The sequence below is a fragment of the Cryptomeria japonica genome, chromosome 7 (genome assembly GCF_030272615.1).
Source record: "Cryptomeria japonica chromosome 7, Sugi_1.0, whole genome shotgun sequence".
Lineage (NCBI taxonomy): Eukaryota > Viridiplantae > Streptophyta > Pinopsida > Cupressales > Cupressaceae > Cryptomeria > Cryptomeria japonica.
Genome location: NC_081411.1, coordinates 242307423 through 242379511, shown reverse-complemented (window position 1 = coordinate 242379511; position 72089 = coordinate 242307423). Strand labels below are relative to the sequence as shown.

At 35.2% G+C, this 72089-nt stretch overlaps 1 protein-coding gene and 1 pseudogene across 1 annotated transcript; both read right to left on the bottom strand.

Annotated features, from left to right (window-relative positions):
• Positions 1-1755: 1755 nt before the first annotated feature.
• On the bottom strand, positions 1756-3222 carry LOC131051472 (F-box/kelch-repeat protein At1g80440-like). Its single transcript, XM_057986023.2, has 2 exons — positions 3103-3222; positions 1756-2808 (listed from the first exon to the last, which is right to left on the bottom strand). The coding sequence occupies exons 1-2, from the start codon at positions 3220-3222 to the stop codon at positions 1756-1758; spliced, it is 1173 nt and encodes a 390-aa protein (XP_057842006.2).
• A 14510-nt stretch (positions 3223-17732) lies between these two features.
• On the bottom strand, positions 17733-50893 carry LOC131051471 (beta-fructofuranosidase, insoluble isoenzyme CWINV1-like; annotated as a pseudogene).
• Between the last annotated feature and the right edge of the window lie 21196 nt (positions 50894-72089).

Sequence of the window (72089 nt, the reverse complement as noted above, 5' to 3'; positions counted from 1 at the left end):
AATGACCTTTTCGATATGAGGCTCATGTGAAGATAACTTAGAGGCTAGTACACCAAAAAAATTAATGTCATAACCTAATATGGAGAGAGCTTAGAAAACCCGAAGCATAAAAGCCGCCCTATATGGATAAGAGGACTAAAAATGTAAAAATGAAAGATACCAACAAAGTATAAAGGCTAGGTTTGACAAATATCAAGAATGGAATATATGAGAGCCCCATAATCAATTTGAAGGGCCCATAGCCTACGTAACACTTAGAGAATAAAGCCACAACTTTTGTATAGTAAGTGAAGTTATATGTTAACACTATGTCCATAACCCACATAGTGTTAATATATGTAAATCAAATGAACCCCTATATTAATACTATGTTCTTTGATGTTTCATACCTTGTCAAAGTTCTCATACATATTGCTTTGTACTAGTTTTGTCTCACCAACTACATCTAGATTGATTATTACTACTAAGTAACATAATTACTTGCATGCACTCTTTCAAGGTTTCTATCCAAATTCTTCTCTTGATAGCCGCTCCTATTCTTTCTTACATTGCAAAAGTGTGTGGTGTTCATTAACTTTGCTAGTTGGTTTATCATCCTCCTTGCCTATATTACCCTCTTCAATTCGACGTCCTCGCTACTTTCTTACTTGAAATGAAGTGCTCATTTTTTCATATCTTTTATTCTTAATCTTCTAAAAGATTTGTCAATTTGATTTACAGGCTGATTTATGAGTTTATGCCCTCTCTGAATGTCATTTGATATTTATTTTTAAGTGAAAAGCATTGATTTTTTTTAAAATTATATCTCTATTTATAGGATGTGCTTATGCTAATAAATATCACCATTCCCAAAAAGTAAATTAAACAATTGTAGTAGGGTAGAGGACCCACTAGTTGAGTGCATAGTTGTGAGAGTACTTGTTGATTGAATGCCCAACATTTTTGACAATATTTTACCAAATGTTGTGACTTTAAAATTGTTATTGCTGATGATGACTACCCATAACTGAATGAAATGTATCCCTTATATCTAAATTGCAATGAATCATGTGATGCCACATTAGGCACCAGTAAAACATGACTTCATGCACAAGTATTAGTCTCACTTTTTTCTTGGGCTTTTGTGGGCACCTTGGCAAAAAACATGCTGATGTGGAACCATATTTGATGATGTGGCCTTGAAACCTTAGTTATACGTAGGGCACTTGCCAAGTAAGCTGCAATAAAAAAATGAAAGTGATTTGAAATTTCCATGTAAGATTTTGAGAAACGTGAAGTGAGGGTGCTTAACTACTCGATCCTTTCCCTTATTCTATACACAAAATAAAATAAAATTATGCATGGATATTTCAAATATTACTTAACATAAAAATAGAATCTAAAATAATATCTCCTAGATGAGAGATCTAAAATTCAAATCTCAAAAAGCATTGCTCAATATTAAAAAAATAAAAAAATAAAATTGTACTCTCTCACATATTAACTTACATATAATTTTTTTTTTTGACATAAAACATATAAATCCTTGTATTTTCAATACAAGTGCTAGTACCTATACAATATTACATATAAATACAAGAGGTGGCCTGACCTCCCAAACTGACTAACCACCCTTTAATCGAGTATGATTGACCATAACAAATATAGTAAAAACTAAAAAATACATTAAAAAGGGAAAATAAACCAAAATGAAGAAAGTGAGAGCACAAATGTAATACTCGATTGTGACAATGACATTAAGGACTTGGAATACATTCAAACCTGCACAGTCCCTGTTTTGTAAAATCGACCATTGAATCGCGGATGCCCTTCAATACGAACTAACCTCTCCCCCTCCTTCGTTGCTGTTGTGGCTTCTGCTCTGGGAGGACTGTAAAAATAGAAAGAAGCACTTCCATTTACATCACTAGCACACACAAATATCTTGTCTCCCCACAAAGTAACACACCAGACAATGGAAACTTCTGAAGGTAGTATATCTACTGGCTTTTCAGAATTCTGTTTAGTGTCATACTCCCAAACTTCTCTTCCCATAAAGGAATAGATCTTTCCAAATGCTGCTACAAACTTTCCATCATTCATACATTGCGATGCATTTTCCTGTAACGTCCATGTTCTTGTATTTACATCAAAAACCTCCTGCAAGTTGCCCTTCGTAACCCAAAATTTGTTATCAAGAAATGCTCCAGTAAAACCTCCCGATTGATTCATATCAGGAAGCATCCCCCATTTGTTTTGTTCAACATCATAAACCGCTGCCCCATATTCAGATTTCTCATCATTGTCCATCCCTCCTGCAATGTAAATCAGGCCTTCAGGGGATGCAGAGCAGGCAAAGTGAGCTCTCGCTGTGGGCATATCGGCACCCCTGGACCATTTGGAGGATCTAAAATCATAAAGAAAAACAGAGTGAACTTTCATTTTTGTTTTTGCTACAGAACCCTCCATGATGATTAGCTTATGGTTGACACAAATGCACTTAGAACAACACCCACAGAATCCAGAGATGATGGGAACTGGAGGCAGTATTTCCCATGAGTTTTTGAGAGGGTAGTATAGAAATACCCTTCTGTTGTCTTGAATCAACCATATGATTTGCTCCCAAATGCTGTAGCGTTTTCTGTCTTGATAGAACCGATTGCTGTGCAATGCTTCCCTCCACTGTTTATTCATAGCTCTGAGATGCTTGTGCCATTGGTATGAAACTCTCATCAGACACTCAAGACCTAATTCTTCTGGAAGGTTTGGAAATAAATCATCCATTGTCAAAACAGAAACAACAGAGGGTATTTCAATCTCAATTACAACCTGATTTAGTTGATACTCAATATAAATTGTGCCACAAATATGGCAAAGAGTTTCTTTCAAGTGATACAGTCTTTCTTTTACACTAAAATGATCAAATAGACCTTATAGCCATTAAATTTAAGCCCTAACTATTTCTCAATATAGACAGATAACACAAACATGGAAAATGCATTTTTGATCTCACATTTCATCAGTCGCCCGGAACTGTAAGACTTTCATGGCGGACTTTCCCTCAAGACGACTTTATCAGCTATCTGCCACAGCCTGTTAAAACAAACTAGCGTTTTTGTATACCACTGCCTGCTCAAATTTCCCTATCAATAAATTCCAAACAGAGAATTGATTGAGAAGGCTGTGGGCAAGCCTGGAATTTGTGGGCAGGCCTGGAATTTGATGGCCACTCCTACCTCCCATGAACTTTTTATGACGGTTTAGTCTTTCAATGAACTTTTAATGACGGCTTAGTCATTTCAATAACTTTTTATGACAGCTTAGTCATTTCAATGTCTTTCATTTGAAATTTTACGAAAAATATTAACCATAAAAAAATATTTAATTTATGAATAATATTATATCTATTATTTTATATTTAAAAAATTAAATTGACTAAGTTTCTAAATTCATAATATGAATTCATATTAAAATATTTTAACAATTATATTCTATCTTTACAACTAAGACAAGTAAATTCATATAAAAAATAGAACTATTTTAAAAATTCATATTAAAATATTATAAAATTAGAAACAATTATATCCTTCCATTTCAAAATATTCTAAATACATTATATTTTTTATAATAAACATTTTAAACTAATATATATTATCTACTATATTTTTTACGATTCATTAATAATTTGAAGTGTTATATATACAGTTTTAGAAAAAAAAAACATGTGAATGCATACGGTCCAATAATTTTTTAACTTGTCACATATGGTTCAAAAGTGAAAAAATGACTATCTGTGGGTCATCTGCCATCACATCGCCTGATTTTTCAACTGTATTTCCTCTTCCAGTTGAAAATATCTCTGCTTTGGATTTGTCAATTCTTATATATAGCTCAACAAGAATAAGACCTTTTTTTTGGTTTTTGTAAGTTGTAGACTGCATCATTGGATTCCAGCTATGGTGTTAATCTCTAACTTGCAATTGGAACCATAGGTTCAATGGGCAGCCAATTGTTTTGAGATCACAAGGAAGAAATGGATAATTTATTTATTTGTAGTTAAATGATATGAAAGTGATGTAAAATAATGGGTATTAATAATTAAAGTTTTAGCTTCACAATAATTTCTCTTTTCCTTTTTAAAGTCGATAATCATATAATAAGTGAATAGATTAAATTCTTGTTTACTGGAAATACAAATATGAATTAATAAAAGATGCAGGCACAATAAAATATGATATAAAACAATTTGAATCTCAATCTTTTTTCTAGAAGAATAGTAATTTTTGTCTTGATTGATTTTAAACAAATCAAACTAAACACTTGAAAGTTTTGTATTATTGTTTTCATTATTGAACATAAAAGATATTAATTATTTGTTAGTTTGAATTTTTTTAGTAGATTGCTACAACTAAAAATGAATTGAGGAGATTACAACAATGCCCTTATTTTCATGATCTTGGAGGGGATAGAAATAGGTGGTATGTGTTAGAAATTAGGATCTTAGGATACTAATCATTATAAACAAGATTATAAAGTAAATGAAATATGAAACATACATGCAAAATGTACACATTACACAATATATACATGGGGAAAACCCTTTCGGGTAAAAAACCCCATAAAGCATCATTTAATTAAAACACTTACAAATATAGTCTATAATAAAATAGACATGAACCTGGGGACACTCCTCCAATACTTCCACATGGCCAATAATACCTCCTATGCATAGTGATACAACTCACCATAAAGCTCCAAATTCACACACCTTTCAAATGAGAGAGAACCTCCTTAAATATAGGAGGAAGGGTGACTTCACTAGTCACACCTTTTCAATAACCCCCACTCATAAATAATTAATAATCTAATAGTTATTAGATTATAATTATTTCAAATGGGATATGCTTATAAAGCATATAATAATAAGGTTTTATAACCTTATATTAGAACATTATATATAAATGTTATAAGGATGTGATCCCTAATAACATTATGTTCTAACACTCCCCCTTAATGTTAATAGGGGATCACATGTCAATTTCCATAGAAGAAAAAATGAAGCACCCCAGTAACGTAGGTCTTCTTTGACAGTGATAAACAAGGACACAAATATACGCCAACATGAAGATCATGCATTCTGGACTACATGAAAGTCATCTTGTCATAATTTATAATCCCAGTGTTTTAAAAATGATGCTGTGAGGTCTTAAAAAATTATATTGGAGCCACAGTCCCCTCAAATTAGCCTCTCCCCAAGTTCATTACATAGTGCCCGTAGGTCTTAATACAATGCTTTTACAAGTGGAAGATTTACAAGGAGAAGAATTTACAATATGCCCGTAGGACTTAAAAAAAAATCTGCTCGTAGGTCTTACGATACTATGCCCGTAGGACTTAAAAAATAAAGGATTTAGCCACTAGGTGGTGTCATTGACATGCACACTCCCCCTCAATGGCATCACCTAAGGCCAAGCATTATTTGAATTTGGAGCATATAATGCCTAAAGGTCTTATGCCTATTAGGTCTTAAATCAAGGATTTAGCCACTAGGTGGTGTCATGTACACTCCCCCTTAATGACATCACCTCAAAGCCAATCACTGCATAGAGGATTTCAAAGTGATGGCTAAAATTATAATATATAGTATGTGCTCATGATCTTCAAAGTGTCTTTATTATAGAATGATTTCACTTGAGTGAGGTGCCCATGATCTTCAAGGTGCCTTTATTATAGAATGCTTTCACTTTAGTGAGGTGCCCATGATCTTCAATGTTCATTTTGATCTTCAGAAATGATATTCTCTAGAAAGAGTAAAGTAACTTCAAGTAATATGGTACTTTCATATGTATCCAAATGGAACTCTTCCATAAATCTTCAAGGCCATATTGATTCTTTAAGAGCTACATTCATATTTTGTCCATTTGATTCAAAGACACATAGAAGATAGTCTTCTTATTAAAGTATTGCAACATCCATGTAATAGCACTTGCGCCATATGTTTTGAAGGCATAACCTCACCATAGAAGAAACAATATAGTTAGTAACATAGTAATCAACTTCATTTTTGGTGCAAAGAAAGAACATAATATTATTTTTTTGTCATTTTCCAAAGATCATATAATATTCCTTATAAAAATATAGTCCAATGATTGGTAGAAAGGAGATCAACATATATTTTCATGAGAAATAATTTTTTGTCTTGTTTAAAATACAAAAATAGACATGATACTACATATAGCAATGATCCATAAAAAAATAGGCAACGGGTGAGCTATCCTTTCTAGGTTTGCTCCCTAGACAATTTATAAGGGTGACATTCACCCATTATAAATAGTACGATTGAGAAAAAAAATGGATCAAATATAGAATAGAATAACAAATCACTTGGATCTCCAAAAAAGGATGCTAATGAGAAATTTTTAAATTTGCTTATGCATATTTACTACTAGCTTGTACATTTCATAAAAAAATATTTTACCCTACATTTATAGATATATAGATGATTTCCTGTTTATCATTGTGATAGTTTGATATCAAGGAATTTGTTTATCAAACATACTATAATCAAGAATATTCTTAATGTTAACATAAGGCATATCCTCCATCAAATACCTATAAAAAATTAAATTTGAGAAAAATCATGATGTTCCTTCCTTTATTCCTCCTAGTTCACATGTGACTTTTTGTGATGCACTTAAAGGACTAATATAAATAATAACAGGTACTTTGGGAGGGTCACATGAAAATATGAACTAAGACTAGATGAATCAACTGTATTAAAAATTCATATGGAAGGATTGACACCATTAGTTATGAAGTGCTTGTTTATTTGTTCATGTCTCACTAACAAGTTATTTATAAAAGATAGCATAAAATGTCAAAAGAGACATTACTACATCCACTCATACTAAATGACTATCAAAGATATTATAAAGAATAGTTATAAGGGAATTATGAAATTTCAACACTTATAATGGATGATCTAGGAAAGGACAAGTCTACACCATCTCTTATAACATTGTGAAAGAAACCCCATTAAGACTATTCTTCATATATATACCTAATCTTCCATGAAATCAAATTATTTATTCTGTGCATATCCAACTATCATTGCAGTCTTAATCTATTTGACTTGAATTCTTTCAAACAGTTCACTTCCCTTGTGCATTTTAAAAAATAAAATAAAATGTAGATTTAACGTTTGCACTAATGAAGCATTTCCATAAAAGGCTTGTACATGTTTATTCATAAAGTACATATGACTCTCTATGACGTGTCTAACTTATAGATAAAAAGCTCATGCTTTCACATGGCACATTAAGAGTTACATATTTTTGCTTCCAAGTGAGCCATTTTGTCCAAAGATATCATATTTGGTCCATCTTGAAGTGTTAAAAGTGTCCATGTAAGGGTTAGAGTCATTTATGTCAAAAATACAAAAATTGTAAAGTTGCAACATTGCCAACAAGTGCAACAAAAGTGTAAAAATGAAATCCATTGGTCATGAGGTGGTTAGAGTAGTTAGAATTTTTGGTCGAAATCAAGAGGGTAGATCCGTTTGGAGGGGATTTGACAAAGATTATCCATCAAACCCTCAAACTGTCATGAGGTTTTAAGGAATCTGTGGCTGTCATAGATCCATGGAGGATCCCATTTGGTGTAATTTTTATATGTAGAAGTTATTGAATGATATATTAATGAAATATATTTCAGATGAATCATTTCTTATGCATTTTTGTGGAGTATTTGGCAAGATATGTTTATCTTTACAATAACTGTCAAAACCCTGCCAAGGGTTACCCGTTTTTGGGAAAATGCTCATAACTTTTGATTTAACTGTTGGATCTGGCTCAAATTTTGAGAAGAAATGTGTAACTCAGTAATATAAAGTCTGACTGAAGAGATTGTATTTAGGATTAGTATGGTAAACATTATTGATGACTGTTTGTTACAGTTCATGGTGAAAGGAAGACTGGTGAAGGCAACAATAGTCCGGTTGCAGCATTTGGTGTGGTCACATGAGGAATAGTAATGAAAAAGGCTATATGTATTGGAAAGGTCTTTGAATCTTCTTTCCATTTATTTTTGTCTTACTTAATTTGGTTAAGGATTGAATTTTGTGTGGTTATTTTGGTGAAAATAATTTTTAAAGGATGAAACCCTGAACTAGGGTATTCCATGGCAATAAAGAATTTGTTCTCTCATGTTATGGTGAATGTTATGATCTGAAATATTGAATGAAGTTTTGTAGGGATGTAATATAACCTTTTAAATTGGTTTGGAGTTGAGAAGAATGTTTTATCTTTTTATATGCCTCTTGATTCAAGTTTAAAGTCTACCCTTGAATGAAGGTTTTATGGTTTGTGATAGATGCTTTGCATCAATGCTTTTTATGATAAATAGTTCAATATTAATTGATAATTATGGTTGGATCATAACAATGCACTATCAATATTAAAGGATAGTTACCTTTTCACAAAAGGCACATCATTTAGATTTAGATTTTGTATCGGGTTTTGATCTATTAAAGAGAACATACCTCTCAAAAAATGTATAAAATCAATAAGATTGATTGAAACATTAAACTATTTGATATATGATGAATTTAAAATGGTTGTGTTCATGTACTTGTTTTGAGATGGTGTAACTCATTTATGATTTTTTTAATTGATTTAATCTAAAAAATCAATCAAGTGAAGATCTTTTAGCAAGAGAAGAAGTTGTGGGATGGATTTTCCTAAGGTTATTAAAAAACATTATCATGGAGATATAGTTAGATATCGTATTATTAAATTGTATATACTTTAGATCCTCTTGAAAATAAATATAGTCTTGTTGGAAAGAATCATGATAGTCTTATTTGAGATATATTTTTGTATTTATATAGTTAGTAAGGAATCTAGAAAGCTAATCTAGAAAGCTAATGGTTTCTTCACCTTGTTATCTCAAAACATGAGTAGGTATCAAGTATACACAATGACTTTAAAATATTATTTTTGACACTATACTATAATGTATTATATGGTATTGTAAAGGAATGAATATATAAATAGGGATATCATAATCATTATTTAGATATCCACATATATTATATATGATGCAATCTATTAAAGGGTATTGTCAATTATCAAGTATCCACTTAATATAAATTTGATTTAATAGTAATTGAAATAATGGTTTATTTATTAGAGTAATTAATTTATGATGTTGATGAAATAAAAAAATCTCAAAGCCAAATTTTGAATTTTTTTTTTAATATTTACCTCTTATGATGTATGCTCAAATGTCAACTTTTATGAGGCCAACTTTTTATTGTAATCACATTGGTCAATGAAGATAATTATTTTTTTAATTTAATATAAGATGCACTTCTCTTAAAAATACATAGCAGAAAGGAAGAGATATTACCAAATTTTTTTTGATAAGCATAAATAAGATTTCCATCAAATTTTATATGTCTTCTAGTATAACCTGTAAAAATGATTAGTACTAGCCTAACCTGCTCTGATACCATGTTAGAAATTAGGATCTTAGGATACTAATCATTATAAACAAGATTATAAAGTAAATGAAATATGAAACATACATGCAAACTGTACACGTTACACAATATATACATAGGGAAAACCCTTTCGGGTAAAAAACCCCATAAAGCATCATTTAATTAAAACACTTACAAATATAGTCTATAATAAAATAGACATGAACCTGGGGACACTCCTCCAATACTTCCACATGGCCAATAATACCTCATATGCATAGTGATACAACTCACCATAAAGCTCCAAATTCACACACCTTTCAAATGAGAGAGAACCTCCTTAAATATAGGAGGAAGGGTGACTTCACTAGTCACACCTTTTCAATAACCCCCACTCATAAATAATTAATAATCTAATAGTTATTAGATTATAATTATTTCAAATGGGATATGCTTATAAAGCATATAATAATAAGGTTTTATAACCTTATATTAGAACATTATATATAAATGTTATAAGGATGTGATCCCTAATAACATTATGTTCTAATAGTATGTGACGACTAGTTTAGTGATAAAGTATTGTTAGTATAACATAATCGTGTAATAATATGAAGCTCACTCCATCTAATAAGTTGAACTTAGATATTGAAATAGGGTGGAGCATCTAAGACAAAACAATTAAGAATCATATAAAATGTAATGTAATAGTTTTCATTAACACAAGCTAAAAGCTACTTTTTCCTAAATTTGTAACAATGCAGTCAAAATTCTATTTTTGTTAATGATATCATGTGCAAATAGAAATATTCTAGTTGAATTTTTGACATGAGACCATGACAAAAAAAAAATCCAAAAAGAAAGAAATGTAAAAACACCACAACTATTATTATTATTTGGTGAGTGAATTGCAACCATGAGGATTACTCCTCTTAGATTGATAATAAACAAAAAATACAAATGTAGTGTGTAGTTTCACTGGCCATGCTTTCTAGTTATGTGCATTTTTGCTAGAGATTATAAGAAAAATTGGTGTTGTATTCCTCATGATACTACTATCAACCATTATACAAAAAAATGGCTCTTTGATGCCTAAACATGAATATGCATTCTCAAGGTATTATACCTATCTAGTGCTAACAAAAACTAGTGAAGAGGGGAGAAAATAGGTTGAAGCAAAACAACTTGAGAAATGCAAAGAAATCAAATCTGTTACACCTCAACTACCTCTATTCTCCTTGATTGATCCTGAAATAGAATGCACCCTAGTTCTATTTGATTTTCTCTTAGTATGTGGATTTCTCAATAAATTAGCGTAACCTTGTTATGATAGCAATAAGATGATCAAAATGGTAGCATACATTTTGTAGCATACAATTTCCTCAAATGGAATTGATTGTATACCTCAAGATATAGAAATCTTAAGAGGCAAAATTTAGGGTTATGGTGAAGAGGTTAAAGATGGCTTAGATTGAAAGAGATTTAGGGTTACGTTTGAAAGATGTAGTCATGTCACATGATAGGTAAGATTTGGGGCTTGGGATAAGGTTAGGGCAACATACTTATAAGAATGACTAAGGATTAAAGGTAAGATTTGGGGCTTGGGATAAGGTTAGGGCAACATATTTATAAGAATGACTAAGGATTAAGAGGTTTAAGTTAAGATAGATGGATAGGATATAGAGCTGGGTTGACTTTTGGATAGGTGTCTAGGTTCAATGAATGATGATAAGACTTGACTTAGACATGTGAAGGGAAAAAGGTGGGAGACTTTCAAATGACTATGAATTTAGAGTATGATCCATATTAACAAGTTAAAGTGATAGGATTAAATGTATAAAGATAAAGGTAAAAAGGTGAAATGTGGAATTTAACAAATAAAGAAATAAAATTTATTTAATTAATGAGATAGGATAAAGGCGGAATAATTAAATAAATAATAAATATTTTTTAATTATATAGGCTAAGAAAGGGGATTAATTAATCAAATATTATATATTTATCTAATTAATGGGTTAAGGTAAGCTAAAATTAGGTGTGGCTAGGTAAGGGATAATTTTAGGCATTTACTTTTGCCCCTCTTTGAGATGACAAGTTGCCATTTACCATAATTTCAAAGAAGATAAAAATATAGTGGGTAAGAAATGATTATGACTAAAATAATGATGCCTTAGTAGTGATAGGAAGGATTAAGAAGGATCCTAAGTTAGTAGGATGATGGCCCCTTGAGAGGAAAAGTGTAGAAGAACACAAGAGTGCTCTGAAAGGAAAGATGATGGATATGGAAAGAATTAGATGAAATAGAAAATGATGAAAGGGGAGATGAAGAGGAAAATTTTGATGTAGGAAATAAAATATCATTTGTGTTGGAATATAATGAGCAATCCTAAGTTTTTATATAGATAAGAAAATTATGCACCAAGATATGAGGAACCAGTGTGGCAAGGTAAGTTTTGCATGGACTTGACACTCAAACAAAAGGGTTGTCCTTGTTCATAATAGAAATCACAAATCCTTGTTGGAATATATGAGGAAGATAGACTTAGAGAATTATGCTACAAAAGAACAAAAGGAATGAAGAACCTGGTATGCAAATGATGAATGATATGCTAAAATCTATTCGAATAAACACAAGGTAAGTATCTACATAGTAGTGTTATAAGAATGTCCCATCAATATAGCAAACATGATAGTCTTAATTGCACTTTCATTATTTCCTTTCTAGGTTGTAGAAATATTTGTGAGCCTAATTTGTTTTCTATTTGCTTGTCTCTCTTGACTATTGCTGTGATTAAGATAGCTATGGTGGGTACTTTGGAACGCTTTGAACTTAAGAATTGCAACAAATTAAGAAAAAAATGACAAAGTGTGGGAGATCTTTGATAAGGCATGGCTAAATCCTTATTTCTTAGCCGTGAGAGGTAATAATAACTCTTTGTTGACAAAATTCTGCAACTCATGGCAAAAGGGGGTTGTTACTATTGGTGGTTGTAGACACCTAAAATTGTCCTAGCCTAATTAAATAAATATTTTATTTATTTTATTATTTTATCCTAAGATTTTATTAATTAAATAGATTTTTATTTTATTAATTGGCCCCACCTCATTTATTAATTAAATAAATATTTATTTATTTAATCAATTCATTTGCTTTTTCCCTCCATGAAACTTGTCATTCATCTCTTAGTTTACCTTTAACCACCTCTCTAATATTTTACCATTTTCTATACCTACCCTCTAATCTGAGCCAACCATTTATCGTTCCACCTCTTAATCCTAGCCCTCCATTTCTAGGGTATTCTCTATAAAAGAAATTTTTTTCTCCCTCCTTGTATATAGAATTCAAGCATGAGCACCTACACTCTGTCGAACTGCATACACAACCACATTCTTTCTTTATTGAGTGCTTGTGCACATTACAAATATGAGAGCAACCATAATAAATCAAACAAGATCAATTGATATAGGAAAATAATGGAGATGAAACCATAAGAGCATGTGGAGACCTATAATCTTTCTATTTTGTTGTTTGCATTATTTTGGGTTCTTCATTGGTGTATGTTGGATTCTTTGTAGAACTAGGTTTATGTGCTTAAATCAATTAGGTTTTACAATATTCTAGCTTCCAATTCTAGCATATATAGTAGAATCAAACTCATTGGTACCCCAAAGCTCACAACAGAATCCATAGGTTATAAATGTGAGGGGAATAAAGTGGAAAAGAAGAGCTTGGGGGCCTACAAAGGATTTCTCATGAAATTCTTTGAAAAATGGGAAAGGTTGACAATTTTGTAGAATGGTTAAGATTGCTCCATCTTGCTATCTCCATATGCTATGGTGAGTTTTCATGTTATGAAATATTTTACCTTGGAAAGACATTATTCTACTATTCATGGCTTTCACTTTTTGATTTTGAATCATTTCCGCCATGGTGAAAAAATTGACCTACCGTTTTATCTATTCTCATCCTTGTTTGCTAGCATTAGTAATGGGGCATCTCCTCCTTTGCATCAAAGGTTAATTTATGTCCTTTATCACTTTTCTTTTGACATCTCCCCTCACCTCAACCATTTCATAACCTATCCTAAAAACCCTAGTGATAATGTGGTAGCCCTTCACAGTTCAGTGCGTATTGAACTTATAGAATCCAAATCACTACCTTCTGAGAGAAATAATCCTATCCCAAATATTAGAAGGTTAAAAGCTAAAACCCACCATCAATGAAGTTTTGGACTTTGCACTTCTTAAAACCATCCCTAATATAAACAAAAATCTTCTAGTCCTAAGCCTAACCCTTCCAAGGCTAGGAAAATTGACAAAGGTCCTACAAATAAAAGTAACACTATTGACCTAGATGAGTCAAGCTTAGATGAGGAGGAAGAGGCCAAGTAGGAAGTTGAAAAACAGGAAATTAGCTTGGGTGAACGATGCTCTCTGTGTGTCTAATTTCTAGAGATAAAAAAAGTAGAAATGTCACTAAGGAGGAAGCCCCTTCTTTTGAGGAGGATTATTCTTTGGAAGAGGAAGTAGAGCTTTCTTCAGAGGATTCTGAAGATGAGGAATTTCTGGCCAAAGATGAGGAGTTGGAGGACAAGAGCGATGAAAATATAGAAGCCACTAATGAACTTGAGGATGAAGATGAAAGTCCAGTACAAAATAACTCTTTCCCTAATTTACACTTTTGAGGATATTATAGGGCTATAGGGCTAATGCCTTAGGCTCATCCTTATGTGAAGAATGAAGATATAATTGTTGATCTGAAGGGCCAAATTGCGGATTTATAGGTTCATGTTATGAACTTGAAAACCAAAGTAGAGTAGTTCCGAAAAGACAAAATACAGACGGGTAGAGCTATTAGCTCACTTTGTGTCATTACGAATAGGGTTATGAGAAAAGATGCTATGGGATTTGTCTCAGGGGAGAGCAAGCTAAGGAGGAAAACCAAGAAGCAATAGGGCATAGGTCATCTTCAAGAGGGTGAGCAGAGAGACAAAGATCCAAACTAGAGCACTTGGTAGGACCAAATGAGGAGGTTCCCAAGGAACTGGGAGATTCTCAATAGCAATCATGTAGAGGTTTGTGATGGGATGCTGGGCATTGTGCCTTTTTGATACTTTTTAAAATCTTACTAGTATAGATGGCTCTAGTAGTATTAGTAGCCTGTTATGGCTTAGGTTTTATAAATATAGGGTTTTTAAGTTTAATTATCTTTTAAATATGTTTAATGAGGCTTGCGTGCCGACTAAATATCTAGTTAATCTTGACAGTGATACTATTAGTAGTGCTTATTTAGGTTCTTGTCTTTATGATACTATGATGATCTTTGATTATATGTTGTTGTTTTGGGCAGATAGCCTCTTTTAGGAGGGCTGGGTTTTGGGTTTAAGTGTTTTTGATTGCTCGTTGGTGGGTTAGCTTCATGAATTTTGTTGGGCTTCTGGTCGTGTGATGTCAGTTTCTTCTCTGTTATGCTATTTGATGTCTTATCATAGTGAGGGATCATGGCCCTTTTCCTGCTTAAGTAATAAAAAACAAACAAGATAAAGATGATGCCCCATTATACACTAGTCAAAACACACTAAGATATGAAAATATCTAGGTGATATCAAGTAGGTGTAGTCACAAATGAAAAGATAAAGAAAAAGATAAATCAAAACAAAAGACTCACTGACAAAATGTGTCATGCAACCACATATCTCTTTCCAAAGATAGAATGATGGATAATGATGGGATTGTTGTTGGTTGGATAGTCCCAAAGAAAGATTGGATGGACAAGGATGTTGATTGACTTGCGCAAATTAGTCAGTCCCTAGGAAAGGTTGGTGGTACTATGGATAACCTAGAGGTTGGAAAATGATACAATGGTTATTTAATGTTTGACTAGCTAAGTTTAACTTTGATTTAATGATAAGGTACAATATTTACGTGTTACGATTTTTTTGTTTAAGTTCAATTTTGAGGAGCTCAAAATTTGGGATGGATGACAAATGAGATGGAAAGGTAGGATGTTTTAATGTGCTTGTTTATTAAGGAGTAAGGTGAAATGAAAGGATGGTAATAAATGTGTGAGACTTAGATGATTGAATGCCAATTTATGGAAGACTAAGAATGGACAAGCCTTTATCATGGACACCACTTAGGTGTAGCTTCTAAATCCAACAGAAGGGGTGGAATGTGGATAAGAGAAATGGGGTGACATGATGGGTGGATAAGAGAGATGAAATGAATGGATGACATTAAGTAACGATCAACTCAAATTATGATAGAATTTTTATTGTGGGTAGAGGAGAAAATGGATGCACATTTATTATGGATGGATGGATGAATTATAATATTATGGAATACAAGGATGAGTGAAGTGGAAAATGAAGTCCTAATAGATGGTGGACGATAGAGTATTACACATGGCATTTGAAAGAAATTTTTTACCATGTGGTACTTACTTGAGGTGCCATAAAAGTGAATTTCACTGGATAGGACAAATTATTTAACTTTACTATTTTTGGGGTTTTTTTTTCTATTTTTTTTTGACTTTTTTAACCTTTTTCAACAAGTGGGATATCCTTGTGATGATGTTGAGATCAAAGTAGTATGGAGCGATAGGTCCTTGACTAAATGGTGCATACCATGTTTCAACAAAGTTTATCCATTTATTATCCTACTTGATAAGGGAATTGAGGTATAATTACTAGCATATGAACGATGTAAGCCAATATGCATGTTACGTAAAGGAGTTTGGGCAACCTTGGGATAAAAGTACTTTAAGAAAGTTCCTTCAAAGGTCCATCAATGTGATATATTTCCAAGGTAAAAGAAATGAAAGTCAAATGATGTGATGGATACTTCAGATCAACAAGTTCACTTTTTTTTGACTTATGGCTTTTTGAGATTGTAGATATCCCCTAGTTATTATTTTACTATTACGGGAGATTAAATTTTGTACTTTATTCTTCATAATTTTATTGGCATCTTCAACTTTTCTTTTTGTATGGTGTAATAGATTTTTATTTTGTTTTTGACTAAATAACATTTTGTTTATTTTTGACTTTTGATTTTTTTTGTTTGAAGCAGATTTTTGATCTCCAACTAATAGAAAATGTTAGGTTCTTGTTGATCCAATTCTAGAAGATGAATGGAAGTGGAAGGAGTGCATGAGATGATAAAGATATAAGAGTCATAAAAAAGATTGGTGATATATTCAATAGATTATTCATGTGTACTATTAGCACTATTAATATCAAGAGATGCTTGTATAACTGTAGGAGATTTACATTTAGGCTTAGTAGACACAACATTAGGTGGTTCATACCCAAGTCCTTGAAATTGTTGATTACCCATCGGTTACAAGGGCCCTGAGATTTCTTGTTCATGTACACCAAAATATTTTTCTTGATAGCCTATGTGTTACACATGTCATGACCAACATATAAATATTACATTATTTTAAAAATTTAATATAGAAGGTAATATTTTTAACTTTAGTAGTTCTCTAATGGCAAAATGGAATAATAATAAAGTTGTATGTATGTGCTTATTTTACAGCTTCAATTACATTTATTCTCTAGTATGCAGATTTTGACATATAAACAAATAAACTTGTCATTTTTACATCTCTTCATTATGGAAGAGAGAGAAATTCTGCCTTCCTTTTTTTCCCTATTTTTAAAAATATTTACCAACTTTAAAATTTGTTTAACAATTGAATGAACATACCTATTTTAAATTGTTTTTAAAATAAAAGATTTTGTTATTTTCATGAGCCTACCTTTCAATTTATACAATTTCCCTTGCTAATTAAAGGATATTTAAAAATATATATTATAAGCAAACTTTAAATTGTTAATATCAATGGAGCACCTATTCAACTTACATAAACCCTCATTAGGGGAAAAAATTGTGCTTATCTTCAATTATTTTTAAGATAAATTCTCTGGTTACTTAGCAAATTTCTTGGGCCATCTATTCAACTTGCGTTGACTCCCTCAACTATGTGCTCAAATTTGAGATTTTTCTTAAAAGAAGTCTCTTGAATGGCTTTGCAACACCATTTGAGGTAGTTCTGTTAAAGAAAATGTAAACAAATCCATATGAGGGCAACTGTGTGACACATAGAATAGTAAAGAGATCAATTTTCACGACTGCATTATTAAGTAATGTGTACATGAAACTTTTATTTATGGATTCCATAATGTTTTAACAATATACTTGATTAGAGCTGTAAAGTTAATACACTTATTCTTAGACATCTAATTCATATACCGTGATTTTGTGGCTAAATTTGTTGAGCATGCCCCATATCCCAAGCTCTCAATTTACTAACTGCGATAGAAGAAACACCATTATTGAATAAGTAAAGGCAAGCATCTTTTCCAGTTGCTAGATTAGGATAAACTCTAGCAGTTATACAAGTCTTTCCCCCTTCTCCAAAACTCTCTACAATTGAATGGTCAACCTGCACTTTGCAACAACATTCACACTGCTCAATTATTTTCTTTACAAATTCTAAGTTCTAAAGGAAATTAGAGATAGCTATATTAAGGCTCACCAATACTCTCAAAGAGAGATTCTCTTTATTGAAGGAAAAAGAAACAAAACTTCTATTTGTTGTTTTGTCAACATCTGTCTTCAAAGATGATCTACACATAAACAATTCACACTTTCAATGTTGCACATTAATGTTCCAAAGAATTGTTTTAGAGTTTATTGCTAATATGCTTTCAAGCTTACCTGCTTTGGTCACTGCACATTAGTACTTTCATGTTGTTTTGATGAACTCCAACCCTAAAGAAAATAACAGTTTGTTCAACCAAATCTTTAGAAGCCAAAACCAAAAGCCCAAATGGACCAACCATAGTCTTAGAATTCGCTCCATTTTGGCTACATAGTTGTTGAGCATCTAAATTGGAATCCATCTTCTCCAAATGTGTAAGACTTGGTCGATCGAAAGAAACCTCTACATCAACCTAATAACAATCACAAACAATATGAAATAAAAAGTAAAATACTTAAGGTACAAAACTAAAGATCTTCAGTCATATTAATATTATGAATATAATGAAATAGTTTAAAATACAAATTAGAGCTATTCAAATAAATATAGAGGTAAAATAGTGATGTATTAAATTTATTTTAATGAATTTAAGTTAAATATCACAAAATCTCATATTACAACCAAGATAGAAACTATTTGACAAATAAGAAGAGAACAACTGAAACAATTCAATTAGGGAAAAGAGACATAAATAGCTGTAAATGAAACGATTTATATTTGTAAAGTCATTAGGTTACCATAAAGCTAAAAAAATTCTCCCTTAATTTTATAATAAATGTGGGGTCAAAGGTGTCACAAAATGTGATTCAAGGAGATTTTGGCACATCTATCTAGTTTTCAGTTGTAAGCCACAATTTTTTTTTATTTACTATATTTTTTTTGTTTGACTAAATTTCATATGTAAATGGAGGATTTTATGTCAAATCTAGATCATTTTTATTACTTGATATAGGAGCATGAGTCTAAGTAGCTATCCCTTAGACAAAGGACACAATCCTATCTCTTATTACTGCATCTTACAAAGTTCTAAACTTTCATGAAAGAGAAAATCAAGAAACACACCATACTATCACCCTTGTCAATTATACTTAATCAATTGAATTACAATCCATTGTAATTGATATATTTTTAACAAGAGACGCAATGCGTCATGTTCTTGCCAATAGCATGGTTAGTTTAGTGGGGAGAGATAGAGAGAGTGATCTGATTTATGAAAACCAGATTACAATACCTGGTGTGATACCTGCGGTATTGTAGATTTCAACACAAAAATTGACAACAAGAAGATTGCAAACCAAAAACTGTCTCCATTCTATTCAAAATTGGAGTTTATACAAGTCGAATGTATCCCAAGGGTCACACAAATCCCTTGGAATTGAAACGAAGAGTCACCATAATGTTTATTACAATTAAACTACTAAAACTATCAAAATTATCAAAAAAACTAAATATAAAATTTTAGTCCACTTTGAGAAGGCATAACTTTCTCATCCTAGCTCCGAATTACAAACCGTTTGATGCATTGGAAAGGTATTCAAATAATCTAGAACCAAATTTCGGAAACATCGCACAACATTTGTCCAAAAATGCACCGAAGACCCTCAAAATTGCAATTTACTAAAACATAGAAAATTTTGAAAAAAATTAGATTTCAATATTTTCCCAATTTAATCCTGATCATTCCTCCCCCCTTAAGAGGCAATGGGCCCCATTGCACTAATCTGCTGCAACAGATGAGGAAATTGTTCTTCAATTTGTTCCTTAGTAAGCCACTTGCCTTGATGAGAATGCTGACCAGCTCGAACCACCCAATACAAAGGGATTTTCTGATTTCTCAAAGTCTTTAAAATGGCTTCAGTAACATGGTCACACTGGACTGGAGCAGTAGTAGAGGGGTTTAACTCTGCAACTTGAATGTATTCAGTAGCTTGGGAGATATCCAATAAAGGAGGAAAATAGGGTCTCAACAACTCCACATTGAAAACTGGATGCAGTCCCAAAAAAGATGGCAAATTAAGTTCAAAAGCATTCTCACCAACTTGTTTCACAATAGTGTATGGTCCATAACGAAGAGGTCGAAGCTTCCTATTTGGTCTATGCAGACGCTCTTTCTGAAAATGTAACCATACCTTGTCACCAACCTGAAACTGATGGGGAGTTCTATGTTTATCATGTCTTTCCTTATATTTCTGATTACTCTGCTCCAATATCTCATAAACTTGTTGTTGTAGGTGTCTAATGTTATCAATGAATTTTTCTGCTTTATCTACCTCCTTGTTACCATTCAATGGACTGCTAGACTGTAGAGATGGTATTGCTACATCCACAGGTGCCAATGGCTGGTACCCAAGAGAAACCTCAAATGGACTGTGCCCTGTAGTACTATGGAGTGCACGGTTGTAGCTGTGTTGCACATAGGGTAAGCTTTCATCCCACGTGCGAGGATGTTTTGAATGATACATCCGTAAAATATGAATAATCATTCGATTCACCACTTCTGTCTGCCCATCTGTTTGAGGATGGAATGCTGTGGACTTTGTCAGTTTCGTGTCCATTTTAGCCCATAGTGCAGACCAAAATTTGCTGATGAACCTGCTATCCCTATCAGAAATAATGGTTTTTGGCAAACCAAAATGAACCCACACATGTTCAAAAAATAGCTTGGCAGTATCTTCTGCAGAAATCATCTTTTTACATGCCACCATGATAGCCATTTTAGAAAACCTATCTACCACAACATATACACAATCATGCCCCCGCCTGGTAGTTGGAAGCCCAGACATAAAATCCATTGAAATAGATTGCCATGGCTTATCAGGAATAGGTAATGGTAAGTATAGACCCAACTTACGGTTTGTTGGTTTTGCAATCGCACAGGCTGCACAAGCTTGTATATGTGAAATGACATCTTGCTTCATTTTTGGCCAATAGAAATACTTTTGAAGGATAGCAGTAGTCTTACCAATACCAAAATGTCCTGCAACACGACTGTAGTGAGCTTCCCATATCATTTTCTTCCGTTCTTTGGTGGGTACACATATGTGACCATTATGGCAAAGAAACCCATCCTGCAAGTGAAAACCAGAGACAGATTTTCCTTCTACCAAATTACTATAGATGTTAGCAAAATCAGGGTCAGTACTATATAGTTGTTCCCAAGTGGATGATTGATGACCGCATGAATCCAACACTATTGTCAAACCTGCAATTGGAGGCCTACTCAAACAATCTGCCACCTTGTTACTGCTTCCTTTTTATGACGAATGTTGAGGTGAAATTGTTGTAAATAGACTGACCACCGTTGATGTCTATCATTCTGTAGCTTTCCTTGTGTTTGCAAGAATTGGAGTGGTTTATGGTCTGTATGTATAACAGTTTCTTTTCCCAGTATATAGTGTTTCCATTGTTTGCAAGCCTGAACAATGGCATACAACTCCTTATCATAGGTGGGATACTTACGTACTGTATCAGAAAAAGTTTCACTGTGATAGGCAACAGGATGCCCATTTTGTGTGAGTACCGCACCAAGAGCATAATCTGATGCATCTGTTTCTATCTCAAATGCTTGGTGTAGATCTGGAAGGACCAATACTGGTGCTGAACATAGTCTTTTCTTTAACTCCTCAAATGCTTGTTGTTGTGCCTCTGTCCATTGAAATTTTGCTTGTGCTCCACCCCTGAGTGATTGATTAAGAGGCCATGATATGTGTGAGAAACCAAACACAAATCTACGATAGAAGTTGGCTAAGCCCAAGAAGCTGCGAAGCTCTGTGAAATTTTTAGGAGATGGCCAATCTTGAATTATTTGAATCTTTGCTGGATCAACATGAACACCCTCAATGTCAATGATATACCCTAAGTATTGAATACTCTGCATACCAAAAGAACACTTCTCAATGTTGGCATAAAGTTTGTGTTTTTGTAGAGTTGAAAGAACTTGTTCAACATGCTGCAAATGCTCAGACCAAGTTCTGCTAAAGATGAGTATGTCATCCAAATAAACAACTACAAAGGAATCAATGAATGGTCTAAGCACATCATTCATCAATCTCATAAATGTGGCTGGGGCATTTGTTAGGCCAAAAGGCATGACCAACCATTAAAACAAACCTTCCTTAGATTTAAATGCAGTCTTCCACACATCTGCTGGATCAATTGGTACTTGGTGGTATCCAGACTTCAAGTCAACTTTTGTAAAGAATTTAGCCCCCCTAAGTTGGTCCAACAAATCATCAATTCGAGGGATTGGATATCTATTTTTAACAGAGATTTTGTTTAATGCTCTATAATCAATACAAAGCCTCCATGTCCCATCTTTCTTTTTAGCAAGGACAATTGGACTTCCACAAGGTGAAGCACTTGGACGAATGTGTCCTTTCTGAATCAACTCCTGAATTTGTCTCTTAATCTCATTATTTTCCAAAACTGACCTCCTATATATTGGCTCATGTGGTAGCGGTGTGCCTGGAATTAAATCAATAGAGTGCTTGACTTGACAGTGTGTTGGTACTCCCACTGGTGGTGTAAACACATTGTGATATTCTTTCAAAATTTTATCTATTTGATTTTGTTGATTCTCTGTTACCTTAGCATGTGTATTAAGAACAACTGACTTTGTTTGTTCAGGGCGAATCATGAGTACAATAAAAGCTCCAGTTTGAGCAATCAAGCGTTTACATTGTTTAGCACTAATTAAAGATGCAGTTTTTGTTGGACATACCTCTGGTATTCGGTACCTCTTCTCACCAAGCTTGATTGTAACACTACGTGGCCTTGACTCATACACCCCATGCCTCTGATACATGTATGGCTGCCCCAGCAAGACATCGCATACATCCAATGGTGCTACATCACATATCACTTCATCCTTGAAAGGCTTGATTGAATATGGCAAACGACATTGTTGATTGATTTGAATATCTTGTCCCTCATTCACCCATCCCATAGAGTATGGTTGTGGGTGTCTTGTCACTTTCAAATTTAATCTTTTGACTGTCTCCCTAGAGATCAAATTCTTTTGACTCCCACTGTCAACAATAAAATGTAGAGGCTTTCCATCAACCCACATCTGTGAATGAAAAAGTCTCTCTTCATCTTCACGGGGAAATACTTTAGCAGTTCCAACTATGGCATATGGGTTTGCTTCTATGATGGAATCATTCTCCTCTTTCTTAGAATTATCTATTGGTGGCGATTCAGGTTCAGCTTCCTCCCCTCGTATTTCTGTCATCAAATTTTTAATACTTCGACAATCCTTTGTATTATGGGTTGGGGACCTATGCAGCTCACACCACATGCCTGTGTCTGTCTTTTTAGTAGACCACCATGTGTTCTTGGGTGAATTTGAATGAGGTTCCTTGGTCACCTGTTTCCCTGCAAATTTATTGCCACCTTCAGCCCTTGGCTTGTTGTTTGCAAAGTAGTCCCTCTTCCATCTTTGCTTGGATTTTTCTTCAATTTTTGTAGCATATTTATAGGCAGTTGCCAATGTCTCAATATTTAAAAAATCCATCTCTGTTTGAATATACCTGTGAAGTCCACTCCGATATTTTAAAATTCTATGCTTCTCTGAATCATTAATACCGAGTTTTGCTGAAAGTGAATGGAATGTATTGGTGTAATCTTGCACAGACTGATCCCTCCTTTGGCGAAGAAGCTGCCATTCTATGTATTTTTGTTCATATATATCCTCCGGGAGGTAAGCTTCTTTTATATATTCCACAAATTCTCCCCATGTGGGCTTCTTATCAAGAGATAGTATAAAATCATCTTCAGCAACTGATTCTTGTTCTTTGTTTGCTACTTTGGTTTCCCATGCTAATTTCACATGGGTTTCAGCTTTGAGGAGAGCAAATGTTATCTTTTCAGCATTTGAGAAATTATTTACAGAAAAGTACCTATCCAACTTTGATAACCAGTTATCAACAGCTTCAACATCGACCTTTCCTTCAAAATTTGGGATGTCGAAATTGACCTGCACTTTGAAAGGGGTATTTCCACGAAATGGTGTTTCAGATTCAGAGGGTTTTTGCTTCTGTAGGAGGTTTGAAAATTGACTCATCATCTCCTCTCGTTGCTTATTTAAAGCTTCCTCGACCAACTTCTTAACATCATTGTCTGACATCTTCGATTGTGTGCGTCTCAAAGGTGGGTATTTTGACAAATCTTGTGTATCCAATCCTAATCTTTGGTAGGAAGACCTTGTGTAAATTGGCATAAAGGAGCGTTCCCGCTCTAATACCACTGATCTGATTTATGAAAACCAGATTACAATACCTGGTGTGATACCTGCGGTATTGTAGATTTCAACACAAAAATTGACAACAAGAAGATTGCAAACCAAAAACTATCTCCATTCTATTCAAAATTGGAGTTTATACAAGTCGAATGTATCCCAAGGGTCACACAAATCCCTTGGAATTGAAACGAAGAGTCACCATAATGTTTATTACAATTAAACTACTAAAACTATCAAAATTATCAAAAAAACTAAATATAAAATTTTAGTCCACTTTGAGAAGGCATAACTTTCTCATCCTAGCTCCGAATTACAAACCGTTTGATGCATTGGAAAGGTATTCAAATAATCTAGAACCAAATTTCGGAAACATCGCACAACATTTGTCCAAAAATGCACCGAAGACCCTCAAAATTGCAATTTACTAAAACATAGAAAATTTTGAAAAAAATTAGATTTCAATATTTTCCCAATTTAATCCTGATCAAAGAGAGGGAGAAAAAGGGGGAGAGATAGGTAGAGGAGGAAGAGAGAGAAGAGGAGGGAGATGAGAGATAGGGAAAGAGATAACTAGAGGGCAAAGATTGAGAGGGAAAGCAATTTTGAATTTGACTACCTCTGCAGGTTGCACGCCTCCAATTTCTACGGTAGATCCACTCTTGAGAATGATGTTTTCTTTGTAGATTTTCTTTCCACGGAGGGACTCCAACTCTGAAACTGGCCAAGTTGTATTAGCTGACTTCTGGAGACGTTGTCTAGCCATATTGCTCTTGGGATGGCCTCCATGGATAAAGATCAAAACAAATTCATTACAATTGCTATTTGTAGGCAATGAGACTACATATAAATATAAATATAAATGTATTGTTGCCTTTTAAACTAAGATGCAGTCAGCACACTTCTTGACTGGTAAGTGTATGTTAGAATTGGTTAATTAGGTTAAGCCTTACCTGAACACCAGACCAGCCCTTTGCAATATCAGCTTGTTCGCTGTCCGACTCACTGATCCATCCCCACAAGATTCTTCTTTTCTTATGATTATCAAAGAATGTTCTGGATGCATAGAATTTTCCATAATCATATCTCAATCCATTTTCATTGTCTGCACTTGTATTGTCTGGGACATAAGTCAGTCCCCACTGTATAATAATCAAATCTTGTATCTTGAAGGGAAACCTTCAAGACATGTTTAATCTCAGGCCCAAAAGTATCCAGTCCAAGCTTTCCCAATGGAGCAACGGGATGAAAATTTTCTTTTTAGAGGAATGGAGAGGGTGCTTCTTTTTTGGTCCAGGGATGTTCACCCATTCCTTTAAGTAGGGATCAGGTGGATATCTAGATACAACCATATTCTGGACCTGTCTAGAGGAGTTGTCCCATCAAGAATCACAGGCAAAAGTGTAGCAGAGCCAGACCAGCAACCCAACATGCCCCCACACAATGTTGACCCATACAGCTGCCTCGGGATTTTAATGGTAAAACAAATGATACAGTCCTTTATAGAACTTAGGCCCTGTAAACTACATTTGGACGTTATGTTTGGTCTTTTATGGTACAATCCTTTATAGAACACGGGCCCTCTAAAATCGGGCACAAAGATATTGTTGTCAAGACAAGGCGCATATAAATTATAATAAATATGAAACATAAAAGATGAGAAAAATACATAAAAAGAAGAAATAAACTAAAATGAACAAAGGTGAACAAATATCTAGCAAGTCTATTATTACAATAGCATTAAAAAAGTCTTGGAAACATTTAAATTGCATAGTCCTTTTTCTATAAAAGGGTTGAGCTTAATTAGCACACTTAAGCGTTGATTGCTTAGGTGGCTAATGTGACGCCCACTTAACCTATTGTACTTACTGTTCGTTTTTGATGTTTGAGTTATTTTTATACATCCATCAAAGCATAATAAAAATGGGGATTATTCAAATATTACGTTTGTAAATTCTTTTATAGATATGCATGTGAAATGTGGAAGCATAGGCATGCATGTGAATTGTTTGACATGAAGCCTCAAACAAATGTGGTCTCATGGAATTGCATGATTGCATGATACTTGCAAAAGAGAGTTTTTGAAAAGGATTAATAAAATTTCAAGAAAATGTGTTTGACAATTATAAATCGAGACTCTGCAACCTCTATTAAAATCCTCCTTTCTTGTGCCAAAATGGGAGCTTTGGAACAAGTATACAATCCATCAAGGATAAAGGATAAAGGAATTTTGTCAGGTATTGTAGTTGTAACTACCTTGGTAGAAATATATGCAAAATATGGAAGCATAGGCAAGGCACATGAATACCTCAAAGAAATGTGGTCTCATGGATTTCCATGATTTGAAGATATGCAAAATGTGGAAACATAAAAAAATCACATGAATTGTTAAATAGAATGCCTTGAAGAAAAGAGTTCTCATGGAGTGCTTTGATTACAATTATCCACAAAATTAAAATTTTAAAAGTATTTAGGAACTTTCAAGCAAAATAATTGGCAGGTATAAATATAGACTCAACAACCTTTGACATCATTTCCTAGCATGTACCAAAATGGGAGTTTCAGAATAGGGTATGGACATCCATCAAAGCATAAAGAATAGATCAATTTTGTCAGATGTTATAGTTGCAATTCATTTGGTAGACATATATGCAAATTGTGGAAGCATAGACAAGGGGCATAAACTATTTTGAAACCACATTACCTTATTATTCTATACTTTATTTCTTTAGATATTGGCATTTTTTTTTGTTGTTGTTATCTATTCTACATTTTTCTACAAAAATGCATGTAATTAAGGCATGGATACACTAAATAAGTGTGCCAACATAGTTATATCAAATATATGGACCTTGTTCTTCCTCTTAAAAACATGAGTTTTTTCAATACAACCCTTCTATTATTTTTCATCAACTAGAATATATAGTTTCCATCTTTCATTCTTATTATCTTTTACACGTTTTTAAAAATTCTTGTTGTAAACACCTAAAATTGTATTCTTTAATTAAATTAATATTTTTATTTATTTAATTATTTTATCCCAAATCTTCTATATATAAAAATAAATATTTATTTATTTAATTAATTCATTTAGCTTCTTCTAGCCCTTTTCTAATTTAAATAAATATTTTGATTTATTTAAATAATCTTTCTCCCAAATTAAATAAATACATTTATTTATTTAATTATCCCCCTTCCTCTATTAATTAAATATATCTTTATTTATTTATTTAATTCATTAGTTTTTTCTACCCATGACACATGTCATTCATCTCTTAATTCTTTCTTACCCACTCTCTCATTATTTTCTTATTTCTTCTACCTACCCTTTAATCTTAGCCGACCATTTATCCTCTTCATCTTTTAATCTTATCCCTCCATTTCCTAAAGTGTCTTATATATAAGAGGATAATCTCCTTCATTATCAACCCTAATGACTGCGTCAATCAAGGCTTCTTGCGATCAAGCTATCAACCACAATCCGTTCTTTATTGAGCTCTTGTGCACACATAAAATTTGAGAGAAAATATATTAAACAAGATCAATGGAGATAGCAGACAATGGAGATTGAAACCCTACTTGACATGTGAATGGTAATATTGCTTTATTTTGATGATTTGCATGATCTTATGTATCTCTATTGGTGTATGGTGGATGTTTCATTGTAGGAATTAGATTGTTTGTGGTTGGATCTTTATGGTTTTAAAATAGGTTTTCATCATCATATTTTCACCGTATACATTTTGGCATGCCTGGTGGGACTCTTTTCCCTTTTGTTTCTAACATTTTATTTGCAGATCTATCTTTTTTGTGAAGTTGCAGGTTGGATTTGTGATGATTCTGACTTATTCCATGTCTACGACTGATTATTCTGTGTCTGCGTTTTATTTCTGCGTCAGTGCTTCCTATTTTCGCGTTTATGTTTTTCTATCGATTTTATAGGTTTTTTGACCATCCCTTCCTTATACATTATCTCTTATTTGAACCCTCAAACCCATCCATGTATTTTCCTTCCTCACAAAGATGACCATTTTGATAATCAACCCCTATTAGATGATGCTAGGTTTTTCACTCACCAAAATTGACCGCCACTTGTCTTTGCTCCTAAGTAGCCTACTTGATGATGTCACATAATCCAAAATCTCTTCACTTGCATACTCCTTAACAAATAAATTCAAATACCCATCTTGAGGGGCTATAGATATTACAAGGTAAATGATATATTATCAATACTCATATCCCCTTATAGTTTGCTTCTCATACTTGTTGGCAAGAGACACCATACCGATAGAGATAAGTGTTTGGGAGTTGTCATTGATGGAAACCCAACTTAGAGATTTCATCTTGTTTGTACATATTCATGCTATCGGAAGTCTAAAGTCCAATTTTGTTTAAGTTCGGAAAGTGGAACACAGTGGTTGACAGAGTGAGAATACTTTGGGTGTAACTTTATTTTGGTTGAGTATTTTGCTTTGTAGATCTGGGAGATGTATTGTGGATATACAATTTACCTTATTCCAGGTTTGTGGTCTCTGGTGTTAAATTTTGTGCAATTTAGAAGATCCAATAATCATGTTTTTTGCAAGAAAAATGTTCATCGACAGTAGCATGTGAAGATTCTACATGCGGATCTTGCAGATCAATTTTGGTGAGTTATTATGTGTTCGAGGTCGATGAGAAGTCATGTGGGAAGCGTGGGGACATTTTGTTTTGGTCTTCTCAGTTATTTTAGATCGGTTTGAGCCGACTTGAGCAACACGCTTCATGTTGCGTGTAATGTAATATTTGGGCCGGCATGGAATTAATCTTAATTCATGTTGTGGATATATATAAGAGTTTGGAAAGTTCATTTTACATATCAGAGAGTATGCGAGTTGTGTGTATGTGCGATTGTGCGCAATTTCACGTGCATCATTGAAGGATTTTTGCTCTGGATTGAAGTAGATCAACAAAACATAACACATAGATAATTGTACTTTATGCTTAAACAAGAACTATTCTAGGTATTTGTAGATGTTATTTTATAGTTCATCTTATATATGTTACTCTTGTAACTCTTATGTAAGGCAGCGAGCCTTCCGGGGTTGTAGCCCTTATTGTATTTGAGCAGTGATCTCTAAGCAGTATGCTTGAATGCATGTGCATTCTTATGTAAAATTTTCACATACTTCTAACATAGTGTCATCTGTTAATCTTAGAGGATCCGGTTAATAATGAGAGGGGGGGTGAATCAATATTAACAATAATTTGAAATCAGAAACTCAGACTCATAAAAATTTCACCAAATTAAATATAGATCAACACTAGAGTCATTTACCAGTACTGGTATCTATTGATAAATATTTGCTAAACTAATATATCAATGCTGTACTTTAAGTTCTCATTAACCATGCATAAATTGAAAGTAAAACAAACCATCACATCAAAAACATTCACCATATGAACACCATGATTTTCATGTGGAAACCCAAATAGGGAAAAACTATGGCAGGAATTGATACCCACAAATATTTTGCACTCTTTTGAAATGCGCTCTTTTAGGAGCCAAGCCCAGTTAGAAGCTTACAATGATTCCCTGTTAGGAGAAAACCCTATTAGGAGTCACTCGGTTAAGGGATTTATCTCAGCCCTGTTAGGAGCTTTTATCTGTTAGGATCAACCTCGCAAGAGGATTTAGAACGCAGATATTGAGTCACCCTATTAGGGGATTTTACAATGTGAGGCTTGTTAGGACCTACCCAGTTAAGGGATTTTAGCTGCTGTAATTGTTAGAGAACAACAGTGAATGATCTGTGTATAGCACTCAACTACTTTCTTGATCAGATCAAATTAAGTTCTAAGTTTGCATCACTCTGGAAGGTCTTCTCACAAACCCTGGTTTGACTTCACACACTTCTCAAAATCACCGACACTTCAAAACATCAACCTTACCGGCATAAATAACATTTACAACTAGGTCGAACATCAAAACCCTAAGACTTACTACATAGATCATCATAAATCTTTACAACTCATTATAGATCATCATATGGATCATTATAAATCAATATCAACCATTGAATGATCATAAATCGTCATAGCAAGTCGAGCTAGTACAAAGTCAAACCCTTAGCTCATTCCGCTAAGCACTTTGCACATTCCCAAGAAATTTGCTCTCCAAACGTGCCAAAACATCTTTCAAACACATCACGCGGTTTGTGCCATGTTATCATCAAAATGTGAACTTGATGTAGATCACCACCAAACCAAAAATTATTAACGGTCAAGAGAATTATTTACTGGTCCTTAAACCCTTCTTAAATCATGGTAAAAACTCAACAAAAATTATAAACATAACTTCCGATTGTCACAACATGGTGCAGTTCTGGTCAGATACATGTTACAATGATATAAAATTACATTCAAAACCACAAAGCCTCCATCATCACAAATTGCCAGATACAATCAGAATATTTCCTCATTTAATTGTTAAGGTCCTAATTCTCAGTTTCTTGATTCTTTACTAGTAAGCCCTCTCAAGTAGACCAAAAGATTTAGATGACACGATAAAACATAAGTTAACATTAGTAGACATGAATAAACATTAGTTTCCATCAACTACAACATCAATAACTGATCAAATACTTCCATCATGCAATCTCAATCTCTTCATCACAATGTCATCTCAAACAGTCTTGTACCGATTCAGTCATCATTCTCCATCTGTATCAGTTATGGAAATCATGCCAATAATATCTCCCTTTTGCATTGATGGCAACACTAAACATCAACATACTCAACTCATACTATTCCGCTATGTTTTGGACCTTCTCTACATCTCTTCTCTTCTCTACTGCACCTCATCTGCCAGTTACACTTTATCTTCAATTACACATCTCCTCCTCCTGATCATGTCTTCTCTTAATTATATTTCTTCTCCCCCTTTGACAACAATGCCAAAGGTGCATAAGCATCACAAATCATCAAATCTGCTGTTGCTGTCTTCAACATGTCTGCAAACTCATCTAAGCTGCTCCCCCTGCAGAGTAGCCTGTATCTCATCAATCCAAAGTAAAAAATAGTCATGAAGTCCACTGGATTGATGCATCTCGCATTCTAGTTCTTTTTGAGTAGGGGTCTGATCCCTAATTTACCTCTGAGATACTCAAAGGTTGTCTTCGGCAATGGTTTTGTGAAAATGTCTGCTAGCTGCTCTTTGTTAGTCACATACTCTATTCTGACTTGTTTTTCTTGTACTCTTTCCCTTAGAAAATGATATTTCAATTCTATGTGCTTTGTTCTTGCATGTAACACAAGATTTTTTGAAATATTAAATGCACTAGTATTATCATAGTAAATAGTTACCAGTTCAGACATATCAAATCTGAATCCTTCAAGCACATGTCTCATCCAGATTGCCTACGTGCAATTCATTGATGCTGCAATATACTCCGCCTCTGCTGTTAATTGAGAAACACTAGTTTTCTTCTTACTTATCCAAGCAACCAATCTGCTTCCAAGAAGAAAATCTCCACCGGTAGTGCTTTTTCGATCATCAACATTCCTTGCCTAATCTACATCAGTAAACACATTCAAAGAAAAATTTCCTTTATAAGGATACTGTAAAGCGGAAAATCGAACCCTAGGTGTTCTCCCCCACTCCAAGGAGAAAGGGGGTCACTAGGATTGACGGTTTTCACTTAGGAGAGACTTTACATTCAAAAGAGGGGTTGAAGCCCACAAGATCCAATCCCACACAATGCAAGATTGGATTCTAAATGGGTTTCAAGGGTTGAGACATCAAGGATATTCTCTTTTGTAAAGATTGTAGATAGAAGATTGAACTAGGAATGTATGTAGAAGCAAGAAAGATTCGCTTATAAATGGAGATAGGAATATGGGATGAAGCTGCGGACCTGGAATTAGCAGTAAAATGTTGAGATGACGCTGTTCTGTAAATTCGGGCGAAAGTTGACGGGACGATGGCGCCCGGCGTGCACACGGTCCTCCGAAAAATCCGCGAAATGAAGGGGGATCTATTCGTCTCTGCATAAGGATTCCAGATCTTCAATTACAGCCGCGTACCTGCAACCTACACACAGAAAAGCGAGGACGATTGGGGGGTTAGGGATTAGGGGTTTGCCTTTAGGTCAAACCCTGGTTTTGGAATTAACCAAGAAATGAGAATGCTGTAAATGTAAATGTTTGTAATGTAAACAAGTACTTGATACCTTGTTGTAAGAATGTTTGTATTCTTACATGCGAAGGTGTAAATGTTGTTGTATGTTGTATGTTGTATGTGATCTCCTCTTCAATGGTTGAATCCTTGTCTTGATTGCAACACCTAGCCTTGAATGGAGACTTAGAATGATCAATTGCTTAAAGGAATGCTTGAATGTTTGAATATCGTTTCCACGTCTTGTACACATATGTCCCTCCTCTTTTCATCTACTAAAATGGGAGAGGAAAATGTAGTTTATATACTTGTCAATTAGGGTTGAAAGACTGATTTTTCCGACCTTGGGCCGACCAGGAAAGATTATTTTCCAATTTGCAAACTTAAAGACCCGAAGCCCCATAGGAGACCGGGCCCAAAATAGGGCCAGGGACCAGGGCACTGGGCGCCATGGTCCCACCTCCAAGGACAACAGGGTGCAAGGAGGATCAGGCCAGGGTGCTGAAAAATGCAGTTTTTGGTGTCATGGACAAGTTTCGGGGTCTCCATTCAGGTTCGGTGTTGCGTCGCCATCGTGAAGACCCAAATGCGGTCGAAATTGCAAGTGTCGCAATTTTAGGATGCTACAGATACCATAAACCATAATCTACTGTGCCTTTCAGGTACCAGAATATCCTTTTCACCATTACCAAGTGAGTCTCCTTGGGATCCTTTTGAATTCTAGCAACCAATCCAACAACATGTGCAATATCCGGTCTACTATGAACGACATAATGCAATTTACCAATCATAGACCTATATTCTTTCTCATCAACAGATGGTGAATCATCTTGTTTAGACAACTTGCAGCTTGTCACCATCGGAGTACCAACCGGTTTACAATCCTCCATGCCAAATGTTTTCAACACCTCTTTGACATACTTACTCTGACAGATAAAAATTCCACCATCCAATTGCTGGACCTGCAACCCAAATGAAAAATTTAATTTCACCAATAAGAGACATCTCAAATTCTTTTTTCATCTCCTCAACAAAATCCATACATAAGTCGTCATTACCACCAAAAATATGTCATCCACAAATACTTCAGCTATCAATACTTTCTCTTCATCAGTCTTTAGATATATGTTACTGCCCTCACTGGTACGCTAGAATCATATTTTGTTCATGTTGGAATCCAAGAACACTAAGAGGGGGGGGTGCGAATCAATATTCTACCATAATGATCAATTTTAACCTTATTAAAACATGCATTCACTAACCGGTATACCAGTACATATAAGATTGAAATAAGTAAAGAAACCAATAAGCCAATCACACAAATGAATACCATAACACAAAGAATTATACGTGGAAGACCTCAAAGAGGAAAAACCACAGTGGGATTGTGACCCACAATATCAATCCATTGGCCATATGAAAAGATATTACAAAATATAGGGGTCTGCACTTGCAGGAAGGCTTACAGCCTAGAGCACACTTCTCACTCACAAAAGCAGCCTCACTACTACGTAGAAATCCAGACTACAATCCGGAGAAATGAGCGAACTGCAAAGATAACATCTCCTATGCTTGAATACAGTTCCGGTTAAGCTCTATCTATTCTGATCTGAAACCCTAAACCCTTACTGGAATAATCTCTTACATAAATTTCCTCACATACATGATCTCTCTCACATATCTCACATCTCCATTACATTACAAAATGATCTAATCAACTGACCTATATACCCTTACAAACTTTCATGCCTTATGTCGACTTACAAAGATAATTACAAAATGAATATACATGTCAACTCAATTATATATATACAAAAATATCAAAATCAATCGCCGATGCCGGATCTCCCAAAATGATGTCGGCCTCCAATACTGATAACCTGATGAAGTCATGTTGGCCTACAATGCCGGTAACCAGAGAATTCCTTCTACTGGTGAAGATACCTCTCGGTGTCTACCGGTAATCAACCAAACCAAAATATGAAAGTCGGAACATGTTGCCATCAATGAAAACATATTGAAACCAATCAAATGAGTGTCAATTGCCAACAATCTCCCCCTTTGGCATTGATGGCAACACTCAAGTGAAAAATGATAATGGTTTCCATCTGTCGGTTTCATCCTGAGACTGCTCCCCCTGAGCTGAATATCCATATGAGATCATGACCTATATAAAATACTTCATACCTCCATATCTCCCGATGCCAAGAATATAATTTTCACCTATACTCCCCCTTTGACATCAATGCCCAAAAAAACAAAAACCGGGATGAAGAATGAAAGACTGTACAAAGAATGTCCCAAAATACCTTACCAGAGCTGAATATATTTGAAAATTTCCGGATAGGCTTTCTCCAAAAGCTCTAGATAGGTATCCTAGCTTGATTTGAGTGTGCTAGAAATAGATACAAGTCCATTAAGCATATGGGCATATGACTCTTTATCCTTAAGTTCTGCTGGTGTGGGCTTACCAACCATATCAATACACTCCTTATGTACACTTAATGAGTCCAACCTAGGACTCACCAATCCTCTAAGACCTCTGGCTCTCCTTATAATTTTATCTTTATCCCTCTCAAGAACTAAAACTTGAGCTTCCAAAACCAAAATCTGACTATCAATAGATGTAGTCAAAGAATGTGAACCATCAAAAGAATTGACTATACCTACAATCTCCTCCGAAATATCCTTAATCCTTTTATCCATCTCAACTACAAGTAAACCTATGTTACAACATACTCTATAAATATTAGTACACTGCCTCAAAGCATTACCAATCAACTTCAACTTATCATTAATCTGATCAAATATTGCTCTCTTAGCCCGTGTAAACCTCCCTAATACCCACCGGTTTGATATTTGTTGTAAAGATTGAAAGTCCTTTGAAATGTGTTTTGTGATTATTTTAAGCTTGCCGGATGGGCTTGCTTATTTGTCAAATTTGCACTCCGGGACAAGTCTATGCAAAATAGTGTTAGATTGATCAATAACTCCTGTGTCCATAGATCCTTCCTTCATCATCTTCTGTGCAACCATCAACATGAGCTCAGTAGAAATCATCTCATTTATGCTTTTCTGTTCAACCTGCGAGGTGTCAATTGACAACAATGATGGGCTCACTACCGGTTCCCTGCAGGATTCCCCTTTCTTCTCCTCTGATGGTTTAACTTTTATAGCTTCCTCTCTTGCACCGATGGTTTCGCCACTTGGTGTAGTATCAGTTAATGTGAATTCCTCCTTATGAACTGTGTCCTCAACCTATACATTCGGATCCAGAGGAATATTGTCCTCAACATTTGTAACCTGTACACTTTCTGATTCTGTCGGTATCTCTACATTTTCCTGTACATTAGTTTCTACTCGGGGTTCTATATCCAATATCTTAATATCCTTCAAAATTGTAGATGAGGTACCCACTATACCTTTACCTTTCCCTTCAACCGGGATGTTTGTAGTGTTAGTTTTAGCCTTCGATGAAGTATAAAAACCATGATTTGCAGCAAAGAATTGAACCCATGCCTTGTGGGTCTCCTTGACTATCTCATTAACCCTACCTAACATAAGACTAACTATCCTGTGCTTGCTATGAAATATCTTCCTGTGTACAACCTCAAGAGTCTTATCCAACTCCTCTGGAGTAATAGATTTACTCTAATAACAAACCATTATTTGATTTTTTAATTAATAATGGATATCTTTGTGCATCTATTTTCAAATTTTAAGATTTATTTTTTATTGTTAAAATATAAATATTATAAATTTTGCTTACTCTCTATAAGTCTACTATTCAAATTTAAGATTTGTTTTTCATTATTAATAATTACCAGTATACCTATTTTTAGAAATATAGGTAAAGTACGTCGAAAAATATCATATTTGTTTATTATTCCACTTAAAAAATAATTATATAATTATATTATAATTAATATTAATTTATTATTATATTATGATATTGTAATCAATATTATATTATTATTAAGATATTTTAATATTTTAATGTTTCTATTAAACCCTTAAAATATGTTTTTTAGTTTTTCATGCATTTATTTTAATTTAGGTTATTTAAAGTTATTTAAATTATTTTTATTTACGTAATAGTAAAACTAATTGTAATTATCACGAGTGTCATACAATATGACATGTGTCAATTTTAATCACAAGGGGGTTTTTTTAACTTCGCATATCTAGCAATCCATTATGTGAGTATTAATACGTCTTTCAACGTAAATAATTTGAAGTATTTTATAATAATAAATAATAAACATTTTTGAAATGCTTTATTTTTTGTAAAAAGATTCTATATTAAGATTAAAATAAATTTAGTTAAATATTAAATCAAATATGAATAAAATTACACCCAAAGGTAACCATTATGCTACCTTCACTTTCATAAAGATACATACAATTATTTTAGATTCAAACTCAACCAAATTATTGAAATTTGTGGAATACATTTTCTTATATCAATTAAAATCTTCACATTAATATAAATTAAAAGTTCTATACAAAAAATAAAGTACAGTACATTAGAAGATTTACAATAGAAAAACAAAATCAAATACAATTATGTGATAAATTTAAAATTCCTTTAAAATAGTAAATTAATCTATAATGCACATTAATTTTCAAAGAGATGGTGCCCATTTTTAGCCACCCTTAATTAAATGTGATTAATTATAATAAATATGAAACATAAAAGATAAGAAAAATACATAAAAAGAAGAAATAAACTAAAATGAACAAAGGTGAACAAATATCTAGCAAGTCTATTATTACAATAGCATTAAAAAAGTCTTGGAAACATTTAAATTGCATAGTCCTTTTTCTATAAAAGGGTTGAGCTTAATTAGCACACTTAAGCGTTGATTGCTTAGGTGGCTAATGTGACGCCCACTTAACCCATTGTACTTACTGTTCGTTTTTGATGTTTGAGTTATTTTTATACATCCATCAAAGCATAACAAAAATGGGGATTATTCAAATATTATGTTTGTAATTTTTTTTATAGATATGCATGTGAAATGTGGAAGCATAGTCCTGCATGTGAATTGTTTGACATGAAGCTTCAAACAAATGTGGTCTCATGGAATAACATGATTACATGATACATGCAAAAGGGAGCTTTTGAAAAAGGATTAATAAAATTTCAAGAAAATGTGTGGCAATTATAAATCCAGACTCTACAACCTTTGTTAGAATCTTCCTTTCTTGTCCCAAAATGGGAGCTTTGGAACAAGGTATACAATCCATCGAGGATAAATGATACAGGAATTTTGTTGTAGTTGTAACTATCTTTGTATAAACATATGCAAAATATGGAAGCATACACAAGGCACATGAATACCTCAAAGAAATGTGGTTTCATGGATTTCCACGATTGCAAGATATGCAAAATGTGGAAACATAAAAAAATCACATGAATTGTTAAATAGAATGCCTTGAAGAAAATAGTTCTCATGGAGTGCTTTGATTACAATTATTCACAAACTTAAATTTTTAAAAGTATTTAGGAACTTTCAAGCAAAATAATTGGCATGTATAAATATAGACTCAACAACCTTTGACATCATATTCCTAGCATGTGCCAAAATGGGAGTTTCAAAATAGGGTATGGACATCCATCAAAGCATAAAGAATAGATCAATTTTGTCAATGTTATAGTTGCAATTCATTTGGTAGACATATATGCAAATTGTGGAAGCATAAACAAGGGGCATAAACTATTTTGAAACCACATTATCTTATTATTCTATACTTTTTTTCTTTAGATATTTAGTATTTTTGTTGTTGTTGTTGTTGTTGTTATCTATTCTACCTTTTTCTGCAAAAATGCATGTAATTAAGGCATGACTACACTCAACAAGTGTGCCAACATAGTTATATAAAATATATGGACCTTGTTCTTCCTCTTAAAAACATTAGTTTTTTAAATACAACCCTTCTATTATTTTTCATCAACTAGAATATATAGTTTCCATCTTTATTCTTATTATCTTTTACATGTTTTTAAAAATTCTTGTTGTAAACACCTAAAATTGTACTCTCTAATTAAATAAATATTTTTATTTATTTTATTATTTTATCCTAAATCTTCTATTAATTAAATAAATAAATATTTATTTAATCAATCCATTTAGCTTCTTCTAGCCCTTTTCTAGTTTAAATAAATATTTTGATTTATTTAAATAATCTTTCTCCCAAATTAAATAAATACTTTTATTTATTTAATCATCCCCCTTCCTCTATTAATTAAATAGATATTTATTTATTTAATTAATTCATTAGCTTTTTCTACCCATGACACATGTCATTCATCTCTTAATTCTTTCTTACCTACTCCTCATTATTTTCTTATTTCTTCTACCTACCCTTTAATCTTAACCAGCCATTTATCCTCTTCATCTTTTAATCTTATCCCTCCATTTCCTAAAGTGTTTTCTTTATAAGAGGATATTCTCCTTCATTATCAACCCTAATGACTGCGTCAATCAAGCCTTCTTGTGATCAAGCTATCAAACACAATCCGTTCTTTATTGAGCTCTTGTGCACACATAAAACTTGAGAGCAAGTATATTAAATAAGATCAATGGAGATAGGAGACAATGGAGATAGAAACCCTACTTGACATGTGAATGGTAATATTGCTTTATTTTGATGATTTGCATGATCTTAGGTATCTCTATTGGGTTATGGTGGATGTTTCATAGTAGGAATTAGATTGTTTGTGGTCGAATCTTTATGGTTTTAAAATAGGTTTTCATCATCATATTTTCACCATATACATTTTGGCATGCTCGGTGGGACTCTTGTCCCTTTTGTTTCTAACATTTTATTTGTAGGTCAGATTTGTGACACTTCTGACTTATTCCGCGTCTACGACTAATTATTCTGTGTCTGCGTTTTATTTTCGCGTTTATATTTTTCTATCGATTTTGCAAGTTTTTTGACCATCCCTTCCTTATACATTATCTCTTATTTGAATCGTCATCTAAAACCATTCATATATTTTCCTTCCTTGCAAAGATGACCATTTTGATAATGAACCCCTATTAGATGATGCTAAGTTTTTCACTCACCAAAATTGACCACCACTTATCTTTTCTCCTAAGTAGCCTACTTGATGATGTCATATAATTCAAAATCTCTTCACTTGCATACTCATTAACAAAGAACTTCAAATACCCATCTTGAGGGGCTACAAATATTACAAGGTAAAGGATATATTATCGATACTCATATCCCCTTATAGTTTTCTTCTCGTAATTATTGGCAAGAGACACCATACCGGTAGAGATAAGTGTTTGGGAGTTGTCATTGATGGCAATCCAACTCAGTGATTTCATCTGGTTTGTACAGATTCATGCTATCGGAAGTATGAAGTCCAATTTTGCTTAAGTTTGGAAAGTGGAACACAATGGTTGACAAAGTGAGAATACTTTGGGTATAACTTTATTTTGGTTGAGTATTATGCTTTGTGGATTTGGAAGATGTATTGTGGATATGCAATTTACCTTATTCCAGATTTGTGGTCTCTGGTGTTAAATTTTGTGCAAGTTAGAAGATTTGGTAATCATGTTTTTTGCAAGAACAATGCTCATCAACAGTAACATATGAAGATTCAACATGCAGATCAATTTTGGTGATTTTTTATGTGTTCGAGGTCGATGAGAAGTCATGTGGGAAGCATGTGGATATTTTGTTTTGGTCTGCTCAATTATTTTGGATCGGTTTGAGAAGCCGACTTCAACAACAAATTTCATGATGCGTGTAATGCAGTTTTTGGGCCGACATGGGATTAATCTTAATTCATGTTGTGGATATATATGAGTTTGGAAAGTTTATTTTAAATATTAAAGAGTATGTGAGTTGTGTGTATGTGCGATTGTGCGCAATTTCACGTGCGTCATTGAAGGATTTTTGCTCTGGATTGAAGTAGATCAGCAGAATAGAGCAGTGAGATAATTGTACTTTGTTCTTAAATTGAAACTATTCTAGGCATTTGCAGATGCTATTTCATAGTTCATCTTATGTATGTTACTCTTGTAACTCTTTTGTAAAACAATGAGCCTTCCGGGGTTGTAGCCCTTATTGTATTTGAGCAGTGAGCTCTAGGCAGTATGCCTGAATGCATGTGCATTCTTATGTAAAATTTTCACATACTTCTAATAGAGTATCATCTTACCATGGGTAGGATTCCCACTGTGGTTTTTCCCTTGACTAGGTTTTTCACATACAAAATCTGTGTGTTATGGTGGTAGTTTTGTGTGTATTTTTCTTATGCTTATCTCTCTTGTTCATTTGTATCAAGTGGATTAAAGGACAATTTAAGAAGATTAAAAATTGTACAACACTAATTTACCCCCCCTCTCAGTGTTCCTTAATTCCAACAGTACTTTGATATATATATATATATATATCTCGCATCAACTCTTACACTTCACTTATCTCTACCCCTATGTGCCATCGCGTCAACTCTTACACTTCACTTATCTTGCTTGATCCTCTTTTACCACTATTCATCACTCGTTCTCCTCTCCTATCCTTAACATCCCAACCCTTTCTATGTACTCTTATCATAACAAGAAAATTTAAACATCTCCCAACCTTAACCCTATTAAATTTACCACTTAGTTCAAGAAATGTCATTAATGTAAAGCTATCTATCTATTATGCGATCATCTTATACTTTACAAGATGAGACCTCAAACCTCCTCCAAAAAAAATATATTTAGATATAATAAATCATACACAACAACTATAGTTCATCTATAATTCCCTATTAAGGAACTCCTGAGGACACAACCAAGAAAACATGTAATAAGTTGTTTGAACATATTCTAGTTAAACATTAAAATGAATTAAACTTAAAGATATGACACAATTTTTTGCACTTGCATACAAACAAGCACACAATTGTCACAAAAGATACCACAACAAAAAGCTAATACAAAAATGATGATCTCTCCATTGTGTAAGCAGGGAGACACTCTCAGAAGATTGAGTGAACATGAGACAACTCATCATGATCAATACAAGAGAGAGAACAACACCTTGATGATGATGTGGTACAAAGACACACTTGCGTTCTCTCACAACTACAGACAAAGGGATTGTCACCCATCAATGTTCATCAAACCAAGATCAACAACGCCAAACAACTTATTGGCTTACACAACTCACCTATGACAACCTGTTGCAACTTAAAAACACATTAGTAGAAGATTTAGGTCCCAAAACACCAATTGACCATAGAGGAAATCTTGGGACACCTTAGGGATTATCAAAATGGGTTTTTGAATCTCACAAGAGCGCACAAGATGCCGCAAGACAATATCAACCATCTCCTCAATTCTAGGTGTGACAATTGACACTTAACAGATAAATGCAAACAAACTAAAGCAACGAACACCACAAATTTTTACTAGAACACAAATCTATCCCCTAAGAGGTTTTTTAGACTCTCTAGGACCCAATGAGAAACTTTTGTAAAGACTATTTACTCATCTAGAGACTTGAAAATATTTCCTAAAGATAACCAAGAACATTGGTTCCCCTGGTGAACTAGGGTGCTTGACAGAGACACTAGCACCCTTTGACACTAACACAATATGTTGGAGTCCTCTAGGCACACTAATATCCTTTTCGCGTGTATGTATCCCTAAAAATAGCCTCCCACATTATAGTCTTATTCGACGCAAAAACGTATTGGCTAGTAGGAAATCCAAAGCAAGGGATAACTCCCATGTGCATAACAAATTACATGGACTAAGCTATTGGTGCCTACAAAGCCTCAAGAAAATGAAAATTCCAGAAAGACTTCAGAAAGAAGGAATAAGAACAACTCTCCAAGATACTAGACACCATTGATGCACAAAAGGAGAGGATGGGGAGATGCACAATGATCTCACCAACATCCTAAACTCTTTTTCTAAGAAAGGACTTGAACTTGAACATAACAATACAACACTCTACACACTTGCACGCCTTTACAAGACACTTTGAAAGGCCTTAAACATACCTAAAAAATGTTAAAGCATGACATGGTCATGACTAGAAGATAGGACAATGATATGAGGGATCTACTATACCCTCCAAGACGACACTAAATGATGATAGATTCATTTTAAACCCAAAAGAAGATTCCTACAATTATTTCCTTAACCAAACAAAAGCATCATGATCAAATAACAAAGCAATCATCCTCGACTTCAATGTCAAGACCATGTAAACCAATTCATTAACACTAATATCATTCAATGATAATTGCAATACGTCCATCATGATAAAGAGACTGAATATACAAGATTACAATTATATCATTTGAGGACTCAAATGTCCATTCAATTACATGTTACATTTCATTGAAATAATAAAAAAGCATAAATGAAACCATAAAAAGGATTCATTGAGCATGCCCGGTCTGCTATCCTCCAGATCCCAAACACTCACTATAGGCCACCCAACCACATGGAATCTAATGATCTACTCCCTCTGTGATAAGAGATAGTTTGCGAAGACCACAAACACTCATACACACAAGACACATGGGAGAGATGGATACACTCATCCAAACACACATAATACATAATGATCTAAGGAAAATTTAGGCATAAATAAGCTAAATTAACCAAGTTAACCACCAAAATTGGAATCTAAATAACTAAATCCTTAAGCACAATGGAATTTAATCAAATCAACAAAATAGTAAATTGAAGAATCAAAACCCCCTTTTTGTCAATCCAATAGGCTTCTAGCGTGATCCCATAATACTGGGTTACACTTTTTGGCCAAATTTGACACTAGAATAAGTATTTTTCATCAGATCTTTACTTTCTAAAATCTATAGCAGCTAGACCATTAAGAATTTGAAGATGAAGTAGGGTAAGTACACCAAGATGGTGAATAGAAAAGTGGCCTTATGCAAAAAAAAAAAAAGAATTTTTTCATAACCCATGTGTGATCTATGAAACTCAAAAACGTGCTAGGCTTGGTAGCCAAAAATAATTGAAAAAACAAAAAGTTCCTCAAACTGAGTACATTATATTTCCGCACACTCGTGGGTTTTGGCCATTTTCAATGCCAAAAACCATGGAACAATAGCCCAAAGAAGCAAAAAAATCTCAGATTCTGCGCATGTTTTGCACCATTTTACATTTTTTTGGCATTTTGAGAAATTTCCAACAATGCCACCTTGTCGAACATGTAAGATTTCATTGTTTTGATTATTTTTGTTTGCATTTTAATTGAAGTAGGGTTTTTTAATCTATTTAAGTTCTTTTTTTTATTAATTTGATGTCAGATTCTACAACAATCCCCCAAAATGAAATAGACAACAAAGACCTCCTCGTGCACAAGAAACACAAGCAAACCTTGTAAACATTGCACATGAGCAACAAGAAAACCCTCAAGACGTTGCTCCACAACCATAAAATCCTCAAAATGCTGCTCCTCAACAATCACCGCCACCCCTAAACCCTCCATGTCCTCCATTAGATCGTGTAGATGCCACACAAGAGGATCTCATCAATCGCCTTACACAAAATAGCGCCAAAATTTCTATATTGGTGAATAGGTTGAGGTCCTCTAGTCTTGAGAACCACTCGACCCTCTCCACAACGCTAGAAAGAATGGCCAATAGTGCAAATGAGGTATCTAGGGAGGTTACGAAATGGGGTTCATGGAGAGATAGATGTCGAACATTTTATGCAGATGGGTTGTCATATGGTCAAGTGAAAAAAAGGGCATACTTAAAGGTGACATATGTGCTCTTTTCATCGACCCTATTACTATTAACAACATAGAAGAAAATACATCTTAGTTTCCTATACATTGGTGTGTTCATGCTAGGCTGAAAGTAACTTTTCGGGATAGGTGGTATATGGTCTTTGACCAACCACCTTGTAATAATTTGGAGGTGCCTCTATATTTTTTGAGAAAGTTGTATTGTGAGTTTATCCTCGATAAGAAGTTGAATTACTTTGACATCCGACAATTTCAGGGTAGCGGGAGAGGCTCTGCGTAGGATAGACCTAGGGACTCTAGGGTGGTACAACCACAACATAGGAGGCGTACAACTCCTAAAACCATGGTTCATGTCATTGTCCCTATATCCTTGAAGGAGTCTATGGAGTTACAGACTCTTCATGCAGTTGCATCATTGGCTGATGTCATTGTTCAACATGGCACACAGTTGGTCAGAGAAGAGGATGTACCAGAACGTGCGACACCTCCTTCATTAGCGGCACCTCCATAATCAAGGACACCTCCTTCATCAGCATCACCTCATGCATCAATTGGCACAGGCCAACCCATTTAGCATATGTGTGCCACCTACCAGGGCGTATGTTTTGGTGTAGAAACTGATGTGAATGAGGATGGTTCAACATCTCATTTGTGTACATGTTGCGGGATTAGATGCCATGCTTCCACTATAGAGGATATGACCCTCACCAATGACCTGATGAGTATATTGTTCTCTTGTGATTAGACACAGGTGCATGCAATTCTATTTATGACATGTTATCAATTAAGTGACTAAATCTTATAAAAAGAAATAAATTTTTATTTTTAGATCAATTTAAAGTGACATATAAATAAAATGCATTGTAGGGTGTAGCAAGTGGTGGGAGTACACTATGTACTTTTCAGTCGACTCCACGATCATAAGTAGTTTATCCACCAGAGGTAAATATTTGTAAATTTGTTAAAATTATAATAATACATTGGTTTCAAAATATCTTTTGTTAATATATATGTATCATTACTTGATATTTTATAGGGCTTATTAGGTTCTGAGATGTCCCAACTTGATGATATCATGCTTTCAGCCATTGACTTTGGCCTAGATAGCTTTGCAGTACCATTTAGATTTAGATATTTTTGACTTAGGTGATATATTAAATACATGCTCTTTTCCCTTATTTTAATTTTTTTCTGTTAGTTTACCCCACCTGCCTCGAGGACATCTCATGTGAGAAAGCCATACTCCAACACTCCAAGGTAGAAAAAGATGGCCTCTAAGACACCCAAACGATAGAAGGTAATTCAGTACAATTTAAATTTATTTGTTGAAATTTATATTATGATTAAACATGTATATGTAGATATTGATAAATGCAATTAATTTATTTTTTCTATATATAGAAACAAATGGGGTTTACAGAATTAATGAATGCACCTGATGTCGATGAGGTTCAGTAGAGGGAAGAGGTAATATCTTCATATTCACTTTGGATTGCATTCTTGCTTGTTCGAAATATCTAAATCCTTTTACGTCTATATCATATGTTATCATTTTTCATACAAGAAATGGTATTAGCTGCATCCGATTCGACTATGCCTCCTAAGGTTACATGAGAACCATCTAAGGCTCTAATGTGCATTTGTTCTACATATGTTAAACATATCTATTTAGAAATAAGTACACTCATTTTTAGTTTTTAATCTAGTTTATCAACAACTTTGGGTTATTAACTTGTATTAATTGTCTTTAACCTATTACAACCCCCTTTCCAAACTTCATACTGTTGCTCTACCATTCCATTTCATTAGAAGTCCTACACGTCAAAGATAGGTATGTCTGTCTTAGATCAAATCCTTTTCACTAAGTGCACAACGGAGTTGAAACCCTCTTGTTAACTCCTTTTGGATCTCTTACCATGGATATAGGAAATGATCACAATTGATTCATCTGTGACTTTGCCTCCTACGACCATAGGAAATCCATCTGAGGCTTTGATATAATTTTCTTTTTTAGTCTATTCATTTTTAGTTATTTTGTGTTTTTTGACTATATGTTATTAACTTGTATTAATGTTGATTTACCAATTACAACCCCCTTCAGGTTTTCCCATGGATCCTCAGCCTCACCCAATTGCAGAAGAAAGAGATGAGGTAATCAACATTTAAACTTCAATCAATTTAGAGTTTAGTATTTAGTTATTTTGATGTTATATTGAGAAAATATATTTGATTCGACATTTGAATTATCCTTGTGCAACTACCTAAAGAGTCACGTACTGCTTCGAAGAGGCTCAATTTTGATGATCTGCCACAGTCATAAATATTGATAGAGACATATAGTTCTAGTTGTGGTCATTGAAGGACCAATGTTTGTATATGTATATATCGACTTTGACAGACATGTCACATGCCACATTTTTGTAACTATTATTGATTTGGCATCTATGCCATTTTTTGATATGTACACGATTATTGTTCATTTTGATATATATGAAACTTGATATTTGATCCAATTCATTCATTGATATATATGAAAGTTGATATTCGATCCATTTTGATATATATGAAACTTGATATTCTTGAAACTTAGTTATTTGCAATTGAAATGTGATCAAACTTGTTCATTGTGTATATGTCTTGAAATGTGATCCAATTTGTTCATTACATGTAGCTCATATGGCGTATACTTTTAAACTAGGCTGCTCATATTGTATACACCCACGTACCGATACCAGTAATGCTCTGAGATATCGCCCTCCAAAAAGCTTTGCCCAATTTGGCTTAGTGCACCTTAGGAACACTTCAGTCCGGCGTGCTCTAGAACGTTCGAGATACTCCGTAGGAAAAAAAGGTCATCACTAGTGGTTACCCGACCAACTGGAGCTAATGGAGCAGACGGTTTGGTGTCATGATGAATATTTTGAAAGATATGAAGGTTTTTAGGCCATTGGGACCAAAATATGAAGATTTTCCCATAACTCGTACGACTCATGCAAACCTAATGGGAACGTTCACAATTTCTCATAATCCATTCAAGTTATGCAAAACTAGAAGTTTTAGCCTTAGTTTTGCACAACCCGTACGGGTTATGTAGAACTAGGAACCAAAGAGGAAGGAGAGAGAGAGAGAGAGAGAGAGAGAGAGAGAGAGAGAGAGAGAGAGAGAGAGAGAGAGAGAGAGAGAGAGAGAGAGAGAGAGTAGGATAAGGAGAGGGGGTGAGAGAGAGTAGGGATAGGGGGAGAGAGAGAGAGTAGGGAGAGGGGGAGGGAGAGAGAGTTAGAGAGAGAGTAGGGGGAGAGGGGATAAGAGAGATTAGGGGATAGGAAGAGAGGGAGAGAATAGGATAAGGAGAGGGGGAGAGAGAGAGAGAGAAGGAGAGAGATAGGAGATTGGGAGAGAGGGAGAGAGAGAGAGGGCGGAGATGGGGAGAATAGGATAAAATAGGAGAGGGAGAGAGAACAAAAGGGATATATATATATATATATATATATATATAGAGAGAGAGAGAGAGAGAGAGAGAGAGAGAGAGAGAGAGAGAGAGAGAGAGAGAGAGAGAGAGAGAGAGAGAGAGAGAGAGAGAGAGAGAAGTGTGAGGGGTAGAGAGATGAGATAGAACTCAAAGAGGATAATTAGGGCTCAAAATAGATAGAGAGGATGATGGGGGAAGACGAGAGAGAGGAGAAGAAGAGAGACATGCATTTATACAAACATATATACATATATGTATATATAACTATAGATATGCATACATACAAACATAAACAAATATTATATATGTATTTTTGTACATATGTGTAGTAAATGCTAAGTTTACAAGCATACATTTTGATGTCTTCATAATCCATACGGGTTTTGTGAAACTCAAAATGATGGTTTTAGTTCTACATAACCCATACGGGTTATGTAGAACTATGAATGGTACTATTTTTTTTTCAAAACCCGAGCGGGTTATCTTGCACATCAAAACCCATGCAGGTTTTGGCTTGGTAAGAGGGTTGGAAAATGACCTTAAGGCTTGCAAGCCCATTTTCCCTCCATTTTTGTCCCTTTACAAGTTTTTCATCTTCCAACATGATTTCTCGACTTCGTCGTCATCAGATTTACAAATGATCAAGTGGGTATCTCTAATATTACCACCATATTAATCTCACACGTCTTCTCAACTTTCTGACCATATAAATTTTTCTATTTTTGGACAACATTAGCATAGTAAACTTTAATTTTCTTTACCAGTGCCTTGACTGTCCTCACAGACATATGTCTACCATTTTTTTAAATAACTTTTGATATACTTAACCAAATTAAATATAAATTACATATTATTGTTCTACACTAGATTCTATAAACTTAAAACAAACAAGTTTGCATTTTCGATTATTTTGATGCAAGTTATGCCCAACGCACTAATAGGTACCAAATTTTTAGGATGCGGTGACTTCAAAAAATCATTAAAAAAAAATACTCAACGGAAAATTACAAAAAAATACACAACTTCTAGATTTCACTCTTACCTATCATCCTACCAAAGGGTTTTGCAAAATAATAAATCTAACTATATAATTTGTGTAGCACACAAAACAACTATGTTATGTGTTTCTGAAAAAATCAAGAACATTTTTTCATGCGCGAGAGGTTTGACCCTCTTAATCTTATCCAATTTTAAAAAACTTTAGTAGTTTAGAAACTAGATTCAGAGTACTACAATTCTTATTACTTTCTCAACTCCTATTTTTGAGTGCATGACCTTGAAATATCTCTTTGAAGTTTAGGTTTACCTGTTTTCAGAAAAAAAGTGGCCACTTATACCCCCTTTTTGTTCACCCTCTTGGTGTACTTACCGAGTAAACTACTAATTTTTGAGATTTTTCATATAGATTCTAAATATATATATTTTAAAAATAATTAAAAATTAATTGTTCATATTGTTTTTGATTATGGGAAAAATAGGTTTTGAAGGGACCTCGAAACCCTTGACATAAGAACCTTAAAAGATAAGAGCATTAAGAAATAAGACACGACATACTGCAAAAAAACCAACAAAGTACTAGGAAAAAACCAACACAAAAGCCCAACACAACCAACAACATCCAGCCAAAACAGGAAATAGACAAATTACTTAATGTTTTTAAGGGCATTAGCAAATTTTCCGCTAATCCTTTGCATTTCTTTGATATTATCCTTGAGAATTGGGATTTCCTTGGAAGAGGCCAAGACAACTTTTTTCATACTCGCCCCAATCCTTTTGGCCGCACCTCCAAGAGCACTATCCACATTCCCAACCTCAATAGAATCATCATCAACATCAAGGTTCACAACAGGTTTGGAAGTGCTGGAGCCATCAAGGTATTTGGCAATTTCCTCCATATTCCTAGTCACAGAGTTGAGGATATCCGAAATCATAATCAGGAAGTTCTTCATGGTTGTCTTTCCTTCCTCTAGCTTGCTGATTTGAACTTCCAGCTTCTCCACTTTTTCGTCCATAACCTTTTTCCACTGCTCCTGGTTACTTTCACCTTTCTGTCCCTTCTCTTCCTGTTGATTAGATATTTTTTCCATTTTATTAATTCTTTCATATACCCACCTATCAAAACCTAGACGAGCATCAGACTAGTTCTTGAGCTTATCTAGAATAATCTCATCTCGAGCTCTATCCTTTTCCCTGCTCGTATCCTCCTTATCCTTGTTCTACTCAGTTTCCATTTCCCTTTCCTCCTAATTAATCTGGTTGTCTTGCTCCTCCATAGGCTGGTTGTTAAAATTACCAGTACTCGCACTGTGGGTAGGGCTGCTCTGATCAGAATTATCCTCTTCTCATCCTTCCTCTTCCCCCACTTCCTCATCTTTCCATCTCTCCTCCCTGTCAGAATCATCAGTCTCCATCTCACTTCCTTGTTTTCTCATATCCTCAAGATCAGCCTCTGTATCCTTTTGTTTATCCATGTCCTCAACTTTTGTCTCCACAAAGGCTTTTTTAACCTTTTTACTCTGTTTCAGCTCATCCTTACTGGGCCCAGAGTCCTCAATTTTCCTCTTGCCTTTCCCTAGCGACATCAACAACCTTTTGTTTTCCTGAATTGCCAAAATCTTACAATGCTCATAAATGAGCAAAATAAGGCCATAATGTAGCACAAGAGAAGAGGGGTTCTTATTGTGCTTGTTCAATGAGCGCGACAGGAACTTGAAAAGGTAATAGGAAAGAGAAACCCTCTTCTCATGCCTAAAGTGATTTAGAAGCACAAAGTGATAGGTATGGACCCTAGTGAAACGACCCTCCACAGTGATATACTCCATGATGGCATTAAGCACACAACCCCAAATATTTTTAATATTAGACGCATCATAATACCCCCCAGATGCTTTTCCTAATTTCTCTCTCTCGTTATCTTTGCGCGGAAAGAGCTTGAAAACATTATTGGACACTTTCAGGTCCCTAAAGAAATTGAGACCAGAATGGGGCATACCTGTGACTGTAGAGATGAGGTCTGCGTCCAACTTGAATTTTACACCATGAATTTTGAAGGAGCCATTTTTCCAGTTTTCAGTCACTCCAGTAACCACCAGGTAAACTCTGCTTTTATCATAATCCACCAGTTTTTCCATAAAATGTGTCATGAAACCCTTCTCCAACTTTGTCCATACCTTAGGCATCTCCTGCCATCTAGAAATATTATCAAGTTCCTCTCTCCTAAGATCACCTCCCATTTTTGAATTCGTTCTGCAATTTCTCTGCTTTTGCAACTTAAGAGCCATCTTCCAAATGACACTCGATTTTTTGAAAATACGCACCCAAAAAGCATGCAAAATTTTTATATTCTTATTTAACACTCTGCCCTTCTGATGAGCTATCATTACCTTTCTAAAGATTTGATGATTAATCATTAATACTACCATGATTAAAGTGCGATCCTTCTTTCCCCATAATTCTATCCTTTCTAATGAGGCCTTTAATATTAAAATCAATATTATCTTCACCATTCCATATGCTTTGATCTTTGGAAATAATGCCAAGGTTAGCAAGACCGTCCACTACGACATTTTTTCCCCTAAAAGCATGCTCAATAATAATTGATTTAAAGATAGAAATAATTTATCTGGTTTTAAAAATGATATTTTCGATAGACCACGAAGGCTCAACTTCACCCTTAAGGCATTTAATAATATTAAGAGAATCTCCCTCCAACCATAGATTATCATGATTGAGATTTTTAGCTATAATCAATGTATTTAGGGCAGTTGAGGCTTCAACATAATGACTAGTTTGGTTACCCAAAGGGCCAACAACAGCTACAAGACAACTTCTAGCAAAATTCTTGACAATGCCCCCATAACCAGCATTGCCAGGATTTCCCTTAGAGGCCCCATCAAAATTGGCCTTGATCCATCCCTGGGAAGGAAAGCACCATAAAAGACCATCTCTACCTTTATCCTTGCTGTTTCTACTATTGGAAAGGTTCCATCTTTCATTAAAGTCTTCTTTAGCAGGTAAACCAGTATCAATTCCATATAAGCATTCATGGATCCCTCTATAGATTTTATCCACCACCACTTCAGGGTTCAAACTTTTTTCCCTAAAAATCCCGTTGTTATGCTCCTTCCAGATGTTCCAAGTGACAATAGGGAGAACAAGTTTCCAAAGCTCAACATTATTAGAATTAGAACTAGGGCAATACCATTTCTACTAGAACTCTTCAAGAGAGTTCGGGAAAACCCAACTTAACTTCCACTTACTAAGAATAATATTCCAAATATCCTGATTGAAATTGCACTGGTAGAGGATATGGCAGGCAGATTGCTCCTCCCTACAGCAAAGAGAGAACTTGTTAGGAAAAACAAATCCATGATTATGGAGATTATCAAGGGTTATCACCTTATTTTGGATAAAAATCCAAAAGAAGATATTAATTTTGGGAGTCAACTTCTTTATCCACACTTTAGCCCACAAAGGGATCTCTTCCAGAACTTTGTAATGGATAGAAACCATTGAAGACACATAATATTTCCCATCAGAAGTTTCCTTCCAAATCAAACAATCCTCAAAATTCTCCATAAAGATTTTGGAAGAAAGCAAGGTCTTCAAAATTTTTAATCCTGGACAAAACTGGCTAAACTCAATCCACTTCTCATTTCTCCATTAGTCCCTAACAAGGTCTCCATATTTGATTTTAAACCAGTCTTTCCATTCATTAAGAATGGGGATTTCCTCCAATAGTTTATCCATTAGCCATCTGTCCTCCCAGAATCTAATAATTCTCCCATTCCCCAATTTCCACTTTCTTCCAATAGCAGCCCAAACTTTGGCCATTTGAACAATGTTCCAAATTGCAAAACCTTCCACAAGAAAGGATTTATCCATAAATTCTTCCTCAAACGGTTGCATGTGAAGGTATTTCTTTTTCCAAATGGAATTCCATTCCCTTTCCTCCCCTTTCATTCTCCAAATTTGTTTAGCTAACAAGGCATTATTCATAGTCATAATGTTCCTTATTCCCAGACCCCCAAAATCCTTAGGAGTGCAAATATTATTCCAGGTAATAGGGGGGATTCTATTTTTATTTTCCACTCCCGACCATAAGATTTTTTTGTGAATTCTTTCAATGGCCTTAACAAACTTCTTGGGGATTTTAAACAGACTAAGGGAATAGATAGGCAAATTTTGAAGGGTAGCCTTAAGCATCATCACCTTACCCGCTTGGCTGAGGAGGGCTCCCTTCCACCCAACCGGTTTGGAATTGAATCTATCAACCAACTTCATCCAGAAATTCTCCTAAGGCTTTAAGCACAGAGGGAGACCCAAATAAGTAGAAGGAAACTCAACAATTTTACATCCAAGGATCCTTTCAATCCTTCTTTATCTATCCATAGGGGTATTGATGAAGAACAAAGAACTCTTATCCCAATTTATTTTTTTGACTAGAAGCAGCTTCATAGGAATCCACAATACTCTATATATTTCTCACTTCTCTTATGGTAGCTTCTCCCATGGTAATAGAGTCATCAACAAATTGTTCATGAGTACACGTTAAGTTGGACGAGGAAGGCTTAAGGCCTTTAAGTTTCCCTTCCTCCACACTTCTCATAATAAATCTACCCAAACTTTCTGCCAGGATAGTAAACAAAATAGGAGAGATAGGATCCCCCTGTCTTAGACCTCTAGAAATTTTGAAGAAACTGGATGAAGATCCATTAATAATAACTGCAGAAGAGGTAGTACCAGTCAACTGAGAACAAAGTTGTATCACCTTTTCGCCAAACCCAAAAGCTTTCATAATTCTGAAAAGGAATGCTAATTCACTCTGTCATAGGCCTTGGACATGTCCAGCTTAAAAAAAAAAGCCCCTTTTTTTGCTAAAGTTAAAGAATGAATATTCTCATGCACTGAAATGATGGAATCCAGAATCTATCTACCAGGGACAAAACCATTTTGTTGAGCCGAAATAATGCGGGGGAGGATATCCAACATTCTAGAAGTGAGCACCTTAGATATTATCTTGTAAACAGAGTTAAAAAGACCGATAGGTCTAAATTTATTGAGAGGATCAGCTCCGGGGACCTTAGGAATAAGGACGATAAAGGTAGCATTGAGTTCTTTTAGAAGCCGCCTAGATCCAAATAATTCTTTAATTCCATTACAAATATCAATCTCCACAATATGCCAAATCTTTTGAAAGAAGAACATAGGGAATCCATCTGGACCAGGATACTTGTCTCCAAGAAAGGAAAACACAACCTTTTTGATCTCCTGATTCGAAGGGATCCGAGAGAGATTTTTGTTGTCATCCTCATTTAAAATGGGAGGGATAGCTTAAGCTAGAAGGTCTTGATTTCTGATATCTAGAGAGTCCACACCTCCCAAAAGATTACTAAAGAAATCCACAACTTCCTTTCTTATTTCATTTTCATCTGAAAAAATCCCCCTATTGCTGGATAAACTGGATATCCTATTGGCCGCCCTATGCTTGGGAGTAGTCACATGGAAAAACCAAGTGTTTTTATAACCTTCCTTCAAATACAACGCTCTTGATCTTTGTCTCCAAAAAGTTTCTTCATTAGAGATAATTTCATGGTATTTGGAGAGCAACCCATTTTCAACATTCCTCAAATCCTTAGAAAGACCTTCCACTTGAATTTTATCTTGAATTTCTTTAATATCTGTCTTAATATGAGCTTTCATTTTAAAGATATCTCCAAAAGTCTCTTTATTCTAGATTTTGACTTTGGCTTTGATAATATTAAGCTTTTTGGCCACTCTAAATAAGGCAGTACCCTCAACCTCTGAATTCCACCATTCAGAAACAAAGTTTTCCAATGAAGGGTGGGACAACCAAGCTTTTTCAAATCTAAAAGGGAAATTACGCTTTGAGGAAGTGGAATTGGTAGTGAAAGAGATAGGATAATGATCAAAACCAATCTTAGTGATAGACGCCAAAGAAAAATTATACTTAGAGAGCCAATCGGGAGAGATCAGGGATCTATCCAACCTAACTTGAATGAGATCAGGGTCAGTTCTTCTATTGGTCCAAGTGTAATTAATCCCTTGGAGATCCACATCCATTAAAGCTTGATCATTAATAAATTCCATAAGATCTTGTCTTCCCTCTAGCTGCAAAGGAAGGCCACCCATCTTTTCATCCTCTTTTAAGGGGTATTGAAATCTCCCATAATCATCCAGTTTTTATTAGAAAAACTTTGTCTCTCTTCAGCCAGGATCCTCCACAATTTAGGTCTTCCAACTTTAAAATTAGGCGCATAGATATTAGTGATAACCCAGACAAAGTTATCCTTAATATGCTCAAGCAAAACTGAGGTACTATTAACCCCTGAAGCAATTTCCTTACCTTTAATAGAATTCTGATTCCAAAAGATAGCTATACCTCCAGAGGCACCCTTCGAGCTTGTTCCAATTACCCCATTACTTTTGAAAATTCTAATTCTTTCTACTTTATCCTTACATGTCTTAGTTTCCTGAATACGAACTACATCTGGTTTATGATCTCTAACAATATTACGCAACACATCCTTCTTGTGGGGGGCATTCAACCCTCTGATATTCCATGAAATTATCTTCATACTTTAACTAGGGATAAGGATGACTCAATGGAGCTTTGTGTTCCATCAACACGGTTCTTCCAACTTTCCTGTTCCCTCTGATTCTTTAGAGAGGGTCACCCCTATTTTTTGCTTTGACTTCCAACATCTGCAACCTTCTTATTCTTGCTTCTGGTTGAAATACCTCCATTGGGCCCTCCATTATTTGACTTGCCTTCTTTAATACCGAAAATCCTAGGATTCCCCTCAAGGCCCACCGTCTCCATGCTTTTAGGAGGAGTTTTGCACTGGGAGTTCAAGATCATATTTCCAGTCTACTTAGGACTTCCATTGGTTAATAACAACAGTGGCATAGTTTTTGAGATATTACAGTCCCGTGCTTCATTAAAGTCTTCCTCATTTTCTTTATTATTAGATGAAGTTGAAGCATCATCATTGGAAAAATCATCAACTTTACCTTGGATGATAGTGTCAACCTTCAAATCCTCTGATTCAGTTTTTTGAACTAGTTCTTTGGTCCCATTCTCTTCCTCCTTGTTACTTTCTTTTTGACTATTAGAATAGGCACAATCAGATTTTTCCTTGTTATTGTTCATACCCTTCTTTTCCTCATTTTCCATCTCGATCACTTCCTTCTCAAGGATAACCTATGGAGGTGGATCATCATTCTTCCCTTTCGTTTGTCATTTCTGCTTCAAATTGCTATCAGTTTTACTATTCTTACCCTTCTTGGATGGATAAGATTTCTCCCAATGACCCGAATTTTTACAATGAAAACACATAAATGGGAGAGATTCATATTAAATCATTTGGGTCCATTTCCCCAGTTTAGACAAAATCTCAATGGATTGAGGCATATTCGTCATTTGATTAACATTAACACAAATACAAGCAAAAACCAACCTAGATTTGGCTGCAGTCATCGGGTCAATCGACAAAAGTTCACCGAATGAGCCCGCAATCCCTTTAAACACCTCCTCATTTTAGAACTCTAATGGAAGGCCAAGAAGATGCGTCCACATAGGCGCTGACACAAAAAAGGAATCATCCATAGGAAGGTTAGGAGTCCATTTCTGTAAAGCCAAAGTTGACTTGCCAAACATCCACAACCCTTCATAGAGTGCTTTGATCATATATTCTTCATTATTAAAAGCAAAGGAGAAAAACCCCCTAGGCAAAGCCACCACATCCACTTGACCTTTGAGAACCCATTTTCTCCTTATAAAGTTCCTTATGACATCGATGTTAGGTCTAAAACCAGCAAATCTTCCAACCAAAGTCATAGCTAATCCAGAAATAGTGAAATCAACCAGCTTATCCGGCATAGATATAGAAAAAACCCCTGTCGACGGATCATAAATATTTTTAACTTTCGGAAGTCCAGATTGCACCAAAGGCCTGACTCCAAAAAGAGCCGTCCATTTCTTTTCTTTACCTAATTCATGTGGGTCCCCAGTTTTGGAATCTTTATCTTCCACCGATTTGATTGTTGCCTTGTCCCCCTAAGTACCCTGAGATGCATGGGAACCTGCATGATCTCCAGCTCCAGCTACAGAAAGATCGCCATCCCCATGTTTGAAATTTTAATTTCTCGCTTGCCACTCCCCTCCTCCCACAAAGCCCACCATTTGTTATAATTTCCTTTTGGTATGATTAATTGTTCATATTGTTATGCAACTTTTAATAACTCAATATTTATAGTAATCAACATTTTTTAGAAGCGACATTTACCTGATAATGCATAACATTTTTTATAGAAAGAAAATTCTAATTTTAAAAATATAGAATTGTAACACCAATATCTAGTGAATGGATATTTTTTCATAATTTTTTGTTACATATATATATTTTTAGTTAATTTTTTAAGACAAAGTAACTGTAATTTAAACAGAGGTGTACTCCGTAATACATAACTTTCTTTGTATGCATTTGAATTAACTTCTTCTTTTTGTGTTGAAATGAGGATATCAATACCTAGGGAAAATATATTTTTTACAATTTTTTTGGTCTATTTTTCAAATTTTCCACATGTGTGAAACACAATCCTTAATGTTCAATGAAAAACCGACATTCATAAGAAATAAAACATAAATATATTAAAAATTATATTATTTGGAAAGCTTATAATAAGGGCTAAATACTTAAAAAAAGAACTTCTAAACAAATTAATATGACCCCCCAAAAGCTAATGTAAAAGTGGTTTTTTATCAACATTTTGATAGGTGCGAAGGAGACTCCATTGTAGGTATGATTTAAATATAGAGAGGTTCTATCCAAGAAATCTTGATCTAAGAGTCTTTGATCTAACTCTCAATTAATTACTTCAAATGGGACCTCTTAAAGCTTAAATCATTATATTTTCTAAAAAAATGTATGATTTCAGCAAAAATCAAGATAACAAAAAAGTGTAACCCACTATTGTGAGATCACCCTCTATTGCTCTTCTTCATCATCGTGTTGGTGTGGCTCTCAGTATCTGCATTAGAGTACCTGCACAAGTTAGACACAATAATTCTGAAGATAGTGGTTAAGGAAAATCAGAGAAGTTGAGCTAGATTTATAGATTCTAGAAGATGATAATAGATGGTTGAGATTCATTTTAGAACATAAATGATCAATGGTTGAGATTTATTGCAACAAAATTGATTGAGAGTTTAACTCATTTGTTTGATGAGTCAACTGGGTTGATTGATTAGATGACTTAATTGATTAATCAATGAACCGAGTTAACTAAATTGATTGCTCTATTCCAAAAACCTGATTGAGAGTTGAAAAAGGTGATTGATGAGTTAACTAAGTTAATTGAGGAGATGATTGAAAAGATTGCTCAGTTGACTAAATTGATTGCCCAGTTAGATTGAAAGTTAGTGGGAGTTAGAATTTCAACATGTGTTGTAGGATGAAATTGCATTTGATTTGCATTTTATTTGAATTTGGATTTTCGAAAAGTGAAATGCACATGTAATTAATTGAAATTTGATGAAATTAGAATTTGGAAATTTTAAATTTTAAATTTTGATTAGAAGAATAAATTAGTTAATTAAATAATTAAAAGGAAATAATTAAATAATTAAAAGAAAATAATTAAATAATTAAAATTTAATTAAATTAAATAATTGAAATTTAATTAAATTAAATAATTAAGATTATTTAATTAAATGATCAAATCACAATTCATTAAATCATAAATATTTAATTAATTGTATAGAAAGGGTTAAATGATTAATAAGATAGAAATAGAATAATTAGTAATGTTGAGGTAGGATGACTAAAATTAATTTGGAAGAATTTAATTTGTTTAATTAAATAATTAGTCCAGATTAATGAGACATTTTTAGGTATCTACATTTGCCCCTCTTTGAGACAATGTTGGAATGACATTGTTTAAAAGAAAATGAAAAAAAAATCATGCCCTGGTAATGCCCCGATGATGTTTAGGGTATAAATATGCCCCCTTGAACAATTGGTCAAAAAATAATGGAATTGAGATCAAATTAACGATACCATGCTAGTGAGCAATAGTTTCCAGTTTCATGCGATTTCAAGTTCGTTTGACTGTTCTACAAGTGTGTTGAAATTCAGGGGGACCATGACCGTGGGATAGAGGAAAACCCTAATTTTTGAGCTAAAAATAGAAATTTTAACCATTCATTTGCTCATTTGCTTTTATTTGAGTTCATTGAGTTTTGTGCAGTTTTTGAGCTTTTTGGTGTCCTTTTGAGCACTATGACTAGCTATAGAGCATGACTGCATTTGTCTGAGTAGGTTATATCATATCAGAGACCACCTGACACCAGAGGGATGATAAGTTCTCAAAATGTTTTGCTTGTTTTTGCTTAATGTTGTTTAGTTTTCCCAAATTTTCTAGAGCCAACTTTTTTAACTATTGCACAATTATTGTTCGACTTTTTTGCATTTGTACTAGTTATTGCGCATACGTGTTAAGTTTGTCACAAGCATCTTAGTGTTGCACACTAGTTGGAATTGTATCACATTAGACTGTCAAATTTACATTAGTGATAAATGTTGCACATATATGATAATTATCTCACATGTGTTATAAATATTTCACATAGGTTCTAAATGAGTTGCATGCGTTTGAAATATGCCTCAATCATTGGTTTAGTTGATGCATGCTTTGAAATTTTGTCATGTGAATCCTGATATTTGACACATTCATCATATTTTCTATGTAGAAGACATTGGGTGTGCTCAAATGTAGGCACATGAGACCTAGTGGACTTGATCTTCGCGATCAATTACTTGCTGAGGATATTGATTTGATTTGTCATCTGGGTTTATATCATGCACTTCATCTTCTTGAGGTTACAACCAACAGGGCCTTGATCACTTCTTTAGTTGAGCAGTGGCATTCTGAGACATGCTCATTTCATCTTCCCACTAGTGAGGCTTCAATTACCTTGGAGGATGCATGGCATATTTTGCACATTCTGATACATGGTGAGTGAGTGGTGCATGATCACAAGGCCAATATTAGAGGACCGTGTTATCTCTTCGAGTGTGAGGAGCAGGATATTCCTTTGAGTGAAGGATATGAGAGTTCATTGACTCAGCTGGAGGAGGTGTATGATGACTTGAAAGTTGTACTATGTAGTCTCATAGGAGGGCTTTTGATACCTAACAGGAGATGTCATGGATTCCCAGTTGGATGGGGCTAGGTTATATATGGGATGATAGTCGAGAGCCGGGTCTACACATGGGGTCCTTGTATACTCACCATGATATACTACCAGATGCATGGGATAGTTTATTTGGCGTACAGATCTATCAGCTACAAAATTACTTTGCTCTAGGTCTGGGCTTGGAAGCATATTGCTATATTCTAGCCAGTTGTTCATGTTGCACTTCAGGTAGAGGAGCCATATGCATACAGGTGTACTCTACAGATTAGACATAGGGGCTCGAGGAACATTATGTACTCAAGACACCAGATTGATGTTCTACAACACTTTATTTGGAGACCTTATTTGGATTGCCTCAGTTTTGTAGATGATGCTCAACACTTTTCTTTTTGCAGAAAACAAAGATATCTTATTGGTAGGATTGTTGACATAGAGGATCATAGAGTTAAACCTCCGAGGACAGGTTTTTAGATAGTTCAGAGAGATTCAGGGTGTGTCAATTGTTACAACTTACTTTGCTTGAGTGCCTCATGAGGTTTTTGACTAGGGTGCATGCAAACAACGTCATGTAGTGGCTACTGAATATGATTCACTGAGAGGAGTCTAGTGGGGTTGGGCTGCAAGAGTAGAAGATCCAAGGATGACACCATAGTATGACACACGGTGGTTGAGGCATAGGCCTATCCCATTGATATATTCGGTTGTGCTGACCACTCCTCAACAGATATGACATTAGAGATGGGAGGGGAGACATAGAGGATGGAGGAGGAGGTGGAGATGGAGGGAGAGGAGCAGTTGTGGCTGTTGCTGCTGTAGGGGGAGAAGAGGAGGATAAGGAGGAATGGGAGGAGGGAGAGGAGGAGGTGGAAATTGGTGGCGACAATAGCTCTAGTAGCAGTGAGGGTGATGACGATTCTTCATCAGGATCAATGAGCAGTGAGGGAGATGAGAGCTCTGAAGATACTGATATGCCCGAGCTTGAGGATGTACTTGCTCTACCAGTAGGTGGATAGGGAGAGAGGGATGATGATGAGGATGATCCACAAGATGAGGATGATCCACAAGTCCTTAAAGTGTGGATCTAGAGTTTGGAGGATGCTCTAGCTGCAGAGTAGTAAAGACAAAGAGATGATGGGGCCTTAGTTCAATAGGAGCAACAAGTGTGGATTCAGGAGAGAGACTGTCTCCAGAGGGAGAAGGATGATGTCATACAGAGGGCATGATTGGTATTGGATGGCTATGATCAATAGTGGTCTAGGTACAAACATATAGACATAGGCTGATAGAATTTTTGATGCTGCCTAGGAAACTTTATATTATAGACAACTTTATGAGTGAGTCATTCCTGAGGGTCAAAGAGAACCTAGATATCTCGCATACAAGTCTTAGAGTGGATCTAGTAGATCTACGTCTTGGAGAAATAGCACGGAGTTATGGGTCCACCTTTGGTGCCATCAGGACATCCTAGAGAAGGACTGAGTGGGCAAGATCCTCCAACAGATAGAGGCAGTGTCGGTTGACACCTTGTTTATTGTGTTATATGAGCCTTCAGTGAGTTCATTGTATTTTGACACATTACCATCTTTGAGATATGTGTGTGTGTGTGTGTGTGTGTGTGTTTGTTTGTTCTATCTATGTGATGCATGATTCTATATGTTCTTGTTTATGATGATGCGACGATGCATGATGTTTTAAAATGGAATAAATGTTTTAATTGAACTAATTGAATGGATCTAAGTGAATACTTATAGAACAATGCAATTAGTAATGCAAGTGGTTAAATGTAACTAAATGAACTATAATGAATCTAAATGACTATGTGATTTTAAAATGCATAATATGATAATACAATAAGAATAACATGAATTAATATAACTAATGAATGAATGTATATGAATGCAACTATATGATAATGAATCTCTTTGTTGAAAAATGCCAGAATATCATTTGATTACTTGGCTCAATGAACTTAGGAGAAATGTTAGTAGGGTGAAAGAGAGAATTGATGAAAAAAAACATGTTAGATGAAATGATAGAATTCATTTGAGAAGAGATGATTGGTAAGAAAAGAATAAGATGAGAGATTAAAAGATCAAAGATGATAAAGCCACCAATTTGTGTCTTTATTCATAGCACAACATATTCATCATTGAGCCTTATTATGTAGCAATGGAGCTTTGCACACCAGGGTATGAGGAACCAAGGTGTAAAGATGTCTCATTGAAGAAATAAACACTTAGTAGACAAGGGGTGAACCCCTCCATTTCGTGTATAGCGCCAAGGGTCAAGGTATGTGTGATAGTCACAAGCATAGTTATCCTTGACTTTATTTTTGCATAGGATACTTGCCGAATGAACATATCAACACAGGCACCCAATGGTACTATTTCCCTAGAACTTCATCACTTCACACCACAAATAGAAAACAAAGAAAAAGATCATGCCTATCACGACTCCACTAGTCACTTGAGGACATCCTTGAGTAGCATAGGAATATAATTTGTCATCAATTGATGAAAGATAAAGACTAACTTGGACAAAATCAACAACCATACTTATCTGTGCCTTTATTTTGATTACTTGATGCTATGGTTGATAATGTATGGTTTCAAAGATTTGAATGCCCTCTATAAGACCGATATGTCTGGTTTCAAGTGTACCCTTCCTTGTTTAAGACAAATTGTTTGATTGATAGGGTTGGTTGATTTGATTGATAAGACAGTTTCATCGGTTTGCTTGCAGATGTTGATAAGGTAGTGATGCTCTGCAAAAAGGATTAGAAAATCTATTTGATGGCAACACACACAAGAGTACAAGAAACAAACGTTAGTGTTAGCAACAAAAGATTATCCTAAACAGGCATATCAAGAGAGATATTAAGCATGAAATAGAAAGCATATAAACATAGAATAAAATAGCTAATCAAGATGCTCATAGTTGCTCCTCCCTTGTTCCTCTCATCTCCAAGTCCCAAATGAGTGTAGCTCTCAGCTTTTAGCACTAGCCATGGATGCCATATGGAGATTCAAGATGGTTGAATATGATAAGAAAATGCTATGCAAGTGTAGATAGTGATGCTATGAGAAAGCTCTATGCTAATGTCAGTATAACAACAATACTCTAATGCTTCCTTTTGCTTGAGGAGAAGGGTTCTATTTATAGAAGAAATGGGGAAATGAAGGGTTAAGATTGAATGGTTTAATCAAGGGCCAAGTTTGAAAGTTGGGGATCCATGTGCACAATTGGCACCAATAAAATGGTGACAAGTGTCAACATAGGATTGGGTTGAGAGAAGAGGTTGGAGGCATTAAAGGCCTGAGAAGACCTCATGGTTATCTAGAGGCTAAGGGTCAAGTTCAAATTAAGATTACCCACTGGATTAAGAGTTAATCCAAGGATAAACCTTTGTGCAAATGTTTAAGAGATAATCATGGTCAAAGCATTAATGGCTTGATGAGACCTTTGGGTTGGGTAGAGGTTGAGTCAAAACAAATGTTTTAACCATGTGGGAGTGTTTGAGGTAACCATTAATGGTTATTGGAGACTTTGGGGATTAAGTGGTTGAAGGTTGAAAGCCTTCAATGGTTATCAAAGACTTTGAGCCATTTAGTGGTTGAAGGTTGAAAGCCTTTAATGGTTATCAAAGACTTTGAGGGTTTGAGAAGTGACTTCCCTTTTGCTTAGGAATGTGACAAAGTTTAGAGAAGGGGTTAGGTTATTTAGAAGTGATTAGAAAATTCTAGAAGGGGTTTAGGCATGCAAGTGGATTTTGTAGGAAAATGCAAGTGGGAAAATTTTTGGTATTTTCAATTAAAATAAAATCATTTTTTTTAATTAAATGGTGTAATTTGCATTTGGATAAATATTCAAATAAATATTAATTTATTTAAATGAGAAAAATGAAGATAAAGCATTAAAATGCTTGAAGACTTTGAGAGAAACCATTAAAGGCTTGAAGACTTTAAGGAAAACCATTAAAGTCTTAAGAAGACTATAGAAGGAAGCCATCAAGTTTGAAGACTTTAAAGCCATCAAGTTTGAATACTTTAAGGGAAACCATTAAAGGTTTCAAGTGGGTGAGGATAAATAGGATTTTAAATAAATAATTTATTTAAAATAGTTGTGCAACTTGCTTTTGTAGGAAAATACAAGTGGGTGGAGGATAAAGGTGATTTAAATAAATTATTTATTTAAAATAATTGTGCAAGTTGCATTTGTAGGAAAATGCAAGTGGGTAGAGGATAAAGGTGATTTAAATAAATGTTAATTTATTTAAATGTGAGAGGTGGGATTTTGGGGGATTTAAATAAATATTAATTTATTTAAATGTGAGAGAATATTTAATTAAATAAATATGATTTATTTATTTAATTAATGGTCTGAATTTGGTTAAGTGAATTAAATCAAATAAATTGAATAATTTATTTAATTAATAGGAGAAGAGGGTTAAGATGAATTAATTAAATATTAATTTAATTAATTATTAATTGATGGTTAAATAATCAAATAAATACTAAGTATTCATTGAATTAAGTGGATAGATTTATGTGACTACATTTGCCCCTCTTTGAGACGATGCAGTTTATCGCGTCGTTTCAAAGAAAGAAAAATAGGTGTGAAGAAATGTCCCATAAAATGTAAATTTAATGGGTGGTATGCCCCCTCGAGAGGGGCCGATTTTTTTTGAAAAATCGGGCGATCGCTCGAAAAAGAATGAAAAGTGGAGGGGATGTAGAATAGAAGAAATTAGAACTAATAATGAAAGAATGGGAGAAAATGGAGTGAATATGAAGAAACAACAAGCCAACGAGTACCCTGAGGTCATGCAAGAGATACATAGCATATGTAGTGTGGGGTTTGGATTGATGCTATACAATTGATCAAAATTGGTTGGACAATCTGGTGCAATCGGTTTAATTGCCCCGGACAAGTCAAAGCGTGACAGCTGATGTCAGTTGGTCGCTTGGACATGATAAAGTCTGAGTAAGTGAATCAAAGTGACCTGATGTGACTTAGACAATTGATATAATTGGCCGATGAAGTCAAGGTATATGAAGCAAAACACTCGTTAAGACATAGACAATTGATGTAATTGTCTGTTGGATTGTGTTTGATTGGTTGATCAATTGATAGTGTGTGCGTGTGATGGATGGTTGTGGGGAATCATGGCAGCCCCGTTGAGACTAGGTCATTATGATAAATGCTTGATGTAGTCTAGGATTACCATAATCGATTACCTGTTGAGACCCGAAGATACTTGATCAGAGTATCTGTTGATAGTCTAGGTGTGTGTGAGTTGATGTAGCTGTGCAGACAGAGTAACTTGCTGGGCTTATTGGATGACTTAGCATAGGAAACACAATCCCTCCTATTTAGAGATGGATGGTGATGAACGTGGCTTGATTGGGTTGATTGGGACATGATGTAGGGTATGTGATGCTGATTATCGAGATGGGGAGGGTGGAGGGGGGGGTTCAATGTTAGATAGAAGAAATGGAGGACCTATTACATTCCTATGGAAGAAGAGGAAAATAGAGTATCCATTGTCATTACTATGTATGAATGATATGTAGCTATTTATGAATGTATGGATGGGTGGAATGCAATGAAATGCAATATATACATATGAGATGAAATGACGATCCATGGTGCTTTATTTTTCATCATCGAGCTTTAAAATGTTGTAAGAAAATACAAGCAACTTGACATAATGATTCAAGATGACCTGAGTATTCCTTACATGGATTTTGATATAGCAAGTTAATACAAGCAACTTGATATAATGGATCAAGTTGACCAGAGTATTGCTTGCAGAACAGACAAGGATTATCTCCTTTCATGCATGACTTGGATCGTCCTCCTTGATCTTAGACTGATCATATCCTAAGACAAGTGCATACCGTAATAAGAGATAAAACCTTTATCTAGTTTGGATGAGGTAGGAGGAACCAAAGAAAAAGCATTGTACCTGCAAATAAATAGTATATACATAAAGAATAAAGAATATGGATCCTTGGTAATGGTTCATGCTCATATGGTCGGGGTATACGCTGTAGTCAGCAAGCCGTAGTGATCTATGACTGCATTTTGCATAAGATCACGTAGCTTGGTGAACTTCCCACGTAGACACCATTAGTACATGCCCCAGAACTTCATCGGAAGTAATGCGCAAACGATACAAAACAATGCTAAAAGATCCTAATATAAATTACTAGACCATAAATCAACCAAGTATTCGATAGTGTAAACAGAATTTTCTTGTCAAAGAAAATGTCATCTTGTCTTTGTTTTTGTAAGGAAGGATGCATCCTTGTTGAAGACAGTTTTGAGTGTTGATGTTGTTTGGTTTGATTGATAAATGGTCATTTTGTGAGTATTTTGTCAATGCTTGTTTTGGTATCTGCATGGATGAGTAAATACAAGGTATTGCCATGTTTTTTTTTGTTTGATTTTTTGATGTTTTATGATGTTTTTGGATTTTGAATTGTTTGAATGTTTTTGGATATTTTGAAGTGTTTTTGAATGTTTTTGGATTTTTGCAAGATATTTTTGAATGTTTTTGGATTTTTGACGATTGCTTTGAATGAAGAACTTAATGAATCATAAGACAATGTAGAATCCACTTCCATCAACTAGATTTAAGGGCATTGCCCCCAATTTTAGACATGACTATGAAAAAGCGGGATGCAAGACGCATGAAGTACTTTCTTTGATTACAGATCAAATAACAAGCCATGGTTTAGATGGATGGATGTGTGGATGCATGAATGTGATTGCAACGAATCTGAAAGATATTGGAGCCATTGTCTTTACGAGTGGCGCCTGTTTGCCAGGTTTTCACCATCGCACTTACCCAAGGTGCCACCGGAGTGGTTGTTCACCGTTTGGATGCATGATTTTTCTTTACTTTTTTGAATGTTTTTGTATTTCTTCAGGATATTTTTTTGAATGTTTTTGGTATTTTCTAGTATGCAGGGGAGCCTGATGCTCTGTACAGCTTAGGTATAAAACCGTTTTAGGTGCATGCTGTTGATTGATCCTGCGAGCGGTTCTCCTTCTGATGTAGCCAACTGATATGCCCCGGACCCGAATACAACAGTGACAACATATGGGCCGAGCCAGTTTGATTCAAACTTGCATTGATGTTCTCTGTTTGGTTGGTTGTGAGGATTCTCTCGTAGAACAAGATCACCTACCTCAAATGTACGAGGTCTAACTCGGTGATTGTAGCTTCTGCTCATGCGCTGCTGATAGGCTTTGAGGTGATTGTATGCAGCTTGTCATTTCTCATCAAGTAACTCTAAGTCCTGAAGACGGGATACTCTGTAGGCTTCATCATCAATGAGATTGTGCAAGGAAACCCGTAATGATGGTATCTCGACCTCAATAGGCAAGATAGCTTCTGCACCATAGACCAATGAATAAGGAGTTGCACCTGTAGGGGTTCGAATGCTAGTTCGATATGCCCATAGCGCTGGATTTAGTTGAACATGCCAATCACGACCGACATCATTGACTGTCTTCTTTAGGATCCTCAATATGTTTTTATTGGATGCTTCGGCCTGAACATTGCCTTGTGGGTAATAGGGAGTGGAAAAGCGGTGTTGGATATGAAATTTCTCACAAAGTTCGCGGACATCCTGATTTTTGAAAGGAAGACCGTTATCTGTGATGATGGACATGGGTACACCATACCGGCAGATGATGTAGTTGAGGATGAATGAGGCGATCTGCTTGCCGGTGACTTGGGTAAGTGGAACAGCTTCGATCCACTTTGTGAAATATTCGGTGGCGGTAATAATGAATTTATGGCCATTGGATGAAGATGGATGAATCTTACCCACAAGGTCAAGGCCCCATTGACAAAAAGGCCATGGTGTTGTGATTGGTTGCAATTCCTATGCTGGTGCATGTATCAGGTCGCCATGAACTTGGCATTTCTTGCACTTCCTGACAAAGTAGTAGGAGTCTTTTTCCATAGATGGCCAATAGTATCCATTGCGCAGGAGTTTCTTGGCTAGTGATGGACCACTTGCATGGGTTCCACAAATTCCTTCATGTACCTCTTCCAAAGCCTTTGTTATCTCATCTTGTTCCAGACATCGAAGGAAAGTACCATCAAGACCGCGTCGGTATAGGGTTTCGACAATAATGGTATACCGAGCAGTTTGGCGAATGAAGGTTTTTCGTTGGTTATTTGATTGGTTGGGAGGAAGGGTGTGATCGCGGAGATAGGTGTAGAACTCACCGTACCATGGGGATTCAGAACCGACAAGGCGACATATTATCTCAGATTTAGGGGTATCATAAGCGGGGATCCAAAGCTGTTCTACTAAGAACTCGTAGCGTGTTGAATTCTGTGGAAGATCTAGGAGAGATGCGATGGTAGCCATAGCGTCAACAGCTCGATTCTGATCTCTTGGTATCTGCTCAAAGGTGATAGTAATAAATGATGTCTTTAGAGTGTCCACCATTTGCTTATATGGCATGAGTTTGTCATCATTTATCTGATATTCATCTGTTGCTTGTCGAATGACTAGTTGGGAATCGCCATATACTTGTAGTTCTTGTAATTTCCATTGTACGACTAACCTAAGTCCTGTGATCAAGGCCTCATACTCTGCTATGTTGTTTGTGCATGGAAATGTGAGCCCGTAAGACTTCGGGATGCTATCACCTTGAGGTGTGATAAACAGAATGCCTGCCCCCGAGCCGTGCCTAGTGTATGAACCATCAAAATATAGTTTCCATGGTTGTGCTGTTGTGATCATGAATATCTCTTCATCTGGAAAATTGGAAATGAGAGGATGATCACCTATGAGAGGTGCATCAACCAACTAATCTGCAATAACCTGACCTTTGATAGCTTTACGGTCTACATACTCGATGTCAAATTCACTTAGAATCATCACCCATTTGGCCAAGCGGCCTGTCAATGCTGCTTTGCTGAGTAAATACTTGAGTGGATCAATCTTTGCAATGAGTTGTACCTTGTGTGTTAACAGATAGTGCCTCAGTTTAGTGGCTTCTAAGATTACTGCTAGGCAAGCTTGCTCAATAGGTGTGTAATTGAGTTCATAGCCCACCAATGTGCGAGAAATGTAGTAAACAACACACTCTTTTCCTTCTGCATTATGTTGTGCCAGTAGTACACCCAATGCTGTACTTGTTGCTGAGATATAGAGTAACAACGGTCTACTTGGATCTGGTGGCATCAACAATGGTGGATTCATGAGATAGTCTTTAAGCGTCTGAAATGCTTGCTGGCATCTGGCATCCCACTGAAAGTGGATGTTCTTGTGTAGCAGGTGTGTAAATGGGTGACACTTATCAGCCAATTGTGCAATGAATCTTCGGATGGATTGAAGTCGCCCTTGTAATGTCCTTAGCTTACTGATATTCTTTGGTGGTGGCATGTCCATGATTGCCTTTACCTTTGCTGGGTCGACCTCAATACCTTTGCTTGAGACAATGTATCCTAGAAGCTTCCTGGAGGTTACTCCAAAGACACATTTCTTTGGGTTGAGTTGAACATGATATTGTTCCAGTCTATCAAAGATTTTATCTAAGATGTGGAGATGTCCTTCTCTGGTGAGTGATTTTGCTAGTAAGTCATCAACATAATCTTCCATCATGGTATGCATCATGTCATGGAAGATGGTGGTCATTGCTCTCTGATAAGTTGCTCCTGCATTCTTGAGACCGAAAGGCATTACATTCCAACAATATGTGCCCCATGGACAGGTGAAGATTGTCTTATGCTGATCTTCTGGTGCGATCTTTATCTGATTGTATCCTGAAAAGCCATCCGTGAGTGAAAGCATGGCATGTCCTGCTGTCAGATCCACTATGATGTCGATATTTGGAAGGGGGAAGTCATTCTTAGGACATGCCTTATTCAGATCTCTAAAGTTAGTACAAATGCATATGCCCCCTTTTGGTTTGCCAACAGGCACAATATTGGAAATCCACTCCGCGTAATCAATTGGTCTAATGAAACCAACGTCTAGGAGTTTCTTGAGTTCTATTTTGACTAGCATTGCAATTTGAGGATGCATCTTACGAAGCTTCTGCTTGACAGGTTTGGCTCCTTCTGCTACGGTGAGGTGATGCATGACTAAATTAGAGTCAAGCCCAGGCATGTCTGCATATGACCATGCAAAGTTGATCTGACGTTTCTGGAAGAACTCTATAAATTTAGGCTGTTCCTCTGGAGTGAGAAGAGATGCTAGATGTATGAGATGAGGATTTTCAGGAGTCCCCACATTGTATTCTTTGGTTTCCTTGATGAGAATCGTTGATCATTCCTGTTGTGCATTAGCAGGGAGAATGTCAAACCCTTCATCCTCGGGTGCCTCATAGAGGTTTTCACCATTGGATACGCTCTTTCTTTTTACTTTTGTTGGATCAAACAGTGCCACAGTGTGGTTTTCACTAGAAGATCCATGTTTTAATGTTATATTTTTGCAGCTGAAAGGTTTGGCATCCACCCCGAAGTATGCTACGCTATTAAGTTCAATGGCAAATCCAGCTTTGTGATCCCCGCTTGGTAGGTTATCCCTTAATTCCAAAAAGTCAATGATGGCCTCATCATTTTGGAAGAGGTCAAGATATGGGGGATTTGGTTGGTTCCATTTGATGAGTTCAGGGTGGATAATGGGCATTACTTCATTGATTAGGTTAAGTGCAGGAGATGTATCAGTGAGGGTTAAGACATTATGGTGCAGGTCGTTAATGGTACTCTCCTTGTTAGAATCAGGCGTAGGATGAGACATAGGGTCTGTGGAAGATGTTTCCAGTTCGAGAAACCAAGTGGTCTTTATCTGTGCTTCTCCATAAATAGGGATATCTTTGCATGGCAGAGGTAGAGATGCATCTTCCTCATCTGAAGTATTAAGTTGTATCGAATCAAATTCCCATTCATGTGAGTCGGTCTCTGAATCACTTTCTAGCATCCGATTGCTATACCATACTGGGATGTCCTTTGAGTTAAATACTGTAGGTGTGATTGGTTGATGTACCTTTATAGTGATCGGTGCTGCAGGAAGTTTGATGGGGATCACAGAATCTGATACGGGAAGCAGCGGTAATATTGACTCGGTGGTGTCTGCTGAAACTGCTGGTACCATAGATGCTGCGGTGGGTTCTGATACATTTGTTGCTGCTAATGGTACTATGGATGTAATGGCTGCTGTGAATGGGATTACTGGTTTGATTGGTGGGATGATTGGTATTGTAGATGTTTGTGTTGGGGTTGTGAGCCTCGATGGGGCAGTGGGGATGGTGCTTGAGGCTGCTTTGATAATGAAAGGTGTCCTTTTTGCAGCAGGTTGACATAATGGTTTGGTGGGTTTTCCTTTGAATTTGAGTTTAGGAAATATCTCTGTTTCAAAGCCTAGGCCTGTATTACCTTTGGGCTTTAATTCTAGTAGCAGAGGTTCATGTCGTCCTTGTTTGCAATATCCTAAAGCACTCTGACCATCATATCCCATTCTTTGCATAATGAGGAGACCTTTGCCATACTGATCTATAGGAAGTCTAACTCGCGGTATATCAGTGGTGATGGGGTCTTTGTAGATCCATTCTGCGAGGTCCTCATCTTGTGTCTCCTCTTCTTGACTCTTTCCAAGAACGAAAGGTGTCAAAGCACATGCTGGCATGATTAGTGGTTGCTGGAGTACCTGTTGTGGTTTACCATGTGTTCTAGGAGAAGTGGGCATTTGTCCCACACAAAAGAGTTGACTCAAGTTGTATTCCCCAGGACCTTCCTCTACTACCTTCATCTTAAGCTTTTCTTGCTTGGGCATACTGGTGTTTGAACTGGCAAGAGAGGCGGGACTTATATATGATGTGGAGGAGATGGCTTCTCTATTATTAGGAACAGTAATCTCTGGTTGATGGTTGATATTATGACAGTATGCAAAGGGATTTGCATCACCCAGGATTGTGATCTCTACACCATTATGTGGGAACTTGATACATTGATGGTAGGTAGATGGAACGGCTTGCATGGCATGTATCCAAGGTCTTCCTAACAATAGATTGTATGGCAGAGGAAGGTCCAGAACCTGACAAATGATGTGCTTTACCATGGGGCCCACTCGGATTGGTAGTACCACAGCTCCTTTGGATGAACGCTCCGCATCGTCATAGGCTTTGATTGTGATCTTCTGATGAGGATCCACTGATTCTACTGCATATCCCAATGCTGTGACCAACTGTAGTGTGCAAATATTCAGGCCTGCTCCATTATCGAT

Coding starts and splice junctions, on each gene's coding strand:
- LOC131051472 (XM_057986023.2), bottom strand. CDS start 3,222: ATGGGAGGTAGGAGTGGCCATCAAATTCCAGGCCTGCCCACAAATTCC. Junction 2,809..3,102: donor GGAAATTTGAGCAGGCAGTG/GTATACAAAAAC, acceptor CAACTAAATCAG/GTTGTAATTGAGATTGAAAT.